Below are 72089 nucleotides of genomic sequence, written 5' to 3'. Positions count from 1 at the left end.
ACTATGAGAAATACACACCCAGTCCCTAAGGGATGCAGCAGAGGTAAGGGTCCTCCAGGCACAGGAGCGGTTCCTGGAAGCCCAGCTACACAGCTCAGCAAAATAGTTAGAAGCTGACGTGAATGGGGACCTCCAGGTGCAGGTGGGGCACCTGGAGGCCTGGCTACAGAGCTTGGAAAAAAAATTAGAGTCTGCTGTGAATGCAGGCCTGGGTCCGTTGTCTCTGCTGGAGACCTCCACTCGGCCTGATACTGAGGAGGCCATTGGTGGGAACAAGGGGTCCGTGCCATAAAAAGGGTGAAGATGCCCCAGACACAAGGTGGGTCCCCCATGGGAGAAAATGGTGCCCCAATGAGTGACATGCTCATTGTGACATTCCAGAAAATGCCCAAAGGGGAGAAGAACATTGCTGCCTGACCCAGTCCCGCCTGGGCACTCCAGCTCAAAGACTAAGTGCTTCAGCCAGGCGGGGTTGTAAAGCCTTTTCTGTTTGATAAGGGAACTGGCCAAGGTGCCCAGCTTGGGGAAACACTGGACAACCAGAGGGCACAGGTGGAGTTAGCAATCCACTGGTTCCTCACCAATGTACAGCAAGTGCTGGCACTGGTAAACACCAGCACAGATACATTCTGGGAGTGGACATTTTACACGACTTGGCAGCTGTGCTATCTATCACGGACTGAATGGACCTCTTGATGACAGAATTGGGAGAGTACCACTATGTGGTGGACTTAGCTAATGCATTTTTTTTTCCTACAGAGCCAGGAACAGTTTGCCTTCATGGGAGGGCAACAGTGGATATCCATAGTGTTGCTGCAAGGCTATGTGCATAGCCCCACCATGTTATGGTCTTGTTAATGATACTATCCTAACCTCTGATTCTCTTGCAGATTTACAAGTGGCCATGATCCCCTTGCCTAGAATTAAGATAGTGTGGCTGAGACTGCCTTCCTGGAAGCCAAATAGGCTATTCAGCAGGCACAAGCCCTACAGGTAGTTGACCAGGGGCACCCATTTGAGCTGGATGTGCATGTGACCACAGATGGTTTCAGCTGGGGCCTGTGGCAGCACACAGAGGGCTTAAGAACACCAGTAGCCTTTTGGTCCCAACTATGGAAGGGAGCTAAGCTGTGGTATTCATTGAAAGAGAAGCATTTGGTAACTGCATATGCTGCCTTTCAGGCTCATGAGAGCATGGCCTGATGGGCTACAGTCATCATGCGGATGACTTACCAGATACTGGGATGGGTGCATTCATGGATAACAACCCGCCGGACTGGGAAAGCAGTTAGTAACTGCATATGCTGTCCTTCAGGCTCATGAGAGCATGGCAGAATGGACTACAGTTGTCATTCAGATGACTTACCCATTAGCAGGATGGGGGCGCTCATAGATAATGACCCCACAGACTAGGGCAGCACAGACATCCGCTTGAGCAACGTAGGGCACCTACTTAGAGCAGTGAAGTACTCTGAATGCAAATCCTTTAGCAACAGAGCTGCAAGAGGTCTTGGGACCTGTAGCCCTAATGCAATTTAAGGCCATGGGGCCTAAGGCCATGGAACCTGAGGTACCCCTAGACCCTGAGCCTTCACCATTTAAGGAAGGGTGTCCCCCCCATTCCCCATGGGGCATGGTACACAGATGGGTCTAGCCAAGGTGCTACTGCTGCCTGGACAGCTGTTGCAGTCCAGCTTAGCACTAATTACCATATGGTTTGAAACCGGGTGTGGACGAAGTAGCCAACTGGCTGAATTCAGAGCCATATGAATGGTGATCATCAAGGAGGTGACACCTATGGTAATCTGCACCAATAGCTGGGAAGTTTATCGAGGCTTAACCTTGTGTTTAACTACTTAGAAGTTACAAAAGTGGCTAGTTAGTCACCGGCCCATGTGGGGCCAGGCCATGTGGCAAGACCTATGCGGGGAAGGATGACCTCCTTTGACTAGGTATGGGGACAAACAGTAACCTGTTGTTGCCTGCCCCAACTCCCCTAAAGGTAGGGGAACAAAAAAACTGGCTTAATATATAAAGCAACATTGGGGTAAAGTCACCATGGGGTGGTTGCCCACATATGTCCAACATGTGTGTCTGGGGCCTGTGTGTGAAGCTTGCGTATCAGGCCTGTGTTCCCAGAGCTTATGTGTCAGGCTTACGTATTAAGCCTGTGTGTCCGACCTGTGTGCCCAAAACCTATGTATCAGGCCTCTATGTAAGACTTGTGTGTCCAAGCCCTATGTCTCCCTTGGCCTAGCAGGTAGAGTGTAAGAAAAATTGAAGTACTGTGGTCAAGAATAGGCCAACGCAGACATCTGGTCCAGCAAGACTCAGTGGGTTTGGAGTGCAGGTACACAACTCTGCACCTTATGTAACCACAACATGTAGCACATTATGTAACCACACCACATGAGGTGAATTAGATGATCACCCATATGAGCTCACGCTTGGCTCAGAGCCACTATTGTCTGTAGAAGGTATGATTACCCTGCCTAAGCTGCACATATGGCGCTCGTTCATGCCCATAGAGAAAGTAAAGTCATGTAGAAACCATCTGTGATTCCTTGAGTATTTTTCCAGCTACCCGCCACTTGCCCAACAGCTCCTCTTGGACCTCAGTTAGAACCTGATAGGGTGGTGGAAATACAGTTTCACAGCAAAAGATAAAATGATGTGAGGATATCTCCAACCACTTTGATACAAAAATCTCGTGTCATTGGCTTATGCAGGTAAGAATATAAGCTGTTTATGGTTGGGCTCCTCAGGAGTGGATACAGAGATGAAGGTTCACGTGATAGGGAGAGAGTAGGAATTATTTCTAGGATAACTAGTAGTGGAATAGAGAAGCAGGACTGGGAAGGAAAAGACATAGAGGGATGGTGCACCAAGCAAAGTCTCCTGGAAGGTAAGTTTGACTCGATCCTGCAGGGAAGATGTGGAAATAATGTGGGCCATCTTTTAGAAGATTCATAGGAAAGGCAGCAGCTGAAGTATTTACATGCCACAGCACTCAGTTACTGGTTTAGCCATCCCTGGGTAAGTTCAGGTGCTCTAAATTCGCAAAAATCTTCAACTAGGGTGAGGCAGGCAAGTTCTTGCAGCCTGAGTGCTAGCTTCAGACACAGACACAGGGGCTGGTTGTTGAAAGTAGAAGCACTCTAACAGCTGGAGATAGTAAAGGAGTCTAAACAGACCTTTATGGAACACTGACATTGATTTGATTGCTATAGCCAAATCTTTGTATTACCTACTTAAATCCTGGTTCAGTTCTAGACAATGTTTGTTATTTTAGGACTAAGGTTCCCAGTAATATCAACTTGTTTAGGTCCAGTTGGTTTTGTCCTCTGAATTACCTTAGTTGTCTAACTGTAGTAATATATATTTATTCTTCTGTGTTAATAGTTGTTATATTTTAGAGTGCATCAGCTTGCTGTACTCTATTTCTTGTTTCTAATTTAGTAGAGTTAGGTTAGGGCCTAGAATTTGTATTTACAGCGATTTCTCAGGTCATGCTGATGCTGCTGATCTGAGACATCACCATTCCTGTTTATATCTGGGAATATAGAAATATTCCCAACATATATTTCGTGAGTATTTTTCATATATGAACATAATCGTCTTGTATACAGAAGATAGTTGTTTTTGTGAATTATGAAGTCTTAAAATGTTCCATCATGTTAAATACTCATTTAATTTTAACCATTGGAATATATTTTATATTTTTAATATACTCTATTAATAAATGGTTGCTTTTTGCTTTATTTTTACAAATATCTTGCCATTATTTAAGAAACATAAGTAAATATAATAGCTAAATAAATAAATACGTCCTCTTGAAAAAGTGACGGACGCTTAGGTTACATTTGTCTGCTCTAGTATACACATAACAAAGTATAAATCAATAAGAATATACACCACAAGAAAATGAAAGACTAAACAACTTAATTTTTAATTCCTCAGTGAAATTGCAGCATCTTGATATATATGAATTTTTTAATTGCTCTATTAGGTAATACATTTTTGATAAATTCTTAGATTAGGAGAATCAGAGAATTCATGTAGCATTTCATTTTCTCTTGGAATATTCGGTAAAGTTCTGTTTTAGATAAAAAATAACACAGTAAACTGTACTCTGTGTATAAGAAAAATATATCCATAAATCAAAATGCCTAAATATAATGGTCCACTTTAAAATATCCTAGGCTTCAGAGATGAGGCCCAGTGTTTCTTACAAAAAATTACTTAAACAATTCTACTTACTTTTAAATGAAAATGACTGTGGTGAGGCTGGGCACGGTGGCTCACACCTGTTATCCCAGCACTTTGGGAGGCCGAGGCAGCGGATCACGAAGTTAGGAGATTGAGACCATCCTGGCTAACACAGTGAAACCCCGTCTCTACTAAAAATACAAAAAAATTAGCCGGGCTTGGTGGCGGGCACCTGTAGTCCCAGCTACTCGGGAGGCTGAGGCAGGAGAGTGGCGTGAATCCAGGAGGCAGAGCTTGCAGTGAGCCGGGATCACACCACCGCACTCCAGTCTGGGCAACAAAGTGAGACTCCGTCTCAAAAAAAGAAAAAGGAAAAAGAAAATGACTCAGTTTCAAAAAAAAAAAAAGAAAAGAAAAAAAGAAAAAAGAAAGTGACTGTGGTGAACTCATCAATACATATTTGTATAACAAAGCATAACAAAGCTACCACAGAGCTGTATCTTACAGGGAGCTTTCCATGAACCTAGGTTGGTTATTTGGGTATCGTTTAAGTTATTTTAGGTTAAGTATGGGAATTAGGTATACTTCGTTAAATAATATTTTTTAAAAGTGATCTTGTTCTTTTATTTGTCTGACTCATTGAAACATTTTACTCTTCAGCAGTAGTTCTGATTATGTCATCTACACTTACTTTGGTGGCAGGCTTTAATTCTTTTTTTTCTCCAGAAGCAACTGAATACTGACATTTGTTTAATTCTTTAAGAATTTTTATTAATGCTTATAAAACACTAATAAAATATATTATTAGTTCTGGTATATATTATTAGAATATCTTAGAATTGCTGTATGATTGCATTTTTCACAATTCTCAATATTTAATTGCAACTTTAAGTGGCTACTCTTAATTCTCCATATTATCAAACAAATAGTCATTTATTCTTATGAGTCATTGATCTTCCTTCAATATTTTTCATAGGCAGAAAGAAACACAATTTTAATGAAGTACCACATACTACAAAGAATATTAGAAAAATAGAATTAACATAAAAATCATAATCACTATCTAAACATCAATTTAAAGTTTCCGTTATTTATGTATCAATACTCATGTACTCTTCAGCATTTATAAAGAAGCTAGGAAAACATAAAAACATAAGGTTTGTGAAGATCCAGGTCCACTGCACTGGAGGTGATCCAAGGAACCTCAGCGACCTACAACACATTCCTAGCTAAAAGCATCAGCTCACGTTCTTTAGGAATATTGTCTGACCCTGGCCCAGACATATGGATTGAGAGATTGCAATATGCATAAATCAGCAGGGTATCTTGGGGAAACTACAGAGTGCATTTAGCTGCCTACAGCTGGCAGAACTGACTTGTACAGCTTATTACCAAAGGAGAGAAATTTTCTCTGGCCCTACTGCTCTCACTGGGAAGTTTCTAATAACAGGATTCACTTTGTTTCACTGAGAAATGAGGATTTTACCTGTAACATACAAATATATATAGTAAATTCCTTCGTGAGGAATTACAGAGAAAACCACCTCCATTCCACTTTGGCAATCACACATTTGAACATTGTTTACACATTGAATATTGAATTGCAATATTCCCTGACAGTCTTCTACCTCCAACACTGTGAAATTCTGACTTTTTTTTTTTTTTACAATAACCTACTTTTTTTCTGTAACCCATGTCCTCATTTGGTCTGAATCTCTTCTTAACATTTGTTGTCAAACCCTCCCAGTTTTTCCAAATTACTACTTACTGCTCACCCTTCTGGCTTTTATTTTCAATATGTATGGCTAGGCCAAAGTTGCTCCTTCCCACACCCTGGATTACTCCTCTCAGCCCATTCCATCACTCATTAACCAATTACAAACTGCTTCTCCCTAGCATTATTGATATGATCCAAACTAGATCTAGATAGAAACATAAAAAAGATTTTGATCAGATTGGACAGAAGGATGTGAAGATAGAAGGCTTTCCACAGGCTACGTTGGAGACTGGGCCTGAGAATTTGGGTTAAAAAGAAAAATAAGTGCTTAGAAAGAACCAGAATATATAAAGAAGAAATCAGTGCTTAGTTGAAGGAGCCCACATTGTGTGTTTTCATAATACTTCTTATTTAAAGGGTTGACCAATGGGTAAAAAGCTACAGTTAGGTAGAAAGAATAAGTTCTGGTGTTCTATTGCATAGTAGAATGCTGAAGTTAACAATATTTTATATTTCAAAATGGCTAGACGTTTTTTAATGTTCTCATCACAAAGAAATGCCAAATGTTTAAGATGCTGGATATGCTAATTACTCTGATTTGATCATTGCACAATCTATACATGTATTAAAACATCATATTGTACCCTAGAATTATGTACAATTATCATGTAATGTAGAAAATTTTAAAAATAATAAGTTTTGTATTATATTCAAAAAGATTTTTTAAAAAGTTAGCCTTGCATGGTAGTATGCGCCTGTGGCCCCAGCTACTTGGGAGGCAGATGTGGGAGGACTGCTTGAGCCCTGGAGATTAAAGCTGCTGTGAGCTATAATGACACTACTGCACTCCAGCCTGGGTGACAGACGCTGTCTCAGAAAAAAAAAAATAAAAGAGTAAAAGTAGGCCTCTGTTCTCCATAAATAATCATTAATAATTTACTTTGCTGCTTTCAGAAATGTATGGATATAGAAGTCTTTATTCTTTCAACAGGAATGTTGATGAGATTATAACATATATAATGTCAAACTAACATTTTTTGTACCACAAGGATATTTTCATATTAATATATATACACATATACTGTATTCTATTTAATGGGTAACATGTATTCCATTACAGTGTGGTTCATAATTATTTAGCCAGTTATATATTAATAAGTTGTTTCTAGGTTTTTTCTCTTCAATAAAATAAATGCTTTATAGAAGACCCTTGCCCTGAGCATATCCACGGAATAAATTCCTAGAAGCTTATTTGCTGGGACCAAAAATTATGTTTATTATAAAGGTCTTTATGCTAGTTTACACCACTCAAATTTTCTCGCAGATGGTCCTGGGAATTGAGATCTCAGCTTAACATCACCCTTTCAGACCTTTATGGACAACATGGTAGTTTTTGGTTCTCTGTTAATATGTTACTCATTGTCTTTTGTGTTTTCTACCACCAGAATGCGGGTCCCATGAGAATAGAGACATTTTTCAGACTTGTTCACCATCAGTAGATACACAGTAGCCAGTCCACAAATAGTTGCCACATAAGTAAACATTAATATTACTATCATGATAACATTTCATGACATTCTGCTTACTAATAAAGAAATAATAAACAGAACTGTGGAGTGTTTTTGAATCTTGGTCCTTGGACCCGTTTATTTACTCTGTAAGTGACCTCATGTAGTTCTATACCTTAAAGTATTATTTATATGTATGTGACTCCTACAAACATATTTCTAACCCAAATAAAAATGATATTCCTTCAAGAATCCATAAAGAATTAATTCTGGAATTTATGTAACCACTTCTTGTCACTTTCATTACCAATATGCTTGTACAAAATATAATAATTTCTCATCTGAGTTATTACAAGAGCCCTTAAACTAGGCTCTCTGATCTACCCTTATTCTTTTAAAATCTGCTCTCAAATCAGCAACCATCAGATAATTTTTAAGCATAGGTCAAGTAATATCACTCCTCTTCCAAACATCAAAGTGAACGTTATACCAGTAATAACTCACATTGACATCTATGTCCCTGGATATGATGCTATGAGAAGGGCACATCAACTCTCTGTTATTTTTCCCCAAAATTCATAACCTTGATCTAATAATGAGAAAACACCAGTCAAACCAAAATTGAGTGACATTCTATAAATTATCTTACCAGTACTTACCAAATGTACCACGGAAATAAAAGAAAATGAAAAACAGACAAATTATTACAGCTTGGAGATGACTAAGGAGACACAATGACTGAATGCAAGATGATATAATGGATTGCTTCCTGAAACAGAAAATACAAATTAATTAAAAAATTGAGAAACTGGAATAAAGTCTGTACCTTAGTTAATAGTATTATGCTAATGATAATTTCGTAACTTTGACAAATGTACCATGGCTATTTAACATTAAAAAACAATAAAAGGTATGTGGAAATGTTCTACCTTTACAACTATTTTGTAAATCTCAATGTATTTCAAAATAATATTATTAAAAAATAATTTTGCGTCTTTATTTTTCACTTATAAAAAGAAAATGGAGTTTCATTGCACCTGCAGTTGCTGCCTCGCTCCACTTGCCTTTCCTCAGCCATTTCTTACCAACCCTTTGATTCATTTCTCCTCACTCGTTTGATCACTGTGATCAACCACATCCTTGATGTTTTTTTAAAAAAAATTGAGAAATTCAGGCCTCAGGGCATTTGCACTTGCTTTGACATCTATTTCCTCAATTTTCCACAAGGCTTTCTTCCTCAGATGTCTGGGCAGGTCTCTGCTGAAAAGTAACCTAAGAGTAAATCTTCCCCTGAGCATCTTTCAAAAAGTACCTCTCTCCCAATCACCCCACTAGCAGTCACAATTTTACTTACCCTCCTTTATTTTTCTTTATAGCATCAGTCAATATCTAAATAGAAATTTATTTATGTGTGTATTTATTGTTTTTTCCCACTGTTCTGTGAGACCAATAACCTGGTTTAGTCACTACTGTTTATTTTCAGCTTTTAGAATTTTCTCTGGTATGTAATAAATAATAAATATTTATTAAATATATAAGTAAAAGAACAAATAAACTAGTTTGGCTGGTAAATTATTGAGAAGAAGAATACATTTAAAATTATAAATAGTTTTTTTTCACTTTAACATTAAGCATTCTAATTTATCTAGTAGATACATACTTGGACACATTCATTTTCCCAAAGAGTTTAAAATATAAAGTTGTATTTATGTCATATGCCTAAAGGAACAATTAATACAACTAAAGGGTTCAAACTAGTGTCTATAGTATAATGTGCCTTTAATAGTTGTTTATAGAAAAAAAATGAGTAAATGAACAAACAAATTTTTTTTAAAAATTGGTACAATTTTTGTTCTTGAACTCCCAAAAGTATAATTTCTGGTCCATTTATTTATCTTATGTAGAGTTCCAATTGATAGGCAAATTTCAAAATGTAGGAAATAAAGTCAATAGCAACAGTAATTCACAAAAATTATCTCTCATTAACAGCTGTTTTACTGCAGGTAAACATAAGATGTTTTTAAAATAATGTTTTTTCAGGATGTCACTCTGAAGAATAATGTTTGCATGTATAATGAACAAAATAATTAATTTTTTACCAACTTCTCTAGTTATTATTATGTCATCCTGCAAGGAAGTTATATGGCATCCTGAAAGCCAGTCATTGGTCAGCATTTAAATAGTATGATATCACAGTGGGAGGTAAAAGCCTATTGTATCCGTAAGAAGTTTTAGTATACTCTAGAGTTACCTCAGGATCACAGAGTAATTAGCCAATAATGTTAAAAAGTTATGGCTAATTTAACTAATGGTTAACGGAGCCTAGTAAAACTGTCAGAGTTGATGAGCCCAGAGAGACTTTGTGCAGAAACACACATTAAAATTAGGGTCTTTTATCTCCTTCTAGAGTTTAATCGGTATCTGGAATGATGGGTTCCCATTGTAATAATATGCCAAAAATATGGTTTTTAAAATACTTTTAAAATTTAAGTGTGAATAGTCACTAACAAAAGCAGGGATTTGTCACTGAGTGTATCATATAGGTCACAAAACCATTCTCAGTTATTCCCTAAGAAAGCATCTTTTTCTATGACTACTAGGGTAAATGGAACACTAATAAATATAAATAAGATTCTTCTTTCCTCTATAGTTTTAATATAAAGCAATAACTATATTTGTGATTCATGGAATAACAATAAAATGCAATTAAATGAACCAATGGTTGAAATGAAATGAAAGGGGATATAGAGAAGATAGATTTGCAGAAGTAAGGTTTCCAAAAAGATTAGAAAAAAAAATGGCAATATCTTCTAAACAATGGTTTTGAAGACTCTAGCTAAAGGGCAATGCACCATTATTTATGAGCTTCATGTTTTATTCATTTAATGGTTTGAGCTTATAGAAAAAAATTTTTCACAAAGCTAATGTTATAGAATAGACCCTTTACTGCAGGAAAACTCAGCTTCCTACTTTGAGAAATTCACTTGTTTTCAAAGTACCAAATTTCACTTGTTTTCAAAGTACCAAATGTAAAAAATGTATGAACAAATTGACTTACGGACCAAAGACACAAGAAAAACTCCACACAACAGATAAAGTCTTTAATTCATCAGTTAGACTATCTCAGCAAGTTTGGGATGATTCCAGTTGACTAAAAGAAATTTCTTATTATAGGTATGTGGAATACAACTTTGAAAAATTTACTATGATTAAAATATTGAGAACAATTCGTGTAACCAGCACATTTGAAATAATAAAAGGATCTCCTTGGTTCTCTAGTTTCCACCATGAAAATAGGCAATGCCAAAACTTCAACTTAATGTATAAAAGGAATGGTATTTTCAATGACATGGCAGGATTCAAATTACAAATGGTAAATAAATCAGAACTTTTTCCAAAGTCATAATACAGTCTTTTAAACTCTAATAGAGTTAGTCAAAAATAATTTTATAAAAAATTTAAAATATAAACTTAACATATGATTAATTTCCACATGGAAATCATATATTTATGTAGTTGAACTTTCATTGTTGTATAATCAAGAAAGCTCTATGTCAAGCACTGTGGAGCAGTGGACAGTAATGTTTTTAATTTCCATCGTGAATAAGAAAAATTACATATATTATAAAATTATATATATATCATGTAGTCATATAGATATATGCATATTTTTACAAATTATGCTATAGTAAGTTTAGTATAGGGTCAGCCTGTAAAAAGTGCTAGTATAGAGCCCAAATTTGCCCTCAGATTACAGTTAAGGAGAGGTTGATTCCAACAGGGAGAAACTGCAAAGCCACTTAAAGTAGGTGGACTTTAATGTAGATGGGGTAGGATTTAAAAAGTATAATATGATGGGAAAGATATATTAGGTTATTTTAACAATGACTCATCCACTCATTCATTTAACAAGACAAGTAGGGAATACTTATTCCCAGGGAGTAGAGTGTACACTGCAGATGCAAAAACAAATAAATTAGAAAAGGTATTTGCACTTAAGGTAATCATAGTTGAGGGAAAATGGCAGACAAATCAAAACTAAGCAGTTTAACATTTTCATTTCAATCACAAAACTACACGCAAACTATTACTAGTGGATAGAGGTGAAGATCATAACCAAGCTTCAAATTGTCTAATTAGATTTTCAGAGGATTAATAGGAGTTAGATAAGTTAAATGAATTTGTTCAAATACCAGGCAGAGGGAACCAAAGACACAGTCAGTTTAACATGATATAGTCAACAATGTAAGAAGTCTGATGTTAATGGAGCAGAGATTATATGTCACGTGGCTTTGAGAAACAAGATGGGATGGATAGGTGTGGGAAAGACCATCCAGTAGCTTCCTGTAGGCTAGTAGATGTGAGGTGCACAAGGATGCAAGTGCTCATTTAACATGAGAAGGTGTATAGTTTAGTTAGTTAGGTGAAATGCTCCACTTGATGCTGAAGTCAGTGTGATTCTCCAACACCTTCTTTATTCATCAGATGACTATCCCGGCATTGGTTGTCTTTTGTACCCTTTATGGATAAGAATTACAGTATCCACTGTGGTTCTCAATAAATACTTGTTGATTAAGTGAATATTCATATAATAAACACTGAGATATTAGTTGGAGTATTTTTTTGGCCAACTCCAGATGAACAAACAATTTTAAAATCTCAGTGGCCTATAATAAAGCATTATTTCACAATCCTGGGGCTAAACATCAGCTGTGGTCTGATTGATCTTATCAGTCTTGGGTAGGCACAGCTGATTTACGGTTGGGTTTAAGTTGTGTATTGCCAATGAAGACAATATTGATCCCAAGAGGATAAAAATTGGTTCTTGGCATGTGTGTAGTATTAGATATAACTTTTGGTCTTCCAAAGAGCCATGGTATAGAAACAAAGACATGGTATATCTATTAAGTAAAAATTTTATGGTGTGGGGGCAGTGGGAAGGCAATTCAGAATTAAAAAAAAAAATGTCCAAAATGTCTTCTTTGAGAGGAGGAAATACTGTAAAACAAGGTAGAGAAACACTGGCTTAGGTTTTTCCAAGTAGTCTCATTCTATGATCCAAAATGAAGGGGCAATGTCTACCCACAGCATGCTTTTCCCTCAGGCAGAGACTAGAAGCACTGAAAAGCCAAGCCAAATCATTCATACACACTGAAAGCAAGATTCTGTGTGCTTTGTTTCTGCTCACTCTCCATTACAGAAAGCAGATCACAGCCCAAAATTTAATGAAGTAAGTATGTTTACCCTACTTATTTTAGTAGGAGGCATTGTAAATTCACAAGGCTAAGGGTGTGGATGTATACTAGTGTTATAACCATGACTAGAGAAGGGGATACAATAATCTAATCTAACACAGATGAATTCTGAAGTTGTAGAATGAGTATAAACAACCTACAATGGTGCCAGTCTTTAGCACAAATATTTGGGATAACAATAGGTCAAAAAGTGGGGCTGAAATTTACAAAACAAAGAAGAGTTACTTTGAGCAACTTTTTTCCTTGAACTTGCATTCTAACTCACTGAACAAATTGCTTGCTAGTTAGCATAGACAGCATTTTGACTTTATTGAGCTTTTATGTAAGTTCTGAAACATTTACAAAATCTCTGTTTTAAGCTGCACTAAATATTTCAGAGATAAATGACATAAACAGAAAATAAGAGCTCATGGAGCTTAATTTTATTAGCAGTTTTATTACTTAAAAACATATTAACAGAAAATGTCTATGGATAGCATGTTTCTATGACTGAAATAATCATACTAGCATGCATACATTACTATGAAATGATATCAGCAATAAAGTTTCTGGATAGTTTGCTCTTGTATCATGGCAGTAATATCATCACTAAGTTCTTCATCAATAGGGTGGAAATAAATACTTCATAGTCTATAAACTATAAAAGGCCAGTCAAGGTGTATACATTGAAGAAAAGCAGCTGAAAGAAAGGATCATTAACTTCACTCATAAAAATAGTACCAAAAGCATTTTCACTGTGGACTTGGAAAAAGTCATTGATTATTAAAGTGAACATGTAAGCTATTCTAAATAAATAACAATAATAATAATAATAGTGGCTACATCTATAATACTAAAGTATCTTAGGAATTAAAACAGGATGAAACTAACTAAGAAACAAACAAACAAACAAAAGTAACTTTTGTTTCCTTCAAATAAACAGCTCTGAAGGGGAAATTAACAAAATAAAAATGGTTTGAAATTAATCAATGGCTGTGAGTTAGAATGTGGTTAATCACGTAGGCTCTAATGTCAGTTGCCTAGGTTTGCATCTTAATTCTATTTAATTAGTCACGGAAAACTTCACTTACTTCATCTAACACTGAAGAGAAAGTATTCAACAAGTATTGTTTATTCTTATTTAATTGATATCCTCAAATCTTCTGGAACAGGTTTCAAAAACTTTCTCTGTAAAAAAAAAACTTATATTAAGTATTTTCAGCTTTGTAGGACACAGGGTCGGTCACAATTACTCGACTGTCATTGTAGTGTGAAAGCAGTTCAGCCAGCTCCGTCTGATGTTATATTTCAACTTCACTATAAAATACTACCAGCAAATACTATCCTTTTACTCTCAAAATTATAGATTATTTGATTAGCAGCTCTTCCTCCACCAAACTATCTTGTTTAGGTATACTTAGTATTGTGCTTCAATTTATCAAAGGAATAATTATTAAAACCAATTCATTGTATATTCCAGCAAAAAGTTAGCTGTCCTGTGAAATATGAGCTCCCCCTTATATAGTGGAGAAAGGTTCCTGGAAAGATGTCTAGTCAGAGATTATTTTTCTTTGTTTGCCAAGTTCCATGTGGACATATAGTTGATTTTTAAATCAACAGAATGTGAATTCAATCTATGTGGGCAACTTACAAGGCTGGCCCATAAAAACGTCCCCACACACTTATTTCAAAAAGTCTGGGTAACACATTCCAAGGTAACCCAGGAACATACACATGGAAGACTGCAGCACCTCCAGAGTCCAAATGACTGAGCAGAGCCTCCCTGCCAAAGAGCAGGAATATTCATATTGGACTATGGGATCAGTCAACAGTATACTTTCATATTTTAAAACACCTGAATTTTAAAGGCTTATTTGTTACTACAGCACATATTAAAATAACTAATTGACAATTTACTACTGGGCAGTGAGCCCATTCATAAAAAAACATTAATGTATGTAGCATTGGCTTGGAAGTCAGGTGGTAGTACCTGAAAAAGATATAAAAAAATGGAAGGCCAAAAGATGACTGTTGTATTATATAAAATACATGGTAAAACTGAGCCCTAAAATAATGTAAAAGATGAAGTGCCTGCTATGTGAGTAGCTCTAGAAGAAATAACTGAAAGCTATAATGTTAGTACATATTAATTGCTTCCCATGAATTACAGAAAGACAAGCTAGGGCAAACTGTTTGTTAATAGAAATGAAATTAAGTAGATTCACCAGAAATTCTGTTTTAAAAAATGCACTCTAAAAACTAACTGGCAAATCATGAGGTGATAAAAGGTGTTGAATTAAAAAAATAAAAACACATCCTGTTAATTTTTTTTCAGTTGGATGAAATGTTAAATAAATTCCACTTTTTTTCCAAAGTCTATTGTTTCAGATGCTTACAAGGTATCTGCTACTAAGTTACAGGCCCAAAGTAGCAAATAAATAATCATGCTTCAGAATTGCATCTAGGAAAAGAAAAAAAAAACATGAAGGATATAGAAACTTAGCCTACTTTATTGTTTTAAGTGACTAAGAATCAAGAGATGTTCATTACCACAATTTAACCAATTATTCTTTACATGCATCTTTATTTTCATTACTGGAAAAAAGGGCACAGACATATAGTGTATGATGTTTCATTGTAATAAGGCGAGGAATTCCATTTTCTCATTATTTAGGGGATGAAGTTATCTGCTGGGTGAAGGTCAACATAGTGGCTTAGCATATCTGAAGAGAGTAGAAAATACAGACATGACTACTATGTAGAAGAGGAGACAGTTAAATAGAAATAATAACAGTTATAATTCCTTATCACGGAGTGATTGGCTATGATGTGAGGCTACACGTTTGTAGAGATATCTTTATATTAATGTGTGTGTGTGTTGAGAATCAGCATCCTCTCTACGAGCACAGAAAAGGAAATCACTGGCTTGTTTTGAATTGGTATTTTCTCAGGCAAATATGAGGAAAAAATGTGAGGTCAGAGACAAGAGAGCAGGGGAGATTCCAATACTGACATAAAAATAGATCAAGTGAAATAACCCTGAAGTTGAAACTAGGTACAGATGGAAGGGAAGATATGAATACATTTTTATGTAAGCAAAACTCAAAGCAGTCATAATTCTGTAAAAGGTAAACAGTGTATTTGATACAATATAGAAGATAAATGGAAGGATAAAAGGTTGTGATCAGAAAATAAGCTTGGCTGATTTCAGATGAACAGCATTTCTTGAACGTTACCCAAGGGTGTAAGTTTATGGATCTGAAAGTGGTTTGAGCCGAAAGAAAGCTGACCCCCTTCTTACATCTCTAGGACATGGAGGCAAGGAAGAATGAGCACCATGAGAGTGACCTGAGCACCCATGCTTTATTATTCTTCATCCCAAGAGTCAACTGATTTGACAGCATGGAATTAAAAATGATAATAAACTTACTGTAACAGAAAAATGAGTAAGAGGCATAACAATAGATTAGTGATTCCCAAAATTTACAAAAGACAGAGAAATATGAGGGCTTTTGCTTAATGGAAAAGAGAAGACACAAAAGATGATTTCACGCACATGAAGGTGCTGTGGTTGAGGTGGGAGCCAATCTGACTAAGAACTCATGTAGACTCAGTAGTTACATGTCTGTTCTCTTCTTTGCCCACACCCCTCCTCAACACTTCAATGTAGAGTGAAAGGCAGCCTGGCTTTTGCATTTAACCCAGTCAAAACCCCAAAGGTATTAATAATTTGAAAGTGTTGCCAAGAGAGAAGTGGTGTTTCTGATAAAAAGTAAGTACTCTAGCAAAAGACCATCTCCCCATCAAAACACTTGAAAAAGCTGAGATTAAATGAGATTAAACCAATATGCAAGATGGCCCTAGCTAGCCTTCTCTTCAGTCAGAGATCTATGGTGGGGAAAGATAAAATACACAGAAGAAAAGGAAATCTATAAGATTTAGCCACAATACTCAGCATAGGCTATCATTATTTAATATATTAGTAAAAGCAGTAACATCTAAGAGAATATAAAGATCATCTATTAAAAATGACCTTTAGAAAACCAAATTAAATTTTCTAAGATATTGCCTTCAAAAAATCAGATTAACAAGAAAAAGAATAACTTAATCAGAGGACAAGAAAAAGCTCTTAAAATTAAAAATATTTACTGAAAAAAATCAATATATGAGTGAACTAATAGTCATTTCACAAGGAAAATGTGCCTAATGAAGTAGAAATAAAGACGGCATGCTGCATCTTAAAAATCCTATTTTTTCCATAGTGAGAAGCAATAGATATTTTTAAATTTAAAAAAGACATGATGCATATTATTTAAGTTACAGTGGAAATAAAAATAAGTAAAAATGGAAATGTTAAAAAATATTTAGTATATCAAGTAAATCTAAAGAGCAGAAGAGTGGGTTTGAAGACTGCACATATCTATTATAAGCATTTCTATATCATTTAATTGAAACAGAATGGCATAGAGGACCTCTGTTATCACACAGTTTTTTTCTGAGGTCCTAAAGCTGAAGACAGTGAGTGGTAAGTACCCATTCATATTCATATTTTCATGAGATTGGTTAGTGATGCACAGGATCCATCGGATAGTTATCTGATTCTTAGCCTATCACCCACTTTCTGGTTAGGAGAAAAAGAAGATGAAAATAAAAAGTAATTCAAAAGTAAGGAGACTATTAAAGTTCTTGTTGGACAGATACATAGTTTGCAAATATTTTCTCCCATCCTGTAGGCTGTCTTTTCACTGTGTTTATTATTTCCTTTCCTGTGTAGAAGCTTTTTAGTTGGATGTAACTTGATTTTTTCTATATTTTGCTTTTGTTGCCTGTGCTGTTGAGGTCTAATCCAAAACATCCTTCTCCATGTTATGTATTATTTCTCCTGTGTTTTCTTCTAGAGTGTTTTTTTTTTCTCATTTGAGGTCTTACATTTAAATCTTGAATTTATTTCGAGTTGATTTTTGTACATGGTGATAAATAGGAGTCTAACTTCATTCTTCCACATGTGGATATTAAGTTTTCCCAATACCATTTATTGAAGGGACTGTCTTTTCTCTATAGCACATTCTTGGCACCTCTGTTGAAAATCAGTTAGTTATGGATTTGATTCAGGATAAGCAAGCCCCAATACTGGGACTTAGTTCAGGAGGTTTCTTGGCCTTTCCCAGGGAAGAATTCAAGGGCTTGCTGGTGGTGGTGTTAAACAGCAGCTTTTACTGAAGCGTCACTGTACAGCAGCAGCAGAAGTACTGCTCTTTGTGGAGCAGGGCCACCCCATAGGCTGTGTGCCCAGAGTAGCACTTCAGAGGCAGTTCTGCAGTGATAGTTATACTCGCTTTTAATTACATAAAAATTAAGGGGTGGTTTATGCAGAAATTTCTAGGAAAAAGGTAGTAATTTCCAGGTTGTGGGGTCATTGCCATGGAAAAGGATGGAGACTTCTGGATATTGGCATGACAATGGCAAAGTGACAGAGCCTGATGGGCATGCCTTATGGGGAAATGCTTCTGTTCTGGACCTGTTTCAGCTAGTCCTCAGTTTGATCCAATGTCAGAGCCCCACCTTTGAGTGGAGTCCTGCCTCCTACCTCAGATGTATTTCTGTGTTCTCTATCCTATTGCATTGGTCTATGTGTCTATTTTTATGCCAGTACCATTGTATTTTGATTACTATAGCTTTGTAGTATTCTTTGAAGTCAGGTAGTGTGATGCCTCCAGCTTTGTTTATTTTACAAAAGATTGCTTTTGCTATTCACAATCTTTTGGGTTGTCGCACAAGGAAAGAAAATCAGTATGTCAAAGAGATATCTGCACTCTCATTTCTATTGCAGCACTATTTACAATAAGCAAGATATAGAATCCACCTAAGTGTCCATCAATATATGAATGTTATAGAAAATGTGGTTATATATACCACATTTCCACATATAAACAAAATACTTTAGCCATGAAAAAGGAGAAAATGTGGTCATTTGCAGCAACATGGATGAAACCTGAGGACATTATATTAAGTGAAATAAGCCAGGCACAGAAAATTACTGCATGATCTCACTCATATGTGGAATCTGAAGATGTGTATCCCATAGAAGTAGACAGTATTATAATAATTACTAGCATCTTGGGAGGGTAATAGGAAGGATACGGAGATTGGTTAATGTATACAAAATAATTGTTAGATAGGAGGAACACATTCTGGTGTTTCATTTTATAGTAAGGTTGACTATGGTTAACAATATTGTATGTTTTAAAATAGCTAGAAAAGAGAATTTTTTTAATGTTCTCATGACAAAAATATGGTAAATACATGATGTAATGGATATGCTAAATACTTTGATCTTATTTTTATACAATATATACATGTATCAAAACATCACACTGTACCCCATAAATATATACAATTAACATGTGTCAATTGAAAACACTTTTTTTTTAAGTATGGGAAGATTTTAAAGATTCACCAGCAGGTCAATTCTTTTTTCACAGAATTTTAGCATAAAATATCTTCTCTCCATGGTAGAAATATAGTGATGGTTCACTTCAAGAGTTTGTTTAACTCAAAAAGATGAGTTTAGGAGTTTGTTTAATTCAAAAAGATTGGATTTGTCTAGCAAATGGGATTGGGTTCTTGTCTCTGCACAGATGTTGAGCTGTAGAAACCTGTACACCATAATAATTTACTAGCTGAGAGTGTTTTAAGACTGTTATTCATGCACCCTAGGCTTTGGAAGCTACTATGAGTGACTCTCAGTAAGAAAATTCCTAAAGATGAGAAGCTGTCTAATGCTGCTGAGGATACTAGGTTAAACAAGTAACCAGGAACGAGCCATACCTCTCTTTCAGAATTTTACCAATTTTGCAATGACCTTAGTGGACACCAGAGAAGGAAGTCAGGCTGAGCCATCTTGACAGGACCCAGCAAAAGGGCTGCCTGATTGGTGAAGAAACCATGAAGAAAATGTTTCTGTGATTTGTGCTATTAGAGGCGGAACTGAAGAAGTATCACAAGAGGATATCCAGAAAATGTTTTTCCCACTTTATGAAATGGTGCAGTTATTCACTTAGTATCACCTGCCAAGACTCTGAGGAACCAACAAACATCCTGTGAGAGAAAGAGATATCATCTTGGATGGGAGCGTTATGTGGAGAACACTGTTCAAGACTGTAGAGTCACTTGTCAAATGGGATCTCGTTTTTCCTTTTTCCCTCTCTGTTCTATCCTGTCCTTGGGGGAACCAGAAGAAACTAGAACAGTAGGGGGAAACGAATGAATGAGCAAGACAAAAGGACAGGTCATTTGATATTTATTATCACCATAAATTCAGGAGCCTGGGCCAGTCCAGAGCAGCGGAAGAAATGTGAAGATTTAAGTGAGATATGAGATAAAAGTATGATTTACATTGGACTGAGTTTCTTCACACCTGAATGAGATCTAGAATTCTTTGACGGGACACAGGTTTCTTCCCTTGCTTGGTTGGAGTTGGCAAAGAGGGAAACCAAACAATGATTAAGATAGGGTATCAAACCCCATTTCACATCAAGTAACATTCTTAGGATTTTGGTTTCCTTTAAAGATGAAGCAGCTTCTACATTTATAAACATTGAAATTCTGAAATCTTACATTTGAGTCTGTGTTCAACCGTTTTGTTTCCTTTAAATGTTACTTTTGAGTCTTTTGATCTTAAAGACATTATTCATTCTCTAGATGTTTTGAGCCAGGGTTTGTATTTACATTATTCATAGCTTCCCAATTTATCCTTTTTTATCTTTCATATTCTTTCAATTAACTGATGCCTTAGATTTATCATTCATCAGAATAGGAATAAAAGCACTACATTGACAATTTTGTGTGTGCATGTGTATTGTATGAGTGTGTTCCTAATTTTGAAAATCATTCATGTGTTGGAAAAGATTTAAAGGACACTAAGTTTAGCCAGCAATCCTATTCTAATTATTATTTTGATATCAATCCTTAGTTCTGACAGTTATATCTCTCATGACTAGAACTTACTATTGTATGTTTTCAGATCAGTTTTATTTATCTATCCATTGATTCAACATATATTTGGTAAACTTCTTGTCAGCCACATGTGATACCAGGTAAACCAAGAGAAACATTTTGGCTATTATATAGAGGAAGTCAATACACAAATAGTAATAATTACAAACATGTTTTAAAAGAGTTTGTCATTTTAGAGAAGAAAATTTTTAAAAAATTAACAAAACATTTTGACTGCAGAACACACATACATCAGAAACTTTGTGGTTAGGGTCATCTTTGCTCCTCATAAGACAGAAAATGTATATATTCAGCAAACACATACTAAGGGTTGTCTTAGTTTGTTTTGTACTGCTGTAACAGAATACCTAAAACTGGGTCATTTATAAAGAACATAGATTTATTTCTTGTAGTTCTGAGTCTAGGAAGTCCAGGATCTAGGGGCTACATGTGGTGAGGGCTTTCTGCTGCACCATAACATGATGGAAGGCATCACATGCTGAGAGAGCACGTGAGAGAAGGAGAGGGCAGAATTGCTTTTAAGCAAACCCACTCTCACAGTAATGAACTCCCTCCTGAGATACATGAATACATTCATGAAAGCAGATCCCTTATGATACAACCATCTCTCATAGGCCTCACTTCTCAATAGTGTTGTTTTGGGGATTACGTTTCCAACACATGCACTTGGGGGCACACATTCAACTTACGGCAGTGACTCAGGATAACTCAGATAGAAGGAGTCAAAATATAAAGTGTCTTTCATCTTAGTCTATTTAGTCCCTGTTTGGTTTAATTTTCTGACAAAAGAGAGATTGGAAATATGCATTATTTATAACACTGTGATAATCCTGACTTTAGGGGCATTACTACAAGTCAGATCAAAGCCAATACATAGAAATTTCAAAAATAAAACATATTAATGTATTTTAAATAAAATACTTGAAAAAAGTACAGTAGAATATGTTTATATTTCAGAATATTTGAGATCATGAACATTAAATTTCATCATACTTTCAGCAGGTAATATTGATCCAATTATTTATTGGAATAGAAGCCTTCTCCACAATTTGCTGTTGTTCACATTTGTAAGACTTGATCAAGCAGGTATTAGTAAACATTTGTTGTATTATATGTTGCATATGAAGTTTGAGCACATTTATCTAACCTTAATATATCTCCTATCAAGTTTATATTTTTAAAATCTAGATGAGGATTATTGAAGAAATCAGGTCTTTATTTCCATTATTGAAGGAATTGGATCTTTATTTTTCTCAATCCCTCGGAAAGTTTAGGAAAATAATTTGCTCATATTTCCCATATATTGACTAGTACCTTTCATTTTGCCTTTGCTTTTTAGAATAGTTCAGTGGTCCCTGACTGAATGTGTTTTTTACTCTCTTCTCTGCTTGAAATTTTAGCAGTTTTTAATATATCTGTTTTAATAATAATCATGGAGGAAACATTATTAAATATAACAAATATTACATTTATCTCCACAACAATTTAGTCATTTAAGCCATGCATATTTTGTATATTTTCATCTGCATCTCAGAAAACAAATCACCATCATAAAATCATACCTAGAAAAAAACATAAGCATCCTAAATGGTAGTCATTTCCATCACAATTTTTGAAAACCGAGAAAACTGGTTTTCAACCGAGCTGGCAAATAATATCTTTTGAATTATAGAAACATATACTGCAGAAATTTCCAGAATCTTTACCCTAATTTGAATTGATTTAAAATTTACAGTGGGAAAAACTCCTCTAGTAATATACAGACTCCATGTAAAGGATGTAAAAAATGACATGAGTCCTATAAGTTCATGTCACAGGGCTTTGCTCTTTTAGTCTGCTTTTGAGCATTCTCTGACAAATTGTACTAATTATGTTTATTGATGCACATATATACAAATGAACATTATCTGTGGTCTTAAACATACCTGGCATAGGAAAAGGATACTTCTTCCTACTCCTTACGAGGAGGATTTGGTTTTACAAACTCATGTTCTACTCTGATGTGAGTAGAGAGGGCAGAAAACAAACTGGTGTTTAGTACTATGTATCCCAGAGCACCAGCATTTCCTTTCGTAATGGAAAGACACAAGTGCATGTGTGCACACACATGTACATACACACACAAACACACAAGTGCAAATACATATGCACACTCCATGATCAATGTGATTGTGATTGAAAACATAGGCTGGACTAAGAAATTGAAATTTTCAAACCCAAATTTGTCCTCCTTGGAATGAGTTTTACCTATTGACTCTCCATATTTAATTTGTACCTTAACATCAGTCTATGTTCTCTCCTATAAAGGTGGAAGATTAAACATGTAGACTAAGGGAAAAGGAAGAGGAAGTGGAGGAGAAGGAGAAGGAAAAATCTGAGAAACAGAGGTCTTATATCAGTGAGGTAAAATCTAACATTGCTTATTGTTATTTGAGTAAAAAATAGTTGTGCAGAGTAACAAATACAAAACAATTCAAAGCAAATTAAACACATTTGAATCCTCTCTGTCTCTTGGTGCCAAATACTTCTGCCTACCTTCAAGCATAGAGTTACCTCTAGTTTTAATAAAAGCTAAAAATCACTTTGAGAGGTAGAAATATTCAAGTTCTATATCTTTATATGTGTATTATTCTGTATGTATATTACGCTTCACTATGAACTTTACAGGAAACCATGTGAGACATATTCTACGTAGTGATATTATATTTAGTAACATCATTTCCCAATAATGTGTTTACAAATCCTCTCAGTAATACTAAATATACATCGAACGTGTAAAAGAATTTTTTAAATTATCAATAAAACTTATTCATGTATCTTATTACATAGAATTGTTATCTACTTGCCTGCTACATGTTAGTTTATCTCTACTTGTTTTGTGGCTTCAAAGTGTAAGTTCTCAAATTGGCTTCATGTAATCAGGATCCAGAATCCTTAGCTGACTACATTCTGTACTTTATAAGCTTTGCCGATGTTTAAATTATTATATATGTACTTTTACCTCAATACATTTTAAATCTTCATTTATTTTCTAGTTTACATTTCATCATTAGCATTTAGCAAGCTCCATGACTTGAAATAAGTCACTGAGTTTCAAGTGTCCAAAAAAAATCAGAAGGAAAAAAATATATTGCCTTCCTGTGATGTTATGATGGTTCAGAAAACAGAGCTGCCAAATATTATCTTGGTTTTGTTTTGTTTTGTTTTGTTTTGTTTGACTCCTGTCTCATGTGATACTACCACCTCAGCTTCAGGTGTGAGTCACTATGCCTAGCATATTGCCTTTTGAATATTTGTCTTTCTTTTTTTTAAATTTTATTATTATTATACTTCAAGTTTTAGGGAATATGTGCACAATGTGCAGGTTAGTTACATATGTATACATGTGCCACGTTGGTGTGCTGCACCCATTAACTTGTCATTTAGCATTACGTATATCTCCTAATGCTATCCCTCCCCCCTACCCCCACCCCACAACAGGCCCCAGTGTGTGATGTTCCCCTTCCTGTGTCCATGTGTTCTCATTGTTCAATTCCCACCTATGAGTGAGAACATGCAGTGTTTGGTTTTTCATCCTTGAGATAGTTTGCTGAGAATGATGGTTTCCAGCTTCATCTATGTCCCTACAAAGGACATGAACTCATCATTTTTTATGGCTGCATAGTATTCCATGGTGTATATGTGCCACATTTCCTTAATCCAGTCTATCATTGTTGGACATTTGGCTTGGTTCCAAGTCTTTGCTATTGTGAATAGTGCCACAATAAATATACCTGTGCATGTGTCTTTATAGCAGCATGATTTATAGTCCTTTGGGTATATACCCAGTAATGGGATGGCTGGGTCAAATGGTATTTCTAGTTCTAGATCCCTGAGGAATCACCACACTGACTTCCACAATGGTTGAACTAGTTTACAGTCCCACCAACAGTGTAAAAGTGTTCCTGTTTCTCCACATCTTCTCCAGCACCTGTTGTTTCCTGACTTTTTAATGATTGCCATTCTAACTGGTGTGAGATGGTGTCTCATTGTGGTTTTGATTTGCATTTCTTTGATGGCCAGTGATGATGAGCATTTTTTCATGTGTTTTTTGGCTACATAAATGTCTTCTTTTGAGAAGTGTCTGTTCATATCCTTTGCCTACATTTTGATGGGGTTGTTTGTTTTTTTCTTGTAAATTTGTTTGAGTTCATTGTAGATTCTGGATATTAGCCCTTTGTCAGATTAGTAGGTTGCAAAAATTTTCTCCCATTCTCTAGGTTGCCTGTTCACTCTGATGGTAGTTTCTTTTGCTGTGCAGAAGCTCTTTAGTTTAATTAGATCCCACTTGTCAATTTTGGCTTTTGTTGCCATTGCTTTTGGTGTTTTAGACATGAAGTCCTTGCCCATGCCTATGTCCTGAATGGTATTGCCTAGGTTTTCTTCTAGGGTTTTTATGGAATATTTGTCTTTCTTCTTATAAATGACATAATGAGAAAGTTCTCTGAGAAATTGAATTGGTAAACAAAATACAACAGAACTCATTCTCGCAGGCAATTTTTAACGTGTAAATAAAATCAAAATTTTGTATGTCTCAATATAAACAAGAGTTTCAATATTTCACATAATAAGATTAGACTTTCAAATAGCAAGGTAAAAATGCTGTTATTTAAACAATTCCAAAAATAAGGATTTTTGCATTTTTAGTGAGTGTGGAAGAAAAGATTAAATTGACTAGTTATCAAAAATTAAAAATTAAAACCATATCAATACTAGGATATTAAATTTAAAATATTACATACTTTTATAATATTGTGGTTAAAAGATACAAATTTTATTAGTGAAAGTACTAAATACAATAAAGCAATTTTACATTTGCATATATAATTTTTTTAATTTTGCACTAATCATAGGCTTACAATGTTTTTCATAACAACTTGGAGCAATATATTTTAAGAGCTCTCAAGTGTCTCTATGCCTTGATCCACTAATTTCACTGTATTAACATTTACAATGGGAAATATAATAAGCAGAGTAACAAAATCAGCAAATATATTCATGCCAATATAATTGATACTAGCTAAAATTTGGAACACAAAGATACATGAAAAAATGTACTTTTAAATAAATTCAATATATATGTAATTAAAAAACAATTCTGAAGACTGCAGAATGAGGAAAGTTCTTATGATATATTAAATATAATTTTTAAACTGACACTATTATTATCATAACAGCTATGGAAATATGCATAAACCTAGGATAAGAATAGGACAGGAAGGTAAAACTATACACTTATTTGTTAGGTTCTTGCTTTCTTTTTTTCCTGTAATATAACTTGCAAATATCATCAGAGACAAAATCTATTGAGTGGCTGTATTTTAACAAGTGTTATGTTTATATTATGACATTTTATTGATGCTCAGCTCAGGATGCAAATTAAAATTACAACTGACAACAGCTTTTTTTTTCTTTCTTAATGGGATATACAATTCTGGTTACTTTTCAATTGATGGGAATTTGGATTAAGAGAAATATTGCCTGTGACTTACTAATTATTTTTGGTAAAATAAGTGAGCCTCAGAATGATTTACTATTTTACTCAGGATTTCATAATCAGTTATGTGGCTGAAATGATATGTGAATCCATCTAATTTCAAAGCCCTCTATTTGTACGCCAAGAAGAAATGTGAAATAAATAAATCTGTGTAATAGATTCCATAGACTGTTTTATCAAGAAGACATGCAAGGCCTGCCAAAATGAGTAATATTTGTATCTGTAACCTTTTATCTATATGTCTAAGGCATTTTCCTCTCAGCACACACATGTGCACACACGTGCACACACGCAGACACTCACACACACCATACACTTTTGTGCATATTTTAATAATTATTTTCAAGGCAAATTGAGAAAAGTATGCCAGAGGCTGCTGGTCACACATTTTTTTAAAAAAATTGTGTGATTCTCATTTATTTTATTCATTTCAAATCGCACATTCTCATACTTCTATGTTTCTACTTATAAGTATCTTAGTACTGCAATAATGCTATTTTTGAAAGCAAAACATACTTTAATGAATTGTCACTTAACTAATATAGTATCTTCTTAAACATTGACTTTCCTGTTTGTATTTGCTACCACAGCAAATTTGGTATATCTTTATTAAGATATTTGTAGATTTGAATCCTAATAATTATTTTGTCTACCTGTTTTTTTTTTGGAAGAAGGAGAAATGCTTACTCACCCACAAGCAATGACAGCAAAAAGATGCTCAATACATACATATTAAGTGAAATAATAATATTAGATGTTAATGTGCCTAGCATTGGACTGCTTCATGCCTAATTTCAGTATGATATTATAACCTCAACCAAATATAAAATTAAGTACAACAAGTCTTGAAATTTATGTCTTTGGTGAAGTCTCTTAAAGGCAAGGATGAAGCAGAAATTCCACACAACACACAGCAAAGCTTTCCAAATATAATATTTTCTATCTTGTTCCGAATTCCCACAAAGCATACGTGTTGATACTAATCGTTTCTCTCTGGGTTAAACTCTAACTTATGCTATATTTTTCTCTATATAACTTAGTCTCTTCCTGATTCATTATCCCTTTTGTGTGCTCTAGAAGAGTCCTGTGTTTTTTAAAATGTAAATTAATCTAGTCTTTCTTTCTAATTTTATTGTACCAATTAAAATAAAATGCATGCACTTAAAAAGTTTAGATAACCAGTAGGCAAATAAAAAACAAAAACATTCTCAGAAAGCTCTCAGTGTGTAAAAGTATAAATGTGCTAACTTTTTATTTATTTTTTTTCTAAGTCACAGGATGAATGCAGAATAAATAGACTGTGCTATACACCTTTTATTTCCTTCGATTTTTAGGCCTAATTTTAAGGGGTCTTATAAATTCATGAAAAACCCTGGAATATATTTATTTTCTCTAACAAGGTGCCCAGTAAGGAGAAGTTGTTTTGTTTTGTTTTATTTTATTTTATATATTATTGTTGTCAAAGTGGATTTTTATGGGGGAAAGGAGCTTTACTAGCTTTGGAAGTGACTTTACTAGCTTTGGAAGAGGCTTTACTAGCTTTGGAAGTGACTTTGTTCGGTAAAATTACACTTTAGAAGCCAAAAGCACAGTGTTTTATTATTTGAAAAACAGTGCAAAGACAATCTGGAACCTGAAAACTGAACTAATCGTTTTTAATATAGTAAATTGTGTTTATATGCAATTTCTGATATTAAACATTAGAAGTATATTTCTCTCCAAAATAGATTTGGACTAGACTACTATTTTCATTCACATAAATTTACCTTAATTTTGAAAAACTCAAACTTCTAACAATTTATTCTAAAATTTTAGGGTTACTGTATTTTGGGGCATGGAGTTTAACCACATCCTATAACTGGATATAAGAATGTTCACTGATGTATTCGTAATATATTTCTCCTTGCTTCATGACTGTTAGCACTGTCATTTTTTACTCCTACTCCTGCTGGATCTCAGATTGAAGGAAGAAAGGACGTTTTACTTCTAGAAAGTGAGTGCTGCACATAAAGCAAAATATGTCTAAGGGGCATGAGGGTTAGCCCCTGGACATTTCTAATTAGGGGGCATGAGCTAGCCCTCACATATAAAAACTTGTTCAAACTAATAAAGATATAAGCCTAAGATTTTAGGGCCGTTTGATGGCTTGTACTCTGTCATCTTAGCAAAACTACATTCTCCCAAATTCCCTTGACTGAATAGTTCTGGTTTAGAAATGGCAACAAAAGAAATATGTGCAGGTCTTGGAAAGTAGAAGGAATTAGCAGCCATTATGCCATCAGGGTTGATGTGGGCACAGAATGCCACTGAAGCTCACAGACATCTCTGATATACCAGTTTCTAAGTGATATGTATGTTCAGCTATGTGATAGAAGTCAGGAACAGTTCACTCATTCCATCGACATTAGAGGCCGCTAGAAACCAATGTGGGTTTCAGGTTGTTTTTGCTCTCTCCAATTCATGTCCAGCTTTTCTTTCCAACTGGCAGCTGTGCGGGCTTATTGCAACTTCAGCAGCAACAATCTGCCATGCTTTTCTTTGCCTATCTTTTCTTTCTTACAAAGCTTAATCTCTATAAAATATGCTTTCTTCCTTATCATCAATGGTGGTTCTGCTTTCCTAATGAAATCCTGACTGGCATATGTTTGTGGGATAATAGGACAGGCAGCTATGCTCAGCTTTCTGTTTTTTATTGTTTCAGAAATTTATACAATGTTTTAAATATACAATATGACCTTAACAAAACTTCTAGGAAGTTAAGGGAAGCAGCTGGATTCATATATGAAGTAAAAAGTACAGAGAGTGCCAATTGCCTGGTGTTAAAGGTTAAGAAGCTCTGCTAAGTGGTTTGATAGCTTCAGTTAGCAACATGGAGAGCATATGAAAGGAGAGGCAATAAGAAAATACGAACATAGATATGTAGTACCTATAGGTGCTTTTATGAGTTTTCTATTGATGACATAAGAAATCACTACACATTTAATGGCATAAAAATTATTATTTTACAGATACAGAAGTCCTATACAGGTTTCGCTGTATAGTGACACATCAAGGTGTCAGCCAGGCCATGGTCCTTCTGAAGGCTGTAGGAGGAAATCAGTTTCCTTCCCTTTTCAATTTCTATAAGCACCCACGTCTTTAATATATTAGACTGTTCTTGCATTACTATAAGGAAATATCTGAGGCCAGGTAATTTATAAAGAAAAAAAGGTTTATTTGGGCTCACAGTTCTGCAGGCTGTGCATGAAGCATGGTGCCAGCATCTGCTTCTGGTGAGGGCCTCAAGAAGCTTCCAATCATGCCTGAAGGTAAAGGGGGAATGAGCATGTTACTTGGCAAGAGAGGGAGCAAGAGAGAGAAGAGAGAATTCCAAAACTCCTTCAAACAACCAGACCTTGCATGAACTAACTGAGCAAAAACACATTTATTACCAAAGGGATGGTGCTAAACCATTCATTAGGGCTTCCCCCTGTGATCCAACTGCCCTCCCACTAGGCTCTGCCTCCAATATTGTGATCACAGTTCAGCATGAAATTTGCAGGAGCCAATATCCAAACCATATCACTTGCCATACGGCCAGCTTCAGTCATCTTCAAAGCCAGATATGTTGGATCTTCCTCTGACTTAAACCAGAAAAAGTTTTTCCCTTTCGAGGATTCATGTGATTAGATTGGCCAACCTGGATAAACCCAGATAATCTTCCCATCTCGAGATCTTTAACCTTCTTCACACCCAGAGACCCTTTGCCATGTAAAGTAACATTTCCTCAGGTTTTGATGAGTAGGATGTAGACACCTTTGGAGTAGGGAGGAATTATTCTGCCTATCACAGTGTTCAAAGGATTCATATAAACCATTTACAATGAAGAAAATCTTAGAGAAAAGCTAGAATTCTTATCTGTTGTAGAAGACCTATGGTTTGAAAACACTCTGCTTCGAAATCTAATAAGAGTAGGACCTTAGACTTGAAAATTAACTTAAAAATTAGCAATAGTTTTCTTTGTTTTATTTTCAGACTTTTTTCCTAAATGGGGACATATTTATTATTTTATGTTGTTTTCATTATTGCTTTGAGTGTATAGTGTAAATGTGCTTCAAGTCTTGAATGAGATTATAAAATCAGGGAAGTGAAGGAATTAAAATTTTAAAAATATTGCACATATTTCCATATAAAACCCTGTTTTATGTAAGTCAAGGAAAAATAGTATTGTCTTAATCTTTTTGTATATTTCAATTATTTACACTTTAATGAAACTAGTTACTAAAAAGCTTTTTATTTGTTCTTAATTTAAGAGAATCGATATTGTGCATATATTTGTAACTTCTGGGGCATTAGTTATAATAAGAATGTTACATTCATAATGAGCAGTTATTTTTATAATCTGCTATAACATAGGTTTTCCATTTTAAAGGGATAAACACATTCATCTACCAAGTAAATTGTAAGTCTTATATAATTTTGAACTCAACAGTTCTTGGATGATAACTTTAAAACAAATGAATATATATCCATCTTTAGTTAACAAAAAGAGTCTTAATTGAATTTCATAGTGAAGATGTAAAATAAATGTGATTTTAATTTAAAATTTTAGGTAAATGACATGCAAACAACTTCCAATTTTCTTTAATAGCATTCCAGAGTTTTGCAGTCTCAAAAAATATTGGATCAATCAATTATTCATGGAAAATTTCACTCTAAGTACTTTAAGCTTATGATTTAAACTAACAATTCACAAAAATTTAAAACAATGCATTTGAGGCCTGTAATGTTTTTCCAAATATAAATTATCTCTTTTATTTTTTCCAATAATGCCCTGAGGTGGATATTAAATGCAACATTGTACAAATGAATACTATGAGACTCTAGAGTTTAATACACCTGCTCAGACCCAGAATTTTAATGACTTTAAACCTGGTGACTTTCTTACCACACCACCATTTTAATTTTTCTAAGGAGAATCTGTTATGAGATGTCAGTCTGTAGCTCCTGCAGAGGCTCTGCTTCCTTTCTGGCCTTCTTCTCTCATCCACTAGATGAGAGGAAGATGTATTTGCTTTCTGTTTACAGTATGTTTCTCCTCTTATGCTATGTTTATCTTTATCTCCAATTTACTCATTGGATACCTCTGGGTCCTGAGTCATATAACAAAATACGCTTTGTATAGATAATTTTTTTTGTCTTCTTAACAAAAGTATTTTAATGCACACATTTAACTAAAAATTCTCTTCCCAGAGGATTTATAATATGCTACTGAGAGTTCAATAAATGAGAAGCTTGCTATTCATCAAGGTAACTTCAATTTTTCTTTTCATTTTTTTAAATTTTACTTTAAGTTCTGGGATACATGTGCTGAATGTAAACGTTTGTTACATAGGTATACATGAGCCATGATGGTTTGCTGCACCCCTCAACCCATCATCTAGGTTTTAAGCCCTGCATGCATTACGTATTTGTCCTAATGCTGTCCATCCCCTTGCTCCCACCCCCTGACATGCTGCCTTGTCTGATGTTCCCCTCCCTGTGTCCACGTGTTCTCATTGTTCTACTTCCACTTGTAAATGAGAACATGCGGTATTTGGTTTTCTGTTCCTGTGTTAGTTTGCTGAGGATGATGGTTTCCAGCTTCAACAATGTTCCTGCAAAGGACATGAACTCTTTTTTTTTTTTTTTTTTTTTTTGAGACAGAGTCTCGCTCTTTCGCCCAGGCTGGAGTGCAGTGGCACTATCTAGGCTCACTGCAAGCTCCACCTCCAAGGTTCATGCTATTCTCCTGCCTCAGCCTCCCGAGTAGCTGGGACTACAGGCGCCCACCACCACGCCCAGCTAATTTTTTGTATTTTTAGTAGAGACGGGGTTTCACTGTGTTAGCCAGGATGGTCTCGACCTCCTGACCTCGTGATCTGCCTGCCTCAGCCTCCCAAAGTGCTGGGATTACAGGTGTGAGCCACCAAGGCCGTGAACTCATTCTTTTTTATGGCTGCATAGTATTCCATGGTGTATATGTGCCACATTTTCTTCATCCAACCTATCATTGATGGACATTTGGGTTGGTTCCAAGTCTTTGCTATCGTAAATAGTGCAGCAATAAACATAACGTGTGCATGTGTCCTTATAGTAGAATGATTTATAATCCTTTGGGTATATACTCAGTAATGGGATTGCTGGGTCAAATGGTACTTCTTGTTCTAGATCCTTGAGGAATTGCCACGCTGTCTTCCACAATGGTTGAACTAATTTACACTCCCACCAACGGTGTAAAAGCATTCTTATTCTCCACAGCCTCGCCAGCATCTGTTGTTTCCTGATTTTTTAATGATTGCCATTCTAACTGGCATGCAGTGGTATCTCATTGTGGTTTTGATTTGCGTTTCTCTGATAACCAGTGATGATGAGCTTTTTTCATATGTTTGTTTGCCACATAAATGTCTTCTTTTGAGAAGTGTCTGTTCATATCCTTTGCCCACTTTTTGATGGGGCTTTTGTTTTTTTCTTGTAAACTTGTTTAAGTTTCTTGTTGATTCTGGATATTAGACCTTTATCAGATGGATAGGTTGCAAAAATTTCCCCTATTCATAGGTTGCGTGTTCACTCTGATGTTAGTTTCTTTTGCTGTCCAGAAGCAGTTTAGTTTAATTAGATCCCGTTTCTCAATTTTGGCTTGTTGCAATTGCTTTTGGTGTTTTAGTCCTGAAGTCTTTGCCCAGGCCTATGTCCAGAATGGTATTGACTAGGTTTTCTTCTAGCATTTTTATGGTTTTAGGGTTTACATTTAAGTCTTTAATGCAACTTGAGTTAATTTGTGTATAAGGTGTAAGTAAGGAGTACAGTTTCAGTTTTCTGCATATGGTTAGCCAGTTTTCCCAACACCATTTATTAAATAGGGAATCCTTTCCCCATTGCTTGTTTTTGTCAGATTTGTCAAAGATCAGATGGTTGTAGATGTGTGGTGTTATTTCTGAGTCCTCTGTTCTGTTCCGTTGGTCTATATGTCTGTTTTGATAACAGTACCATGCTGTTTTGGTTACTGTAGCCTTGTAGTATGGTTTGAAGTCAGGTAGCATTATGCCTCCAGCTTTGTTCTTTTTGCTTAGGATTGTCTTGGCTCTACAGGCTCTTTTTGGGTTCCATATGAAATGTAAAATAATTTTTTTCTAATTATGCAAAGAAAGTCTATGGTAACTTGATGTGAATAGCATTGAATCTATAAATTACTTTGGACGGTATAGGAATGCTTGTGATTTTTGCACATTAATTTTATATCCTGAGACTTTGCTGAAGTTACTTACCAGCTTAAGGAGTTTTGGGGCTGACACAACAGGGTTTTCTATATATACACTCATGTCATCTGCAAACAGAGACAATTTGACTTCTTCTCTTCCTATTTGAATACCTTTTATTTCTTTTATTGCCTGATTGCCTTGGCCAGATCTTCCAATACTATGTTGAATAGGAGTGGTGAGAGAGAGAATCCTTTTCTCGTGCCAGTTTTCAAAAGAAATGCTTCCAGGTTTTCCCCATTCAGTATGATATTGGATATGCGTTTGTCATAAAAAGCTCTTATTATTTTGAGATATGTTTTATCAATGTCTAGTGTATTGAGAGTTTTTAGTATGAAGGGATGTTGAGGCCTTTTATCAAAGGCCTTTTCTGCATCTATTGAGATGATCATGTATTTTTTGTCATTGATTCTGTTTATGTGATAGATTATGTTTATTGATTTGCGTATGTTGAACCAGCCTTGCCTCCCAGGGATGAAGCCGACTTGATCGTGGTGGATAAGCTTCTTGAGATGCTGCTGGATTTGGTTTGCCAGTATTTTAGTGGGGATTTTCGCATCAATGTTCATCAAGGATACTGGCTTGAAATTTTCTTTGTCCTTGTTGTTGTTGTTGTTGTAGTTGTGTCTCTGCTAGGTTTTGCTATCAGGATGAGGCTGGCCTCAGAAAATGAGTTAAGGAGGAGTCACTTTTTCTACTGTTTGGAATAGTTTCAGGAAGGAATGGCATCAGCTCCTCTTTGTACCTCTGATGGAATTTGACTGTGAATCTGTCTGGTCCCAGGTTTTTTTTGGTTGGTAGGCTATTAATTACTGCTTCAATTTCAGATCTTGTTATCTAGTCAGGCCTAGTCAGGGATTTGATTTCTTCATGGTTTATCCTTGGGAGGTTGTATGTGTCCAGGAATTTATCCATATCTTCTAGATTTTCTAGTTTATTTGCAGAGGGGTATTTATAGTATTCTCTGATGGTAGTTTCTATTTCTGTGAGATCAGTGGTGATATCTCCTTTATCATTTTTTATTGTGTCTATTTGATTCTTTTCTTCTGTATTAGTCTAGCTAGCAGTCTATCTATTTTGTTAATTTTTTGAAAAAAAAAACAGCCCCTGGATTCATTGATTTTTTTTCAAGGGTTTTTCATTTCTCTATCTCCTTCAGTTCTGCTCTGATCTTAGTTATTTCTTGTCTGCTGCTAGCTTTTGAATTTGTTTGCTCTTGCTTCTCTAGTTCTTTTAATTGTGATGTTTGTATGTTGATTTCAGATCATTCCAGATTTCTGATGTGGGCATTTAGTGCTATAAATTTCCCTCTTAACACTGCTTTAGCTGTGTACCAGAGATTCTGGTACGGGTTTTCTTTGTTCTCATTGGTTTCGAAAAACTTCTTTATTTCTGCCATAATTTTGTTATTTACCCAGTAGTCATTCGGGAGCAGGATGTTCAATTTCCATCTAGCTGTGTGGCTTTGAGTGAGTTTCTTAATCCTGAGTTCTAATTTGTTGCACTGTGGTCTGCAAGACTGTTTTTGATGATTTCCGTTTTTTTATATTTGCTGAGGAGTGTTTTACTCCTAATTGCATGGTCAATTTTAGAATAACTGCTACATGGTGCTAAGAATAATGTATATTCTGTTGATTTGGGGTGGAGACTTCTGTAGATGCCTATTAGGTCTATTTGTGCAGAGCTGAGCTTAAGTCATGAATATCCTTGTTACTTTTCTGCCTCACTGTTCTGTCTAATATTGACAGTGGGATGTTAAAGTCTCCCACTATTATTGTGTTGGAGTCTAAGTCTCTTTGTAGGTCTCTAAGAACTTGTTTTATGAATCTGGATGCTCCTGTATTGGGTGCATACATATTTAGGATAGTTAGCTTTTCTTGTTTCGTTGATCCCTTTACCACTATGTTATGACCTATTTTGTCTTTTTTGATCTTTGTTAGTTTAACGTCTGTTTTAACAGAGACTAAATTTGCACCCCGGTTTTTTTTGGTTTTGTTTGTTTGTTTGTTTGTTTGTTTTTGCTTTCCATTCCTTGGTAAATATTTCTCCATCCCTTTATTTTGGGCCTATCTGTGTGTTTGTATGTGAGATTTGTCTCCTGAATACAGCACACCAATGGGTCTTGAGTGTTTATCCAATTTGCCAGTCTGTATTTTAATTGGGACATTTATCTCGTTACATTTAAGGTTAATGTTGTTATGTGTGAATTTGATCCTGTCATCATGATGCTAGCTGGTTATTTTGTTCAATAGTTGATGCAGTTTCTTCATAGTGTCATTGGTCTTTATATTTTGGTGTGTTTTTGCAGTGGCTGGTACCAGTTTTTCCTTTTCCTATTTAGTGCTTCCTTCAGGAGTGCTTATAACAAGTGACAAAATCCCTCACCATTCACTTGTCTGGATAAAATCATTTTTTCTTTTCTAGAAGATGCACAATGACTTTATATTACATTGTTAAAAAAAGATATGGGTGCATTTTACCTTACTCAAAATGTATTAGATTTAAATATTATATGAAATAATTTTAAATAAATTGGTAGAAACATATAATGGAATATTATTTAAATTTTAAATAAATTGGCATATATATACACACACACACATATATATATATGAATATTATTTAACCAAAAAATGAAATAAATCCTGACGTTTGTGACAGCATGGGTCAACCTGGAGGGCATTATACTAAGAGAAATTTGTCAGATTAGAGAGAAACAAATGCTATATAATCACGCTAATATGTGGAATCTAAAGAAGTCTAATTCATAAAAGAAATGGTGGTTTCCAATGGCTGGGAGGTGGGGGAAAAGGGAGGTCTTGGTGAACAGGTGCCAACTCTATTTAAAAGATAAATAAATTCTGGGGATATAATATACAACATGGTGACTGTAGTTAATAATTTTGCAAAAAAGAAAATATCTATTTTCTGAACCTATACAGAAAGTTTGCTGACCCTTATATAGCACTTATGAGATTCAGTTAAAAGACAAAAGAACAAAGAATATGAGGCTTCAGTGGTGTACAAAACTCCACATGTCTTTTGGAATAATAAAACATGACCTACTCACTTATCTTGTCTACTGGACTGCAGTCTACAAGCTAACATTTAACTTCACACCACATGAGCTTTAATCAAATAGTAAATTGCAATTTCGAATACCCCTATCTACTCCTGAATCATTATCTAGTCCTTGGGTATTCTTGTTAAACATTGCCTCAGTAGATCATTGAAAGGACATAATGTACTCTTTTTTGATTTCCAGGTTTGGGATAATTTTTCTTAATACCACTGAAGTAAAAAATTCAATCAATCCAAATTCAATCTTCTAGTTTCTACTCTGTTATCTAATCATATCTCTGTCCTAATTTCATTATAATTCGTTTTGAAGGCAGTTGCTAAGGCACATACAAAATGTATGAAACATAGTATCATAAAAATTTTCATAGAAATGATTCTTTCCTATCATTTTACTTTTCCATTCCTTGGGATATGACATTACCTTTATACTGCTGGCACTTATTTTATTCTTCATAATGTAGAGTTATTTGCTGCAGGTAAGGCTTTCTCATTAGGCTATAATATACTTTACATCATAGCAGAGTCCACTATTGTTAATGATTACTTCTTATTAAGTTAGGTAGATCTTTAATGCACACTGAGTTAATTTTTGTAGATTTTTTTGATAAGTAATCCTGCATCATATAAAACAGTGTGACATTTTGTAGACAAGTAGCAAGACTTCTCAAGTCTCTACTTCAATTTCTTTAAGACAAGGTTACATTTATTTGAAAATCTTTAACATCTTCCAGAGATATTGTTCTTTTATGTCACATGAAAAAATACTTTATTGTCTTCTTGTTGCCTACTGATGTTGAAACATTCTAAAAGTGTCTTTTTAAATATCATACCTCCTGGAGCAATGGAAATCATATTTGACCCCCTTTGCATTGCTGAAGCAAATACTACTATATTAGTTGGTTTTCATACTGCTATAAAGAACTTCCCAAGGCTGGGTAATTTATAAAGGCAAGAGGTTTAATTGACTCACAGTTTAACATGGCTGAGGAGGCCTCAGGAAAAATGCAATCATAGTAGAAGGTGAAGAGGAAGCAAGGCAGCTTCTTCACAAGGCAGAAGGAAGGAAAAATGCCAAGCAAAAGGGGAAGAGCCCCTTATAAAAATAAATCCGATCTCGTGAGAACTCACCCACTATCACAAGAACAGCATGGGGGAAATCACCTCCATGATTCAATTACCTCCACCTGGTCTCCTCCTTGACATGTAAGAATTATGGAGATTACAATTCAAAATGAGATTTAGGTGGGGAAACAAAGCCTAACCATATCAACTACTGTGGCTATTTGTTATTTTCAATTCGTTATTTAGTTTTTTCCTATGACATGTATTTATGGATTCAAGTACCTATTGTTAACAACAATATTATTCTGCTGATATATGTGGTCATTGTTTCCACCAACGCACTAACTTTAATAACATGTTTAGGTAAGAAGATATGTGTTATTGTCAAAATAATTTTTATGTATCATTTTTCATAATGTATGAAAATACTAAACCATCAACAGATAATCCCAAACACCATAAAAATTTATTATGTTTTGAATAATATTCAATAGTTTTAAGAATCTTAATGAATATGGAATGTTGAGTTTCAAATTTTCATGTGCCTAGTAATTATATAGGAAACTTGTTATCATGCATAAGACAAATATCTATCTGCACCGATTTTAAGATTAGAAGCCAGCAAAGTATCCAGGGATCTACATTGCAACAGGTACTTAAGAAGAATATATTGGAGGTTGTCAGACCTCAAACTGATAGAAATGCTGTAAAGTATGCATTTTTATAAGATTTCGAATGAGAATTTGAAAGTGTTCCAAAATCTTAGAACTCTGCGTTAAGCTATATTTTCTTTTTATATTTAAGAGAGTGGTAAATATTTCCAGTCTTATTAGATTTAAAATATTTAATATCATACATCTATTGAACTGATAAGACATTCAACTGAATCTTCATAGGAATTTATTGGCCCATTCTATTTTCAAGAATGGAACCCCAAAAGTAAAATTATTTTCTTAGTTCTGCAGGTCAAAATGGAGAGCCAGAAGAACTCCTCTGTCATTTGCCTGTGGTTCTGTTTAGTATTGATGGAGGGTTAATATCAAAACTAGATTCTTTCTGAGGTGGAATATTAGATCAGATTGAAAGAGAAAGACTAAATGAGTGTATCAAGTAAGAGGATATGTGAAATAAGAATCAGAAGCAAAATCTAGGCAATAAGACATGTGGGCCTGAATAAACAGAGGAGAGTAGGTTAGAATAAGTAAATGCATGGAATAAACTCCATTGATGTGGAAAGGAGTGTGGCACTGAAAGTTTAAGGGTGCTATTTAGTCTGTATAGGACGTGTGTGTGTGTCTGTGTGTGTGTGTGTGTGTGTGTGTGTGATTGAAAGAGAAAACATTGTAATATTATAGAAGGTCCCATAAAAATATATCTTGAAGCAGTGGTACAGGCCAGGAAGCATGAGGGGGATATTACATATGGTGAATTTAAAAAGAAAATAGTCACATCAAACTTACTAACAGAAAGTGAACAAGCTAGAAGCAGAGAAGAGGCATCTATAATGTACTGAAGGAAAAATAAAGAACTAACCTAAAATTCTGTATTCAAAAATATCTTAAAAATAATGTCTGTGATTTTCCAGACAAGCAGATGCTGAGAATATTTGTTGCCAGAAGACCTGAACTATAAGAAATATTCAAGTAAGTTCTACAAGCAAAAATCTCATGGCACCCAACAAAACTCGAATCTACTCAAATAAATGAAGAACGCTCAAAGCTGTAAAAAGTGAAGATAAACATTATGCTTATTTTAATTGCTCTAACAGATAACTGACAATCTAAAGAAAAAACAGCAATATATTTTGGGATTTATAGCATGCAAACGTAAACTACATGACTGCTCTGGGTGTAAGTTTGCTCCTTCACTTTCTAGCTGATTACATCTTGGACAATTTATGTAACCTTCCCCATTTCAGTTTCCTTGTCCTTCAAATGGAAGTGAGAATGGTATCTACCTCACAGGACTGTTGTCAGAATAAAATGAGTTAACAAACATAAATATCTTGAAAGCACTACTTTATGCCTAGTAAGCTTAAGAAATTATGGTTTATATTAATATTTTTAGTATCATTTTATTACAGAGAATAAAATGTGAGATTAAACCAAAGTAAAGTGTGTTGAAGACCATGTTATAAAAGCCATAAATCCTTAAATTCATACAGATTTTTCACTTAGACAATGGTTCCACTATTACCATGATTACTTGGCAATATTTTTTATAAACAGTTTTCAAGGCCCCACTTTCAGTGCCACTGAGTTAATATGTCTAGGATAGAGCCCATTAATTTCTAAAACAGAACATACATAGTTGATTATAATGTAGTCTGCTACCATTCCTTGATAAAACACTGTATTTCTAATAGTTAAGGGCCATGTTTTCTGGTTTATATCATGTTTTCTCCAACCCCTACCATAATTCTTGGCACAGAACAAACACTCAAAATTTTGTTTTAAATATTTTAATGAAAAGAGAGGTGGAAGGAGAAAGAAAAAGAGAGAAAAAATACTAAGATACATGTACAAATAAGATTGTCTGCATGTAGAAAAATCAATATAATAATATCAACACACCTTTTGATATTGTCTATACCCTTTGTCTATACCCTACCACCACCAAAATCAAAAAACAATTATTGATATGAAAAATGAAATTGCCAATTTACAGTATCAGACACTACGGAGAACAGAACCAAGACCCAAGTGACACTAAATTAACTGGATTACTTATAAAAAGGATGTGCTGTATCTGTCAGTTAATAGCTAATGTAAAATTCAGACTATTCTATTGAAATGCTGTAGTACACATACTTCCTCTGTAATTTAATCAGAAGTTATTGTTTTATATTTTAACAATAACAATGCAGGACACATTGAGAGAATAAGGAAAAGGTATATATTAAAGCAGTTATATTTCTTAGAGAAGCTGAGATTTAACCAATAAATGCAATCTTTATGTTATCATTTGGACAAAATTGCATTACCATTACCTGTAGAAATAAATCTCTTGCCATGATAGATCTTCCTCTTTTAAGATTCATTAGCACTTTGCCCTTCTTTTGAAAGCATTCATTTTACTTTAGCAATTCTTTAAAAGATGTGTTATTTAACAAACTGCTAGAGAAATATTTACAGAAAACATAAACATCTTATTTGTAGCGGTGTTCCTAGCTCTAACAGAGTGCTGGTACATAGTAAACCCTAAATAAATATTTGTTAATTAAATACTTAATTAAATGAACTAAAGGTCTTTGTGATTGGAATCTTTAGTTTTAAAAAGTAAGGTCATGCAATGTGTATGTGCAGTAGGTTGACTTCATTGAAGTGACTTTTAGAATGATTCTAAAACTGTTCAGCTACATTGTGCTTCAGACATAACTTTTTAAAAATGTAATTTCAAATTTTATTTTGTATTCAAGGAACACATGTGCAGGTTAGTTACAGGGACATAGTGTGGTGCTAAGGTTTGGGGTACAAATGATCCCATCGCCCAAGTTGTAAGCAGAGTACCCAACAGGTAGCTTTTCAACCCTTGCTCCATCCCTCTCTACTGCCTCTAGCAGTCTCCAAGACTAGTAGTCTTGTTCCTATCTTTATGTTTATGTATACACAATGTTAAGCTCCCAATTATAAGTGAGAATATGTGGTATTTGGTTTTCCGTTCTTGCATTAATTCACTTACGATAATGGCCTCCATTTCCATCCATGTTGCTGCCAAGAACATAACTTTAAAGAGGACCTTTATTATTGTTCATAAACAATTTGGATTTAGAAATAAGTTGAAGCCATTGGCATCTTTCAGAGGGCTTTGATGTGTTTATAAATGCATGAGGAAAATTATATTGGAAGCAGTATTAAAGGATGATGAGAGGTTGATTTCAGTTTCCTGTGAATAAATCCAGTTCCTCAGGTGTGAGATAGAATGAATGTCAAGCCATAGGAATACTTTAGAGAGACCTGAATTTTAGGCAATTTGACAAAAATTGAGGGAAACTGGCTCAATCCTCTGTGGAAAGTATAGTGAATCTATCGCAAAACTGTTGTTGAATGACCAAAGGAGATTTATGTAAAGAAAGAGAAAAACCTTTGTTTCTATGTAGGAATGAAGCAGTAACCAACACTAACTGCAGGAATAGTAGAAGCTTAAGAATAATAGACTTTGATGTTTATTAAGTTACTAGCATTCAAATTTCTTTATTCATTTGGAAAACAGAACAAAAAAAGATTGAGCTCTTATTGTGATCAAGGAACTCAAATTAATAGAATTAAATGCCATATATATAGAATTAAATGCCATATATATACACACGTATATACATATACGTATATACATATACGTATACATACATACATATATACATATATGTATATATGCATATATACTTTTTTTTAGAAGCACAATTCAAAGTAAAGATATGTACCATCAGAAAATTGTACTAGGGTCTGTGTAGATAAGAAGTAATGGAATTATTGGTGCATGTCATTGCATATACTCCTCTGCAAACCACTCAGATGCACCTTTCTGTCTGCTTTTCTCTTGTTACAGGGAACTTTGGAGGTATCATTCAAGAACCAATTTATAGATTTATAAACTTTTATGGCAGGAATGGACCTTTGAGGTTAGCCACTTCACCCCTTGGTTACAGATTTCTCTGAATAGGCATCAATAAAAGTATCTGCTGGTTGTGCCTCTCTCACACTCAAATAGCACTCATGCAGTGGGGACCTGATCATTAAGAAACACATACATTTTGCCATCTCTTTCATGTGAAAGAATTTCAGCAAGGCAATGTAAATGATCTTGAGCAAAATGAAAATTTGGGAGAAGAAAATAATTTTGCATTAGCAATCTTAAATTATCCTTCCTCCCCACACTCAAAACAAAGAAAAATAGAAAACCTCTACTTAAAAATCCCTAAGTCTCCATATTGCATATACCCTCTAAATTGAATTAATTACTTTGCCATCACAGACAAAAATCTGCTGAGACTTTTTCCTAAATTCCCTTTGGTACCAAATACTGATTACCTTGAAATAATTTATGCAACTGAATTGACACTCTATAATTTTAATTTATCATTGACTGTAATGGGAGGATGTATTTTGCTCTTTTGGATTACTATCTATGGTTATTTTTGTTCCTTTCAATAAAATTAGATCCTAAGAAACACAGCATCTTTTTTTTAATGTCATATGGATATTCTGATTTTATGAATTGGTGATTCGTTTAACTCTCCCTCCACCATCTCCTCACCAGGAAGCAAATGTTCCTATTATTGACAGAACAAATTCGTGTTTTTTGTTATGGTCATATTTTCAGGGAAAACTCTCTGTGTTCTTGTATACCTAGATCCAGCATATGAAAGTTCATATCTGTAATACATTCCTCCTAATATACCAGAACAAAACATGAGAAGGATGAAAACATGTAAGTTCTTAAAATTATTTCCTGGGATTCATCCATATTCTGCTAAATTTGGGTTTGCACCCAAAGATGGAAAAACAGCAATTATTTATTGGTTAATTATATAACTCAACATCGTCCAGGAGTATGGGAAATTAGTAATTTTAAATGTGCTCTTTTCTTTTAGAAGCACTCTAGTCTCTATCTTATCTCTCATAACAATATGCAAAGCAGTATACATATGAAATACAGTAATATGTAGAGCTGGCATCTCCATTGCTTGGATTCATCTCCTCCTTGGATTCCCACAAAAATAACCACAGTTAAAATATTTTTCAACTTCTGCCTAAATATCCTATAAATATTCTTTAAACTTCATTCATTGTACATTTTTTTTAATTTTTGTACATCCCTTGGAAAACCACAGATTCTTTGATATTAGGATTTGTGAGGTTTTATCATATTTATATTCCTATGTGTCTAGCATAGTGCCTGACATGTAACTGAAAATGAGTTTGTGCTGGTGAAGAAAAATACATGAATTTATACTGTAATGTTGTGAAAAGATTAATCTATCAATACCACCTGATTAGTTTATCATTGATCCCTGAATAAAACAATATTTCTTCCTGTCCAACATTACTTGCTCCCCATGTGTTTTGAATCCCATTCATCACTGCTTCTCAAGAAATTTTTTCGTGAAGAACATACTTTCACACAAAGAAATGATAAATGTTTGAGATTATGGATATGCTAATTACCCAGATCCGATCAGTATATATGTATTGAAACATCACTTTGTACTCCATGAATAAGTACAAAAAATAAAATTATAAAAGAACTCCTTCTCTCTACTAGCTCTTCAATTGCTCTTTTCAGTTTAGTCTTCATAATATTTTAAATGTTAATATCTTTTTTCATGTGAAAGGCTAAGATGAATCGCAGAAACAAAAGAAGAAAGAAACAGAAAGGAATGACGAAAAATTTCTGGAAATGTATACTGTTGATTATTGCACAATGATTGTATATACTTAATATCACTCAACTGAGCACTTTAGAATGGTTACAATGGTAAATTTTATGTTATGCATATTTTAACACAATAAAAATAAGCCTATATAATTAGTTTTTTAATTGTAATAAAGCCAATTTATTTAAAGTATGCATGCTACTGAAGAAGTTCCAGTCACTGTGCATGTCACTGAAAATCTGTACATACTACTAATTGATTTCCAAAGAGGAAATCATGTATATGGTTTTTAATACAGGAGGTTGAATGTGGCAAGAGCTTGATCTAGTTATATTGTTGGTATTCACTTAATAACTTAAGAAATAAAGTAAGTACTTGAAGTCTACCCAAAAGAGAGACACCATTATAATGAGAAAAATTGCAAACCATGGCAGGGAGAAACAACTGAAGTACCCCCATTTGATTACCCTGCCTTAGTGTGGATACGATTAATTGTCTTTAAATATAAAAGTGCTGTCATGTGGAGAAATAATTAAACTTGACCAAGGCAACTGTGCAGGGCAAAACTAAGATCGATAGGTCAAAGTTATGAGAAGATAAATTTTAAATCTCAGAAAATGAGGTGAGCTTCCTTAAGAAATAGTGATTTCCTAATCACTGAAGAAAATGCAAGAAATATATTAAGCAAAAATGTATTAAAGACACAATACATGCCTAACATGAAAAGTAGGCCTGAAGATTCTCAAATAGGCTTCCATATCTGGAGATTCAATAGATCTGTGAACTTTCAACAGCTGATAATTTAAGCTTCTTTCCTCTGGAAAAAAAAAATGCATTTTACTGTTTAAAATTACTAGTTTTAAAATTTCATGTATAATAAAAGAAAAATAATTTATCCCTTTTAATGGATTTGAAAAAAAATCCCTTTCAATGGATTTGAAAAATATGTTTATGCTGAATGCAATAATATCTGCTGAATATAGCATTTTGTTTTGCCCTGCTCCATTCTTAAACATGCATACCTGTATACATACACACATGCACATATATGCACATACATATGCACATATATAAAGGTAAACAGCATAGTTAGGAGTTAATAATGTGGCCAATTATACCTATTGATGTAGAAGTTTCATTTAAAACTGTCTTCTGTTATCCATAAAAGATATGTTCCAAGACTGCTAGTGATTGTCTGCAATCAAAGATGGTAGTAAATTCAATGGCCTTTATGTTTCTGTTCATGTTTTCCATCCATACATTTAATGTATTTTTCATCTTAACTAAGTGTTTACCATGCACTGTGGCTATAACTTTTTCAGTTTAAGGTAGCAGAAACTAGCATGTATTTCTTTTTCCTTCTTCACAATTTCATGGGTAGAAGATTTGTTCCTACCACAGATCTTAGCAACCTCAGAATATGATTTTTTTTCTTTACTCATGAGGTCAAAAACCTTCACCTTTTCACTTAAAGAAAGCACTTTCTGGCTTCTCTTTTGCATACCCAAATTTCCAGCATCACTATTACTGCACTTTGGGGCCATTACTAAATAAAATAAGGGTTATTGAACACAAGCAGTGTGATACTGAAAAAGCCGATTTGATAATGAAGTCAGCCACCAAGTGACTAATGAGTGAGTGGCATATACAGTATAGATACTCAGGACCAAAGGATGATTCACCTCCTGAGCAAGACGCAGCCGGTCACTGTGAGATTTCATCATGCTACTCAGAATGGCCTGCAATTTAAAACATATTGTTAATTTCTGGAATTTTTCCTATAATATTTTGGACCACAGTTGATCACAGGTCATTGAAATCAGGGAAAGCAAAAACGACAGATAAGGGGAAACTACTATATATACACAATATCAATAACTATGAGAAAAGAATTAAGCTCTTTTATTACCAAAGAAAAGAAAAATGTGTATTTTCTCCTAGAAAACACAGAATTTGGAGTGTCAGTTTCATTCAGAGAAGACTTGGTAAAACAAAATGACAATCTAAGTAATATTCAACCTTCACCAAGAGAGTAGCAGTAACATGGACTAAACCAGTTTTCCTTAGGCAACCTGCCTCAGTTGTTAGATTAAGTAAAATATTGAATGATGGCACTACTGTAGTTGTTCATAATATCCCATATGGACTCCCGGAATTGTCTAATATGTCCAGTATGGACTATTGAAATTGTCTAGTATATAATGAAAAATTAGATATATTACATTGAAAGAGAAACATCCTGAAAAGTAATTAAAATTATAATCAATACTAATCTCCCTATTAATAGCCTGCTTAAGACAGGCAAATTAGAAACAACTCATTTTTTTCAATCTCATTGAAAGTTGTATCTTTATGATTATGTCCCTGTAATATCTCATATTTACTTACTTATAATTATTGTTGTTTTAATTTACTAAAATTACTTATTTCAGTGCTAGAATTAATTTCTTAAACCTTACTGCAGCAATGACTAATAGCGTTCTTATAAATCTGAAGATATGTTTGAACGTTGTGTGTGTAAGGCGATTATGAAAATGTCAACTTAAATTTGCCAGTTTTTAGGAGCTCAAAGATAGTCTGAAGAAGGTAAAATAGGAAAATGTTCCCCAATACATCTACATTGAACTCACATCAAAGGTCAGAATAAAAACCTGCATCATGAAAATTAACATGGCTATTACAAAATCAAAGTGGGAATTGCAATCTTTTCAGCTAGCAATCAATTTTGCTATAAACATGAAAATAATGCAGAACAGTAGAGCAGGGAGAAAAAATATTCTGGTCATCACACAATCTAGCTCAACATTAAAAAACAACAGCAATTCCCAACACTTTTCCAAACCATAACAATGAAGGAGCAGTCAGGAAATGTTCCTTGTTTCATGTTTGCAGCTACAGTAAAGCATTAGCCAATGAAGCTAAGATGTAACAATAAAAACTTATAAGAAGAAATGACAAATATGATTTTGAAGAAATCATATATTTGTCTAGAAGATAAAGAAGGATCACAATGTAATTTAAACTCTCATACTTTGAGCCAATTTATTATCAAGTTTATTTTCCAAAACAAAGCATATGAAAGAAGTTCTCAAATCCAAGTGTTAAATTGAGTGAAATAATAATTACCACAAAATTAGGCACAGTTTGAGGTTAAAATATTAGACAAATGAAATTTCAAGAGTATGTTAAACTTTATGCAGGAATAAGCAAGCTATTGCCCGTGGTCAAGCTGCCTTTGTTAATAAATTTGCATTGGGATACAGCCATGTCCATGTGCTTACATCTTGTGAATGGCTGTTTTTGATTATAGCAGTAGAGTAGAAGATTTGTGACAGAGATCTGATGGCCTGTAAAGCTGAAAATATTTACTATTTGCCTCTCTAAGGAAATATCACCTTCTGCTTTAAATAATATCATTTTTAAAATGGACGTTGACTAACATGTATACAGACACATGCAAGCTCACTTGTCCACTTATAAGCAAAGCATAACTTTTTTGTTTTACACAGAACCAGTGTATATTGGTTTACAGAGAACCAGACTATAGGAACATAGTAAAGACAATTATCCTTTTCCAATTGACTATTCAGAATTTTATAAATGTCCACAGTGAAATTCCATATATCATGCACATGCCTTTAAGCTACATTAGCTATGTTTGTTTTCCTCTTACTCTCCCCTTATATTTGTCTCACATCTATGCACTCCTTATTTGTGGCTGAGTATTAGAATTAGAAATTGAGATACCTCAGTGAATAAGATGGTCAAGTCAGACTCACAAGAATTGGAGTCTTACTGAGTATCAATCTCTGCTAATAATTTCAATCATGCATTTAATCACAAGGTGCAGGAAGTGGTCTAGAATGTCACAGTAGCTCCCTGTGCTCTTTTTCCACATTAGAATATACTTTAGTCCAAATTAGCATGTGCAATCTGTAAGTGATGTATGTAGACATCACACAGAAGGAAGCTATTTTGGTCATAAAGCATCTGTGTTTTATACTTCAAAGTTTAGCTTTTGTGATATTTTCCAGGTTAGTTGCACGATAAATCCTGCTAAATCATACCCTATAGAGCGGACCCTCTACTAATAAATTGCGTAAGACTTTTGCATTTTTGTGTTTACCAGAAAGTTTGTCAATGACTTGTTTAAAAAGATTTGACATTATTTGCTTTCTTTCTTGATGATCCCCCCACAAAGAAGATAATGATTTGTAGTCACGCTGATAACACTTTGTTTACAACAATGTAAGCTATATTTATAAAAATAAGAGTATCATCATTTGGCTATACATATCAAAATTGGGAACTGAGACTGATCCTAGTAACAAACCTAAAAGTGAAACACACAGCATTGACTTCTTGAATTCTGATTCAAACACAAATACATGTAAATATACATATCTATAACTTTTCCTAGCAAACTTTGAACAGCATTTGTTTATCTAAAACAAAAATCCTTCCAGCACTCTGGAGAATAGTTCAATACAAATTGGACCTAAAACCCCTAATAAGCAATGGAATAAAAACCAAAGGATTTCAAGCAGCCCTAAACCAAATGTGAGAAGCACTGATCATTTGTGCATGTCTAGTGTCCAATTTAAAATGAGGGATTGTTTTGAATCTTGTAGATATAGACTCAACCATGAAAATAGCAGTTTTGCTCAATTGCCCTGAGAAAATGAAGAAATCCCTTGAAAAAAATAAAAGATTAAGCCAGAGTGCTATGAATAAATTGTTAATAACTGTTATGGGAATTGATTGGCTCATAAATGCTTCACTCTATCATATTAACCACTTACTGCTGAGGAAGGTTTAAGTCCCATAAAATAGTTTGCATTTAGTTACTAGATCTGGTAAAGAACTAGGCTGAGAAGGCAGAACATATCTGGGAAGAAAAATGAAGCTTACTTTATGCACATTAACTAGGAAGAAGAAGCAGAAAGAGGAGGAAAAGAATGAAAGTGAGGAGGAAGGGGAGGGATACAGTTAGCACTACATTGGCTCTTGAATGGTGAGACAGATAATAAGTAATTAAAAAAACAAGTTTTTCAAAATTATTATAAAATTTTAGAGAAACATTATAATATTTTATTACAAGATTATGAAGATATCACCTTCTGTTTTCTTCTGTTACAATTATGTAACTTTAAAAAGATGTTTCTGAGTATATAGTGTTGCTAGGTTTCAGCTGGTTTTTGTATATAAGGTGTCACTGCTGGAATTGTAGTTGAGTGTGAATCATCATTCTAGAGAAAGAGTTCAGACTCTATAGTCAATGTGTCCTGAAGCATCACTTGCTCTATCACTTACCTACTGGATATCCTTGAGTTAATTTCTCAACTGCTCCAACCCTCAGATTCTGCAACTGCATAGAGAGATAATAATAGTTCTTATGTCTAAGAGTTGTTCTTATTAAATGAAATGCTTTTTAAGTTATATGACATACAAAAAAACACACACAAAAATGGTGCTTACATTTAATATTATTCTTACTTAATTTTGTCATCTAAGGCACCATTAATTATGAAATACATTCAAATTTTGGAAATGTCAAATTGTAAACAAAAATATATGTTTCTTGATGAATACAAAAAGAACCACAATAAAATCCAGAAATAAAAACATTGCTGTAGGTCAAGCATCTTGGCCTAGAATTTTATGAAACTTGTAGGTACTAGTACAGGTGGTAACTTTAATCACTAGTCATTGTCTTATATTCATCACATAGCATTTCACTAAAATTTTTGTAACAGGTCATGATTAGAAGTATTTCATTTTTTTTTGGTTCATACTTCAATAAATGTTACTCATCATTGCTCAAGGAAATATTTAATCTAAGAACAGTATTACTCAATGAATAGACGAATGAGCTGTAATTTTGTTCATCATAATTTATTTGTGCATACTTAGAAGCAGGAAAATAGACATACACAGGGCAAAAGAATTACTTTAACATCAGACAGTATTACTTAAACATGAAAATTCAAATTGTGAAGGAATATCTAAAAAAACATATGTGTAAATTATCTATTTTTTGTCTGGAATTCGAGTAGTTATGTAGCATATGAAAATAAGAAAAAATGACATATAAATAAAATGAATACTCTAACCAGTAACAAGCTTCCTAAAGGTATTTCCAAATATGGTTTCATAAAAATAAAACACAGTAAATATTAGCTTTCCAGAATTAGTAATAAGATATAGTGAATTAATAATAAAATTATCATTTAAATATACATAATTCAATAAATGCATGAAAGAGTGTGGATTATCATAGCTATTTGTAAGGTGAAAATAAAATAATAGCGCATCTCTATAATGTGATAGCTTAGCAGCTTCCCTTTGATGCTAAAAATAGGTTAACTTCTCTTCTCCACTTGTATTTGAAGAACAGGTGAAGATAATGCTGACCTTCTGATTTAGACAAGAAAGACTGAGGAGATACCCAGAGAGGAATCAAAATGGTCTCTGAAGTTCTTAGGAATCCATCAATTCCAAATCTCGGTCCCACTCTCAGAGGAAAGTTGAAGGATAAAATCAAAGAAAAATATATATGAATAGCAATCTTGTTGTTAAATATATTTTGTCTATTCAAAATATTGGAAGTTTTCATCTTCTTTAAAGTGAAAAAAAAGTTTAGAGAGAAACAATATAGCTTTCACATTTCCTGAGGAAATGACATCTTCCTGGGTCACTCTGGGTATACATATATTTTGTTAAGTAGTATTTTAATCACAACTTAATAAATAAGTCAAATGAATTAAAACCATATCTGATGTATGAATTCACAATTAGGTCTAACAAACAAAAAATATGAAAAAGAGAAGACTTTTCCAAAAAGGCATCTTACATTGTTTAAATTTTTTTAAAAATCACAGGTAAAAAGATGTAATTTATTTAAGCTAGCCACTTTAATTATAAATGGCAGATCTATTTAGTCTAGAAACTAGAAATGGACCCAAACAGAAAACAAATAAGGCAACAAATGAATAATTTTACATGGGACATCTAAAATTAGCATGGGACATCTCTGGAGTAGTAGCTGCAGGACATGTTATATAAAAACTATTTTCATATAGCTAGTGGAATGCCAAGGTGAATAGTTAAATTAGAATCATATAAGTAATAATCTCAAAACACCAAGTGAGTATTTTGTTATAATTAGTGATGCAAGTTCAATAACTGAGCAGGCGTAAGAGTGTTAAGAAAATAGACAGTGAACACACTAGTTTACCCTAAAGATCAAGCATGTCTAGCATTCACGATGCTCTATCACAATATATGTGTTGCTAAGGACTTAAAGATATAGTAATTTGTGGAGGAGCTTACATTTGATTGTACCATTACTGTGAATATTTTAATATTTAATGTAAGTTGGTAGCCTAATATCACAATGTAAATGCCCATGTGGCAAGCATAGCAGATAATGTGGTTGCTTGAAGCTGCAATAGCAGTATGTATTATACACTCTTTAATGGAAAAAGAAACAGTCAAATTATCTGCTTCTAAGGGAAAACTAAATGCCAGATAACATTTATCTTGCAAAACCTCTTGTTGAAGTGTGGCACAGAATTTAAGTTGCTCATTAGTCTTTTATTAGGGTAATCCAGTTTTCTTGCTATGAGGCAGACAACAGGATGCAGAAGTTTAAAATACATTATTTTTCCAGCACTAATAGAAAAACACTTAATATGTAATGCACTTAACATACAATGATTTACACAAATTACCCCATTTCATTCCCAGCAGACATATCTTGGCATCTCATGAAAACAGAGATTGGAAACATCTGTGCTATTACTGAACAAATCTCTTCCTAGAAGTTGCTCTGTAGCAATACCATATGGAGAAAATGTTTTCACATTTCTTTCATTCATTAGACATTACATTAAAAGATTTGTGCAATTACAAAGAAGGAATACAGGATGAAACAAATCTGCTTGTAACATATTTACAGGCATAGTTCAGAGATATTGTAGGGTCGGTTCCAGACCACGGCAGTTAAGCAATTATTTCAATAAAATGAGTCACAAAAATGTGTTGTCTTCCCAGTGAATATGAAAGCTATTTTTACATTATATTATAATCTATTAAGTTTGCATTGACATTATACCTAAAAAGCAAGGTACACTTCTTAATTTAAAAATACTTTTATTGCTAGGAAATGCTAACAATCATCTAAGCCTACAAGAGTTTTAATCTTTTTGCCAGTGGAGGGTCTTGCCTCAATGTTGATGGCTACTGACTGATCATAGTGGTGGTTACTGAAATGTGGAGTGTCTGTGTCAATTTCCTAAAATAAGACAAAAATGGAGTTTTCCACATCTATTTACTTTCCCTTTTACAGAAGATTTCTATGTAGCCGGCAATGTTTGATAGCATTTTACCCACACTAGAACTTCTTCCAAAATTGAAGTTGATTATTTCAAATTCTGCCACTGCCTTATCAACTAAGTTTATGGAATATTCTAAACCCTTTGTTGATATTCCAAAATCGTTCCCAGCATCTTCCCCAGGAGTAGATTTCATCTCAAGGAACCACTTTTGTTGTTCACCTATACAAAGAAATTTCTTTCCATTCAAGTTTTATCATGAGATTCAGCAATTCAGTCACATCTTCAGGCTCCATTTCTAATTTCGGTTTTCTTGCTATTTCCACCACATCTGCAGTGACTTCCTCCATGGAAATCTTGAATGCCTCACAGTCATCTATGAGGGTTGGAATCAACTTCTTCTAAACTCCTGTTAATGTGGATATTTTTACCTCTTCTCATGAGTTACAGATGTTCTTAGTGACATCTAGAATGGTGTATCCTTTCCAGAATGTTTTCCATTTACTTTGCTCGAATTCATCAGATAAATCACTATCTATGGCAGCCATAGCCTTGAAAAACCTATTTCTTAAATAATAAAACTTCAAAGTCAAAATTACTCCTTGATGCATGGGCTGCAGAATAGATGTTGTATTAGCAGGCATGAAAACATTAATCTTCTTGTATATATATATATATATATATATATATATATATATATATACACAATGTTATCTATCTTTCTATCTATCATCTATTTATCTACAGTTATCAGAGCTCTTGGGTAGCCAAGTACATTGCCAATGAGCAGTAATATTTTCAAAGAAATCTTATGAGCAGTAGGTCTCAAGAGTGGGTTGAAAATAATCAGTAAACAATGCTATAAACAGATGTGTTATCATTCAGGCTTTGTTATTCCATTTATAAGGGGCAGGCAGAGTCGACTTAGCATAATTCTTAAGGGCACTAGGATTCTCAAACTGATAAATTAGCATTGGCTTCAACTTAATGTCACTAGGATTCTCAAACTGATAAATTAGCATTGGCTTCAACTTAATGTCACTACATGCATTAGCCCCTAATAAGAGAGTCAGTCTGTCCTTTAAAGCTCTAAGGTCAGGCATTGATTTCTGTCTAGCTATGAAAGCCTTAGATGGCATATTCTTGCAACATAAGGCTGTTTTGTCTACATTGGGAATCTTTTGTATAGTGTAGCCACATTCATTAATTATCTTAGCTAGATCTTCTGGATAACTTGTTGAAGCTTCATTTGCACTTACATGTTATGAAAATACATTCTTTCTTTTTTTATTATACTTTAAGTTCTAGGGTACATGTGCACAATGTGCAGGTTTGTTACATATGTATACATGTGCCATGTTGGTGTGCTGCATCCATTAACTCGTCATTTATATTAGGTATATCTCCTAATGCTATCTCTCCCCCTCCCCCCACCCCACGACAGGCCCCAGTGTGTGATGTTCCCCACCCTGTGTCCAAGTGTTCTCATTGTTCAATTCTCACCTATGAGTGAAAAAACGTGGTGTTTGGTTTTCTGTCCTTCTGATAGTTTGCTCAGAATGATGGTTTCCAGCTTCATCCATGTCCCTACAAAGGACATGAACTCATCCTTTTTTATGGCTGCATAGTATTCCATGGTGTATATGTGCCACATTTTCTTAATCCAGTCTATCATTGACAGACGTTTGGGTTGGTTCCAAGTCTTTGCTATTGTGAGTAGTGCCACAATAAACATACATGTGCCTGTGTCTTACAGCAGCATGATTTATACTCCTTTAGGTGTATATCCAGTAATGGGATGGCTGGGTCAGAAGGTATTTCTAGTTCTAGATCCTTGAGGAATTGCCACACTGTCTTCCACAATGGTTGAACTAGTTTACAGTCCCACCAACAGTGTAAAAGTGTTCCAATTTCTCCACATCCTCTCCAGCACCTGTTGTTTCCTGACTTTTTAATGATCACCATTCTAACTGGTGTGAGATGGTATCTTATTGTGGTTTTGATTTGCATTTCTCTGATGGCCGGTGATGATGAGCATTTTTTCATGTGTCTTTTGGCTGCATAAATGTCTTCTTTTGCAAAGTGTCTGTTCATATCCTTTGCCCAATTTTGATGGGTTTGTTTGATTTTTTCTTGTAAATTTGTTTAAGTTCTTTGTAGATTCTTGATATTAGCCCTTTGTCAGATGAGTGGATTGCAAAAATTCTCTCCCATTCTCTAGGTTGCCTGTTCACTCTGATGGTAGTTTCTTTTGCTGTGCAGAAAGGCTTTAGTTTAATTAGGTCTCATTTGTCAATTTTGGCTATTGTTGCCGTTGCTTTTAGTGTTTCAGTCATGAAGTCCTTGCCCATGCCTAGTGTCCTGAATGGTATTGCCTAGGTTTTCTTCTAGGGTTTTTATGGTTTTAGGTCTAACATTTAAGTCTTTAATCCACCTTGAATTAATTTTTTATAAGCTGTCAGGAAGGGATCCAGTTTCAACTTTCTACATATGGCTAGCCAGTTTTCCCAGAACCATTTATTAAATAGGGAATCCTTTCCCCATTTCTTGTTTTTGTCAGATTTGTCAAAGATCAGATGGTTGTAGATGTGTGGTATTATTTCTGAGGGCTCTGTTCTGTTCCATTGGTCTATATCCCTGTTTTGGTATCAGTACCATGCTGTTTTGGTTACCGTAGCCTTGTAGTATAGTTTGAAGTCAGGTAGTGTGATGCCTCCAGCTTTGTTCTTTTGGCTTAGGATTGTCTTGGCAATGCGGGCTCTTTTTTGGTTCCATATGAACTTTAAAGTAGTTTTTTCCAATTCGGTGAAGAAAGTCATTAGTACCTTGAAGGGGATGGCATTGAATCTATAAATTACCTTGGGCAGTATGGCCATTTTCATGATATTGATTCTTCCTACCCATGAGCATGGAATGTTCTCCCATTTGTTTGTGTCCTCTTTTATTTTGTTGAGCAGTGGTTTGTAGTCCTCCTTGAAGAGGTCCTTCACATCCTTTGTAAGTTGGATTCATAGGTATTTTATTCTCTTTGAAGCAATTGTGAATGAGAGTTCACTCATGATTTGGCTCTCTGTTTGTCTGTTATTGGTGTATAGGAATGCTTGTGATTTTTCACATTGATTTTGTATCCTGAGACTTTGCTGAAGTTGCTTTTCAGCTTAAGGAGATTTTGGGTTGAGATGATGGGGTTTTCTAAATATACAATCATGTCATCTGCAAACAGGGACAATTTGACTTCCTCTTTTCCTAATTGAATACCCTTTATTTCTTTCTCCTACCTGATTGCCCTGGCCAGAACTTCCAACATTATGTTGAATAGGAGTGGTGAGAGAGGGCATCCCTGTCTTGTGCCAGTTTTCAAAGGGAATGCTTCCAGTTTTTGCCCATTCAGTATGATATTGGCTGTGGGTTTGTCATAAATAGCTCTTATTGTTTTGAGATACATCCCATCAATACCTAATTTATTGAGAGTTTTTATCATGAAGAGCTGTTGAATTTTGTCGAAGGCCTTTTCTGCATCTATTGAGATAATCATGGTTTTTGTCTTTGGTTCTGTTTATGTGATACATTACGTTTATTGATTTGCATATGTTGAACCAGCCTTGCGTCCCAAGGATGAATCCAACTTGATCATGGTGCATAAGCTTTTTGATGTGCTGCTGGATTCAGTTTGCCAGTATTTTATTGAGGATTTTTGCATCGATATTCAACAAGGATATTGGTCCAAAATTCTTTTTTGTTGTGTCTCTGCCAGGCTTTGGTATCAGGATGATGCTGGCCTCATAAAATGAGTTAGAGAGGATTCCCTCTTTTTCTATTGATTGGAATCGTTTCAGAAGGAATGGTACCAGCTCCTCCTTGTACCTGTGGTAGAATTCGGCTGTGAATCTGTCTGGTCCTGGACATTTTTTGGTTGGTAGGCTGTTAATTATTGCCTCAATTTTAGAGCCTGTTATTGGTCTATTCAGGGATTCAACTTCTTCCTGGTTTAGTCTTGGGAGGGTGTATGTGTCCAGGAAGTCATCTATTTCTTCTAGATTTTCTAGTTTATTTGCATAGAGGTGTTTATAGTATTCTCTGATGGTAGTTTGTATTTCTGTGGGATTCGTGGTAATATCCCCTTTATTATTTTTTATTGCATCTATTTGATTCTTCTCTCTTTTCTTCTTTACTAGTCTTGCTAGTAGTCTATCAATTTTGTTGATCTTTTCAAAAAAAACAGCTCCTGGATTCATTGATTTTTTGAAGGGTTTTTTGTGTCTCTGTCTGTCTTTAACTCTCGTGAACCAACCTCTGTTAGCTTCAAACTTTTCTTCTGCAGTTTGCTTGCCTCTTTCAGCCTTATTGAATTGAAGAGAGTTCAAGATTAGGCTTTGGTTTACAGAATGTTGTGGCTGATTTGATCTTCTATCCAGACTACCGAAGCTTTCCCCACTTCAGCAATAAGGCTACTTCACTTTTATACTACTTGTATGTTCACTGGAATTAAGTTTTAATTCCCTTCAATATTTGTTTCCTTTGCATTCACAACTTTGCTGCTTGAAACAAGAGGCCTAGCTTTCAGCCTGAAAACTCAAAGAAGACTGAGGAAGGCATGTCGAAATCCTGTCCTAGCCTTCACATGCCTTCTTCAATAAGTTTAACCATTTCTAGCACTCGCAATTTTAATTTTAATTTTTAGACAGAGTTTTGCTCTGTTAATAAAGCTGGAGTGCAATGGCATGAACAAGGCTCACTGCAGGCCTGACCTCCTGGGCTCACACGATCCTCCCAACTCAATTTCCTGAGTAGCTGAGACCACAGGTGTGTGCCACCACACCCATTTAATTTGGTTTATTTATTTATTTATTTTGTAGAGACAGGACCTCAGCTATGTTTCCCAGCCTGGTCTTGAACTCCTGGGCTCAAGCAATCCTGCTGGCTTGGCCTTCTAAAGTGCTGGGATTCACTATAAACCACTACACCCAGTGCATTTCTCGCTTTTGATTTAACATGAGAGACGTAACTCTTTCTGTCACTTGAAAACTTAGTGGCCATTGTAGGGTTATAAATTGACCTAATATCAATATTGTTATGTCTCAGGTAATAGAGAGGCCTGAGAAGAGGGAGAGGGACAGAGGAATGACTAGTTGGTGGAGCAGTCAGACACATTCGACATTTATCAATTAAGTTTGCCATCTTTAAATTGCATAATTTGTGGCACCCCAAAACAATTCCAATAGTAACATCACAGATCACTGATCACAGATGACTAAAATAGATATAATATTAATAAATAACTCTGAAATATTACAAGAATTACCAAAATGTGACACAGAGACGTAAAATGAGCACATGCTGTTAAAAAATGGCACTGATAAACTTGATCCAATGCCGGGTTGCCACAAAGCTTCAATTTGTGAAAAACACCATATCTACAAAGTGCAATAAAGCAAAGTGTAATAAAACAAGTTATTTCTACATCCATTTATTTTCTTGGTGTTAATATGAGTATGCTATCATTTTTATCACTTTTGTATTTATTGTTTGCAAAAATATAGACTATGTTCAGAAAAAATTACAAAATATAAAGATGAAAAGTGATATAACATCTGCTGTGTGCCAAGCACTTCTCCAACCATTTTAAATATTTATAAATATATATTTTTATTACATATTTTATTTTATTTATATTTATTGTATTCAATAATTTATTAAATATAAAATATTATATATAAATATATAAATTCATTCAATCAACACCTGAAATAGGTACTGTCATTTCCTCCCTTGTAACTATGTGGAAACTGAGGCATGCAGAGACTAAGTAGGCTAATAACTGACAGCAACAGCAGGCAAGTCTATGTTTTTAACCACCATGTATTTGCTTGAATGTTAATAAGTAATTGAATGGAATTCATATTTTGTATAAAATAAAATGAATTACCATTTTATTGACACTGATAAATATGTGTGTGTATGTATCTGTCTTTAAAATTGTATCATTCAATAGTAAATGTTAAAACCCAATATTTTGTTACAAGTTATCTTCCAATTATTTGGTCGAATCCTGATTTTTTCAAAAATTGCATGCATAAGCTTATCTTTCCAAATATTTCTAGTCTAGGTAAGTATTTATTCATGAAGCCTATAAAAAATCTCTTTTGATGATTTAAACAATAACTTTATAAAGTGGTTACATACAGTATAGAGTTTGGCTTAATTTGGCTTATTTAAAACAATGTTAGTTTTCACATTTCTGATGAGCAGTCTCATGCATTAGAAGTATCAAAAGAAGCTTTAAATTATAATTCAGCAATTTCTATAGTCTTTCTGTTGGTCTGTGAATTATGTTTTTCTTTGCTCCATCATTCACAAGTGAAAAAATATTTCAGTGTCAACACTTGCACACAGTGATTTTTCTATAGTATCTTTTAGCCATTGTCTGCATTCGTGTATAGGCACATATGATAAAAGAAGGCATGGGCTATTAAAGTCTCTTCTGATAGCATTTCTATCTTGAGCTTTTCCCAACCAGGAGAGAATCTTTCAATAGCGTAAAGACCATGTTTCTGAATAGGAAATTATTTCAGAGTGGTTTGAGCTGAAAGTAAAAAACAATGAGCAAAAACATATATTGTTGGAAACCAATGTTTCTCATAATTCAGTGAAAACAATTTGATGAATATAAATTGCCTTTTGATAATGCTGAGCTTTACTATAGACATTCGAAGTCATAGGACCACAAATCTTCAAATGGGACAAGGACACCAGGTAATTCTGATACAAGATGTCCAGGGACTATGTTTCCAGAAAACTTCCCCTGACTGATATCTCTCAGTATATGGAACTCCCTAGTTCCTGATTTTAATGATGCCCATATATATTGTACAGACCACAGTAAGAGTTAGATATTCCTTGATGCTTGAAATTAAGCCTATAACTGATTGTACCACTCCCTCACTCTTGATAGAATTTAGTGGAACATTATAGTATGTGCTTAGTCTGACAAGGACAAACTGGCAAAACTATGAGCCAAACTACAACCAAGTTATCGTAATGATCAATTCAGGGATCACAAGACTTTATGTCCCCTTGCTGCAAAAGAACTGATTTCTGACTTCTTTTTCTGGTGTGCACTCTGGCGGCCATTTGTGGTAGCATTGATGAAAACCCAGATTTTCCCCCTGCAAACCCGGTAGCAGCATGATCTGACTGTAATAAATGTCTATTGTAAGTAAAAGTAATTAATCTTCTTTGATTATTGCAATTGTAGCTGTTGTTGCCAGTATTATATTTATTTTTATTTGATAGGCCCAAAAGAAGAAAAATTTACCTTTTGTTCCAGAGAGGAAGGAATCAATAAAAATCTGAGATCCACTCAGAGTCTAAAATAGATAAATCTCCATTGTGAGCTTTCTAAAGAGGTTGCCAAATTGCCTTCACATTGCCTATTTGTGAGAAATATTGTTCAAGTTTGCTGGAAATTAACAAAAACAATTTAATATAAATGAAAGAAAAGAAGGAGAATTACATTTAGTTGGTTTTACTATTTTCAGAAATCACATTTTGTAGGCAGTTTTTATTTAATTCAGAATTGTTCCAGAGGAAAGAAACAGAACTCATGTATATGAATTTGGAAAAAGTAATTTTCTGTCTGTAATGAATATAAAAATTTAGAATTAGAAATATTGAATTGTAACCAAAAAGGCTCGTTGATTCTCCTCTTCCTCTTACTCATCATTATGATGAAGACTTAAGCCTAAATATCTCTAACTTAATTTGAGCAACTCTATGTATGTATGTATGTATGTATGTATGTATGTATGCACTTATCTAACTATCTATCTATGTATGTAATCTATCATGTTTGCTTTTTCCAGTTAACATAATGAAGAAGAGCTCAAGTTGTTTCTGGATGTCATAGAATGTTTTTCTATTTTGGAAAGGAGTTAGACCTCTATAAGTCCCTTTTAACATCAACATTCTTTGGGTTAATGACCCTTCTCCATTCATGGTCTTACATTATTTGGGTCTTGCAAGAGTGTCAGTTAAACAGAGTGGATCAGTTAAGCACAATTAAGCTCAATGGAGCTTCCATAATTTCCAATTTCCTGCTTACCATCCAGAAATAAATATGATCAGAAATAACAGTGTCTCTCTCTCTCTGTCTCTTTTTCTCTCTCTCTCTTCCTTTTGCTTTAGAAGTTTATATATAGCACAATAATATATATGCATATATAGTATATATATGCATATATAGCATATAATATATATAATATAGTATATATAATAATATATATGCATATGTAGTATTCATTTTACCAACAAAATCTTTACCTACCAAATATTTCTGTAACAAAATCTTTAAAAATTCAGATAAAATTAAATGTATGCTTGAAGAAGATACCTCCTGCCACCTCTCCCCTTCGCCTTCACCCTTCTCTTCAGGATTTTTAATAACATTAACAACAAAGGTATTCTCAGTATTCGGAGGCTTTTACACCTCATGGCTAAAGATTGTCTTGGGATAAAATTATCTGTTGCAAAGCATGTAGCCTATAGCCAAGTGTTAATCTTGTTTTCCCTAGCATACAGGTTACTTTCAATAAAGTGAAATACTAAAGTTGAGTTACATCTGACATAAAATTTCTATAGAAAATGTACATTCTCTGAAGGATATTTTATTAATGCTGTATGCTCATCATCAAAATCTAGGTTTACCTTTGTTGGATTCATGTGTAAAGTTATGTAGGCAGAGGAAAGAGTGGCATATACTCCTATGCTGAAATATATCAGTTTTCAAAGAATATGAGAGATTAAAAATGATGGTGTATATGTGAATTGGAATTTTTTTTTTTTGGTAATTTTCTGAGAGTGGGGAGTAGAGTAGTGAGTTCTAATTTGTATTTAAATAGCTCACCAAAAATAAGGTCACCTGATTCAAATTTATTTTCATTCAGTTCTGAAACCAAAGACAGATCAGACTTAAATATTTACAGCTGTTATGATATTTAGAAAGCCACAAATATTTCAAATGTTTGTAAAATTGTTATGAATCCTATCCCATACACATTTTATTTTCAAAGGTAAAATAGTGATCTTATTTTTTACACAACTGAGGTGAATATTTAATTATTGAATTGGTCCAAAAATAGATGGTTGGGTAGAATTGAGAATGAACTTCATGCAATCATAATGACTTAAGTGTAGTCTCAAGAAGGAAAAAACAAGAACAATTAAAAAGAAAAAGAAAAATCATTTATTAAAAAATTAAAATTTAATTAATGTCATTTATTTGACCTAAGGAAATTTTGTTGATGGCTGGAATGCTTGTACAATCTAGAGAGCCTCAATCAGTGTGTCTCTGTTACTATTAGAGGGAGAGACCACTCAGTTGACAAAATATTTTGTTTTGTATATCTCTATTAAACAGATCCATATACATCAGACTATGGTGACTTGAAGGTAATTGCTATTAAGATTATACACAACCTTGGTTGTGTACACTTGTGGTGTACACTTTCTTGGTGATGGTATCATGAGTATTTGCATATGTTCAAGCTCATCGAGATGTGTATATTAAATGTGTGCAATTTTTTTAAATCTGGAGGAAAATATTTTCTAGTTTCCCTTGTTGTGATTCTACAGTTATCAAACAGGTCTTAGTGACTTTTTACTTACTCGTCAAGACAGAACGAGCTGAATAGAAACACAAATTGCCTAGTTTACCTTTCAGTTATATTTCTCACTCTAACTTAATAATCCACCTTCCAGTTTGTGCATTCACATATTGTATGTCTGGTTGATGAGTCAGTTCCCTTAAACGTATTAAACCCTGAGCCCATTGAATTTATAAATGTGTATGTCTGCTTTGAGTGACTCAAACTAAAATCACCACCTCCTGATCAGTGTCTGAGTGGCCAGCTGGTTTCTTTTTTAAGATCTTCATGAATTTCTCTCTAATTTTAACATAAGGCAGGTATGAAAATAAAAGGTCAGTGATTTGTTATGTCAGTACTACCTAAGAGTCTTGGCTCGACACAAATATATAGATTAATATCAGAAGGAATTTGGGCCAGGGAATAGCCAGATCACAGGGTTCAAAGAAATAATTAGTAAAAGGAATTAAGAGCAGTGAGAAATCAGGGAAATATATAAATATTTATAATAGGAAAAAAGAAAGTGAGCCAAAAGTAGATAAAACATCAGAAGTTAGGGAAAAATTTATGGGCTGTAAGCCTAAAAGACTCCATCCTTGACAGTAAGAAAGGAGAATGGTTATATTGAGTTAGAAAGTAAGATCTGAATCAAGAGTGATAGTCACCACACTAAATTCAGCAATAATGTGAATGGAAGAGGAGTTAGAGTGGTTAGTTTTCAGAGTAAGAGTTTCTTAGAAAGATGGGGTGTAACTATTGGGGTTAAGGATAATATTTGTCTAAAAAGTGAGCGATGATAGCATCCACATATATTACTCATTTATTGCCATATTTTCCTTGTAGAAACAACTCATTCATTGATTGTACTGTGATGAGTACCTCCAAACCTCAATGTAGCTTACGAGGGAAGAGATACAGGGCAAACTCAGTGTTTTTCCTACTTGTGTAAGCTACAAATAGAAAAAATAAATACTTTGACCAAGAACTAGAAATTAAAATTATCTCAAGATTAGAGATGAAAAGACAAAGAAAAAAAAAAACTCACTGAGATGTCTGTCAAAAAATGAGCATTGTGACCTATTGTGATATGCTTAATCTTTAAATTGGAGTCTTTTTTAATCTAAAGTAATCTAGCTTTTTATAAGTGCGACCTTCAAAATTTAGAGCTAGTGGAAACTTATTAATTTGTTTATTTCTTTGATTATCTTTTAAAGTCAAGGTGTTAATCTCTCTGATAGAGATTAAGGATATAAATAAAGAGAAAAATAATTAGAGATTGTTGGATGTCAAAATTTTTCCAAGACTTTAGAATTTGGTACTGAGACACAAAAATAAATCAATGAGAACTTGAATCTGCAGTTTTTCCTCCATCATTATTCTAGCTAGCATAGTGATTATTTTGAAATCTTAGCATTTTATAGATAAATACATGAATTAAATTAACTCATATTTTTTTAAAAAGTAAGTGTTTTATATGTCATCTGAAGCAATAGTCTATAGTCGATACTATCCTTTTCCTTCTCTAGATAGGCAATATCAAATATTCCCTGTATGGCTCAACAGTTATTTCCTTTTCTCCCCACTGCTTTCTTTCATCTTTCCTTCAACAAATATTGATTTTCTCTGTGAAGCCTGCTTAGTGCTGAGGACATAAATATAAATATCACATGGTTTCCATCATCAGGGATCTTAGGGCCTTACTGTAAGGGAAGATATACATACATATTGTAATAGTTACAAGAAAGAATGGGACAAAACTAAGAGAGTTATTCATTCTACTTGGAGACACCAGCAGAGGCTACTACAGCTTACAAGAGGTTGTAAGTATGTGAAATATAAAATATGAGATGACTTCTTTTTTGGAGCAGACACGAAAGCAGACAAAGAGCAAAGAAACAGGTGTGAGAGAGAATGTGTTCGTTGAACAACAAATAATTGGTTTTCCTTAGAACAGAAGATTCCCAGAAGGATCTGAGAGATGAAGCTGGAAGTAAGCAGAGTCGTATGAAGGAGATATCCATATATTACCTTAGAATCTCATTTTACCCCTTACGCCTTGCAGATTCAATGACAAGTGTTAGGCATAGACATGTCATCATCATGCTGCCAATGTTTAAAGGTTAATTTGGAGGGCCTAATTAAGGAAATCTGAGGTCAGGGTCATATTTTCACAATTTGGGGAAAAGATGATATGGCTTGACCCAAAGCAGGCTTTGTAGCTTCCTATTTACCAATTCAAACTTGATTTGAACCTTTGAATTAATACAAGTTACTGCTATTTTTGGTTAATTCGATTCATTGACATCTGAATATATGCAGATTAAAAAAGGGAAGAGCCAAGCTACAAGAGCTGAGGGCCACTTCAATGTGACTTCTGTTTATATTATTGTATTTTGATTTTCTCAGCCATAGATTTCCTCTGTCTTTTCATTATTAATCCTCTATGCCCCCATATTCTGCCTTTATTTTTAATAATATAGGATTTTCTTCAACATATTTATATAAAGAAGAAAACAAGGAAAAATATATCTTAAACTGAATTTATATTTGGTCTTTTAAAAAAACTGAGCATAAAGAGATTTGACAATTGTGTTCATTCATGCACTAACCCCCACAAAAGAAGATATAGACTATTTCCATAACTCTAAATTTTTTTGTACCTCTTTTCATTCAATCCTATGAAAAGACAATTACATTCTGATTTTTCTAATCTAGATTATTTTTGCCTATAGTTAGACCATATATAAACTGAATCAGACGTGTATATTTTTTGTATTTGACTTCTTGCACTCAAAAATGTTTTGGAAATTCATCCATATTTTTGCATGCACCAGTAATTCACTATCTTTTCTTGTTCAGTGCTATTCCGTTGTATAATTATATCATAATGTGCTTATCCTTTTTTCTGATAATGGACACTTGAGTTAAGCTCGAAGATGTTATAAATGAAGCACTTTGGGACATTGTTGTACAAAGATTATATAAACATACTTTCATTTTATTTCTCTTGGGTAAATTCCTGACACTGAAATTGCAGGAATAAAGGATGAATGTATGTCTAAATGCCAGAGAGTTCCCCAAAGCGATTGAAGCACTGTACACTACTATCAAAAATATATGAGAATTCCTTTTTTTCATATTCTTTCCACCATTTGTATTGTCAGTCTTTTTTTTTCTTTTTATACATTTTAATTGGTATAAAATAGAACCACATTGTAGTTTTTACTTCCCTGAAAACTAGTAATGAGAACCTTTTTATTGGTCATTCTTATATGTTGCATATTTTAATTAAATTATCTGACTTTCATATTTAGGGCACAATTTCTAAATAGATATATGTATTGCAAATATTTGTTCTCTTCTATGCCTGTTAATATGCCTGCAAATATTTGTTCTCTCTTGCCTATTAATATTCTTTATGGTGTTTTTTTAGAAAACGACCATATATAATTTTGCTGAAATTTAATGTATGCTTTTTCTTAGTAACTCATGCTTTTGTCACCTAAAAATTTTGCTACCTTCTAGGTAGAATCTGTATTCTGTTAAACATTTCAAAGTCATTGATTCTTTCCCTTACTTTATCTAGTCTATTTTTAAATAAATTAAACACATTCTTCATTTCTGACATTATATTTTTTTATTTCAGACATTTCTATTTAGTTCCTTTTTAGTATTTTCATTTCTTTGCTGAGAGTCTTTTGGCTTTCACAAACATTGTTCATCTTTTCCACTAGATCCCTTCATGTATTTTTTATAGTTTAAGGCAGGGGTGTCCAATCTTTTGGCTTCCCTGAGCCACATTGGAAGAAGAATTGTCTTGGGCCACATGTAAAATATACTAACTATAGCTGGTGAGCTATAAAAAAAAAAAGAATTGCAAAAAAAATTCCATAATGTTTTAAGAAAGTTTACCGAATTTATGTTGAGCTGCATTCAAAGCCATCCTGGGCCACATGTGGCCTGCAGGCTGTGGGTTGAGTGAGCTTGATTTAAGGTTTTTCGTTTTTCTTTCTAGGTTATATTCTCTTGTTCAGTTGAGTTACTTTTTATTGAATGCTAAACATTCACGCCTCTTTTTTTACCAGGCTCCCATTATAGAGAACTATTAATCTAATCTATAGTTGAGCTGTATCTTGGCTTTTTGGCAACTATTTAGAAATAATTACCAGTGATAGTAAATGTTTTGAAGACACTATTACAAGCTTCTCTTCAATAGGGCTTGGGATCTGAGTACAAGCTGGATTACGGAAATCTCTATATGCTTTATAGTTCACCTGCCAGCATCCTAAATCAGGAGAGAACTAGGCTTTCCAGCCAGTCAGCCAGTTTTGATGGTCACCAGAATGTTCTCCTTGTTCTTCAGTTCAGCCCAGATATTTTCGTCATGCTCTTTTGCACCAGGCTGTTGGAAGAATGTAGCTGGGTACTTGGGTAAAGCCAAGGGTCCCTTTCAGTAATGTCTGTCAGCATTCCTAGCCTGCCTTGGCTTTTAGCCCACTATCCTCAGGAGCTCTGTTAACACCTGCAGGAAAATGTGGGCAGGTTGGGTTCAGACTCACACTGTGAGTAGAGATCGTTAGTGTTCTAATTCACCAGTGCCACCGCGCATGACTGTTGAATGTTTGTTAAAATTAGATTGCTTTCTCCTTAAACCTCTCTATGGTACTTTTCTTTTCTATTCGCCTCTCTGTCAAAAATGGAGAGGTCCACTGGGTTCTTCTCTCTTAGAAAGAGGTTGTCACTTTCTTAAATTTCATTTATTTATGTTTCCTTGCATTGCCAGCTATTTGATTTTAAACATAATTTAGAAATAATAACTATGATGCTGACATTTACTCACTTTGTTCTAATTCTTAGTAGAAATGATGATCTGTTAAAACGTTCTACGTCCTAACCACAAGCCAAAGCCTGTTTTCCTTCATACCTGTATATTAAAAGCCAATAACTCTGTAGTGAATGTTAAGGAATAATTTGTTTCACAATTAACAAATATATACATTCATGTAGCTGACTGAAGAAAACCTATCACCTATAATCTATAGCAGATGTGTATAAATGTCAGAGTAATGAATCATTATTTCCGTAAGAACAAATCTTCAAATTTTCTATATTCTTAAGAACAAGAACAATTTTCAAGGTGAAATTATGCATGTTGTATGGCATTACATTGCAGCCAAAGACGCTGTGTACTTGTCAGTTGCCCTGCTAATACCTTCTGAAAAGTTGTCTATAACAACATTTATTTTGTTTTACAAAAGGAAAAGACAAGCAGCAAAGAAAACAAAACATTAGTGTCACATTAGTGTATCACTTTAGAGTTTGCCATGCTCTTTCAAAAAGAGTATTTTGTTTTCTAGTTAGAGACAACAAAAGGCACATATGATTGTTTTAATTTCACTGTGGAGAAAGTATGGCCTGGTCGGGTTACAGTACTTTCTCAAGGTCTTAGCTAGCAGAGGAGGTAATAATAACAGGAATTTAAATAATCCTAATTACCTCTTCTGAGACAGCCAAGTGAAGAATAAATGAAGGGAATCTGCAATGTTTAATAGCTCTAGACATGGTTTGTGTGTTTTAAATAACTTTGTTTATTAAAACAAGTGAAAGTATTTCTGTTATTGATTTACATTTGGCTCTCAATCCGTAAACTCGTCTGATGGCTTTAATAGAAGAGATGTAAGTAATTATCTAATGTGTTAGGAAAAGATAAATGGAAAAAAATTTCTGGCTTCCTTTTCCTATGTACATATTGACTTTTACAATGAGAACTATTTCATCTCTGCCTACAAATTGAACCCCACCCCAGAAGACAAGAGGAATAATTAAACAGAACAACAACAACAAAAAAAACCTGTCAATACTACTACTCTGAATTTGAGAATTTTGAGGCATTTGGATATTTGGGAGGCATGCCTAAAATACATAATTATTTTGTTTTGAGTAAATAGATTTATTATTATTTGAATTTATGCTCTAGATGTTTTTATTTGCACTTTAGAAAGAGTGTATATTAATTATAAAATACTATTTTGTTCATAACTCTGTTTAGAAAATATGTCATCCCATTTCTGTCATTAACTAAAAGATCAGAGTACCGATCAGGGATTACAAGAAATTGAAAAAGGCGTAATCTCCTAGTAATACACTCAAACTATAAGTGTGTGAGTATCATTAAAATAACTAATAAATGACTATTGCTTTCAAATAACATTTTTATAATGCATATGTGCTAAGTTTATTTGAAATCATTTTGTAAGGAAGGTGATTTTATTATTATCCTGGTTTTATAGAAGAGAAAACTGAGATACAGAATGTAAAATGATTATCACTTTCATACAACTTGTAAGTAGAACATTCAAGACTACTCCCGTTTTTCTGATCCCAATTCTTGTTTCCCCAAAGAGATTTTACAAAATGTAGTATCACCTTTTGTTCATTGTGCTATTTAGACCACTTAATTTGCATACCACGCCTCTTCTAAACAAACTTCTTGGCAGTCAAATAACTGCTTGGAATGTAGTTAGAGCATACCCTGGTTTATAGTACTGCAAGTTGAAAATACCTGAGGATATATATACATATTTTAATACCAATTCTGACATCCCATCTCTAGAAACTCTGATTTAATTTACTTGTGTTGTCTTGATTGCTGGCATTTTTAAAGCTCTGCAGGTTTGTTAACTTCAAGGAGTAAAGAGAGATGAGAACTATGGTTTAGGAGTCAGAAGTTAGTATCAAGTTTATTTGTTTGTTTGTTGACTCTTTCTATCTATACACAGTAATAGCTCCACTCACATAACTAGTCCTACCTCAATAACCGCTTCATTTCCATGTGTGAAAAAGTAATAAATTGTATATTGTTTAATATGGGGACTTATTTTCATGATTAAGTGCTCATATTATTTCTCATTGTTTGGGAAGTGTTTAAAGAGCAATTCCTTCTTTGACTCCAAGGAAGATAAATTTCTGTTTTGGTTTATTCTTATTCTTGTGCCTGCTAATACTTTGGACTATAGATTTTGTAGTTTATGTATGTGAAGAGAAAGGAAATGAAGAAACAAGCATATTTCTAGGGGAATTAGGAAGGTATAGATATTAATTTATGAGGAAGGAAATGTTGCAGCCTATGCCAAGGGAGCCTGAAAGATTTAAGTGAGATATCTGAAAGACATACTTACATGTCCCATTGTTTGGAAAATTTGGTAACATTGGAGGCTAATGAGATATTATGGTAAGGATTACAGAATAGTTGTCTAGACATTGCTCAGCCTTCACTGGAGAGACTACCCTCTCTCTTGTCCACAGCTATGTTGTCAGAGGCCTTCTAACCAGAGTGACTCCATTTTGAGTGAGGGCTAGGAAAATGAGGCTGAGACTTGCCAGTCTGCATTTTCAGAAAGTTAGGCATTCCTAGCCTCTAGATGTTTATGGTTAAGGAAACAAATTAATAACGTTTACTAAACCCAGACTTGGGAGTGTGCAGTTATTCCGATATTTAGAAAAGAAAGGCATCCTAATTTTGCTTTAACGATAATAATATTGATTCTTGCAAAATGTAGCAATTTAAAAAATTAAGCCTTTGTCACAAACCCTTGTAGTAGAACTCATCTCCTCATATATACAAGCACTGTACCCAGGGTGGATGCGTTCCTCCTCTTACTTTCAGAAACATCCTATTCTGTCCATGGAGTAGCTGTCTTTTCACCACTTTACTTTCTTAATAAACTTGTTTTTACTTTGCACTGTGGACTTGCCCTGAATTCTTTCTTGTGTGAGATCGAAGAACCCTCTCTAGGGATCTAGATTGGGAGACCTTTCTGTAACAATATTAGTTGATTTCCTTTTCTGTCTCAGACAGTAAATTTACTTTTTATAATATCTAGTCCTTCCACTATTGATTCAAAATATAAAATGTACTCTCTCATTAAATATTACTGCAGTTCGGAAACATACATATTTTGTGGCCATTTTTTGGATAAGTAATCTAACCTGCTTAGAGAGATAAAATAGCTTTAAAAGGTTACGCCAATTTGATTGCGGATTCATTTACTTTAAAGTCCACTATCATTCAAACATATTAACATTTTCAATTTGTTTAAATTTTACTTATATTTTTAATAATTAATTAGTTATTCTACAACAGTAGAAAGCTTCCTCTTATTTTCAAACTTTTATTTTAGGTTCAAAGGATACATTTGCAGATTTGTTACATGGATAAATTGTGTGTTGTGGAGGTTTGGTGTACAGATGATTTTGCCACCCAGGTAATAAGCATAGTACCTGATAGGTAGTTTTTCAGTATCCATTCTCTTCCTAACCTGCACCCTCAAGTAGGTCCTAGTGTCTACTGTTCCCTTCTCCGCATCCATGTCTAATCAATCTTTAGCTCCCACTTGTAAGTGAGAATATGTGGTATTTGGTTTTTTGTTCCTGTGTTAATTTAATTAGGATAATGGCCTTCAGCTCCATCCATGTTGCTGTAAAGGACATGATTTTGTTCTTTTTTATGACTGTGTAGTATTCTGTTTTGTATATATGTAAGATTTTCTTTATGTGGTCTACCACTGATGGGCATCTAGATCTAGATTGATTGCATGTCTTTGCTATTGGGAATGGTACTGCAATGAACATATACAAGCACGCATCTTTATGGTAGCATGATTATTTTCCTTTGGGTATATACTCAGTAATGAGACTGCTCAGTTGAATAGTAGTTCTAAATTATGTTCTTTAAAAAGTCTCCAGACTGCTTTTCACAGTGGCTGAAGTAATTTACATTCCTACCAGCAAGATACAAGTGTTTCCTTTTCTCTGCAACCTTACTGGCATCTGTTATTTTTTCACTTTCTAGTAATAACTATTCTGACTAGTGTGAGATGGTATTACAATTTGTTTCTAATTTGCATTTCCTTAATGACTAGTGATATTAAGCATTTTTTCATATGCTTATTGACCACATGTATGTGTTTTGAGAAGTGTCTTTTCATGTCCTTTGCTGATGTTGTAATGGGGCTATTTCGTTTTTGTTTGTTAATTTGCTTAAATTCCTTACAATTCTGGATGTTAGACCTTTGTCAGATGCAGAGTTCGCAAATGTTTTCTCCTATTCTGTAGGTTTTCTGTTTACTTTGTTAATAGTTTCTTTTGCTATGTAGAAGCTCTTAAGTTTCACTTGTCGAATTTTGGTTTTGTTGCAATTGCTTTTGAAGCCTTCTTTATGAAGTCTTTGCCAGAGCCTATGTGCAAAATGGTAGTTCCTAGATTTTCTGCTAGAATTTTTATAGTTGCAGGTTTTATTTTTAAGTCTTTAATCCATCTTGAGATGATTTTTCTATATGGTGAAATGTAGGAGTATAGTTTCAATCTTCTGCATATGGCCAGCCTGTTATCCCAGCACCATTTATTTAATAGGGAGTCCTTTCTGCATTGCTTATTATTGCCAGTTTTGTCTGGATTCTTGTTATTGTCAGTTTTTCTGGGTTCTCTAACCTGTTCCATTGGTCTATGTGCCTGTTTTTATACCATGCTTTTTAGTTACTGTAGCCTTGTGTTATAGTTGAAGTCAGGAATATCATGCCTCCAGCTTTGTTCTTTTTGCTTAGGATTGCCTTGGCTATCTGGAATCTTTTTTGGTTCCAAATAAATTTTAGGCTAGTTTTATATAACTCTGTAAAAAAAAAAATGCCATTGGTAATTTGATAGGAATAGCACTATATCTGTACATTGCTTTGGGCAGTATTACCATTTTAACAATATTGATTCTTCCTATCTATGGACATTGAATGTTTTTCCATTTGTTTGGGTTATCTTTGATTTCTTTCAGATGTATTTTGTAATTCTTGTTGTAGAGGCCTTTCACCTCACTGGTTAGATATACTTTTAGATATTTTATTCTTTTTGTGGCTATTGTGAATGGGATTGTGTTCTTGATTTGGCTCTCCGTTTGAAGGTTATGATGTAAAGAAATGCTACTAATTTTTGTACACTCATTTTGTATCCTGAAACTTTGCTGAAGTTATTAGATCTAGAAACTTTTAAAAGTGCTTTCATGGAACAACATTTTGTGGGATGTTAATTAATCTTTTGGGATGATTGTTTT

Source organism: Pan troglodytes, chromosome 5, assembly GCF_028858775.2.
Source record: "Pan troglodytes isolate AG18354 chromosome 5, NHGRI_mPanTro3-v2.0_pri, whole genome shotgun sequence".
NCBI lineage: Eukaryota > Metazoa > Chordata > Mammalia > Primates > Hominidae > Pan > Pan troglodytes.
Note: the sequence above shows the minus strand (reverse complement) of the source record.